The sequence below is a fragment of the Macrotis lagotis genome, chromosome 2 (assembly GCF_037893015.1).
Source record: "Macrotis lagotis isolate mMagLag1 chromosome 2, bilby.v1.9.chrom.fasta, whole genome shotgun sequence".
Taxonomy (NCBI): domain Eukaryota; kingdom Metazoa; phylum Chordata; class Mammalia; order Peramelemorphia; family Peramelidae; genus Macrotis; species Macrotis lagotis.
In genome coordinates this window covers 254440536-254512624 of record NC_133659.1, presented here as the reverse complement: position 1 = coordinate 254512624, position 72089 = coordinate 254440536, and the positions used below count along the sequence as shown (strand labels likewise).

Genomic DNA, 72089 nt, shown 5'->3' with positions numbered 1-72089 from the left:
TCCAATCTTCCTTTATAACCTTATTTTACATTATTCTCTTTCCCACACTCAGCAGTACAGACATATTTCCTAGAATTGAATCTCCATCTCACCTCTGCCTCTTAAGAATCCCCTTCATTTGTTTCTCCTTTGTTTTCTTCAAAATTCTGCTCAAGCAACACTTTATATATGAAGCCTTTCCTGACCTCTCTCTCTAGTCTCCTTCCCTTTCCCAAAATGTTACCATGTAGTTAATTTACATGCACTTATTTTTACAAATATTGTGTCTTCCCACATAGAAGGTATGCTCCTTGAGGACCGGGACTGTTTCATTATTTTTGACTTTGTAACCAAAGCACCTATATAGTTGGCACTTATTAAATGCTTAATGATTGAGCGATTGACATTCCAACATGAACTGGTCTTTCCCTTCTCTAAATTCCTGTAGCATTTACTCTTCACTATATGCTGTCCCATGGCAGTTCTTGTATTGCTCATACTACAAATCAGTCAAAAAAAATTTGAGCACTTACTACATGCTATATAAGAAGCAAATGCTATATATGAAATTGAATGCCCTGCCCTTGAGGAATTTATATTCTTAAAGAAGGGAAAAGCCTGGACACCAGATAACAACCCAGAATGTGATAAGAAGGCAATTTCTGATAAGGGAAAGAAGAGATCCAAGCAGAATGTTCTGAGAAACTAGTATGAAGAGAAAAGGAAGGGAGAGAAAGAAGTAGCAGGTGGTCTGGACTGAAGGCATCTATTCCAAGTAAGAAGACTGGGAATGGTAGCAAAGGCTCAGAGATTCAGGAGGAAATTATATTATGTATTATGACTTAACTTTTCATGAGTGTATGTATTCTTTGTAACTAGACTATAAACTCTTTGAAGGAGCTTATCTCACTATGTATCCTGGATAGTTGCCTAGGCACAGAGCCTTTATTCATTCATCCAACAAACATTTATGGTGCCCTTAATAAGAACAGTACCACCCTGTGCTTGTCATTAAAAAAAATGCTGTGTTTTTGGTGTTTATGTGTTGAGGAAAGGGGAGATAAGCAATCCAGGAGAGAGTGGAATTCAAAGAGTTGAAACAGGTAAGAAAAAGCCAAAAGGAAAAAAAAAAAGGCTTTACCATGCAAAATGAGAATGTGCAAATCCCAATGCCCAGAAACTAAATGGACAAATAAATGTACCCTGCCCTTTGATAGATGGTACTATAGACTCCTCCTCTTCCCCTTCTCTTATTTTTTCATTGCTTCCCTGAACTCAACTTTATCTACCAACCGAGACACTGCCTTGTAAGTCAACTCTTAATTATCTGAGCATAAGTAATTATATGTGATAAACTATAATGAGAAGCAATATGGTGTAAGGAATAGATGTAAAACAACTTACATACATGTAGCCCAAACCAGATTTAAGTGTAATTAGGAATTAATTTTTTAAAAAATAGAAATTCAATGAAATATAAATAACATTACATTTTAAGACTAAGTCTAGAGGGCAGCTAAGTGGCCCAGTGGATAGAGCACTGGCCCTGGAGTCAGGAGTACCTGGACTCAAATCCGACCTCAGACAATAATTGCCTAGCTGTGTGGCCTTGGGCAAGCCACTTAACACCATTTGCCTTGCAAAAAAAAAAAGAAAATGCTCATTGTATTCAATTTATTTAAACATTTATTTGCTGCCTACACTGACCTAGGCACTGGAGGTACACAGACACAAATTCAACAAACTTTGCCTCAAAAGAAATTTACATTGTACCATATATATTATATGTAATAGAGTACCACAAAACAAAACAACAGAAAAGTCTTTTCTGTTTTATACCTACTTATGTTTCTTCCACATTCATTCCCTCACATATAATTGGAAAAAAAGGTAGTTTGGCAAAACCAGTCAATAAAGCCACTTCAACTGATGGATAAGAGTGTGTGACATTTCACACTTGTATTCCACCAACTTTCAAACCAGAGGAAGATGGTATGCTCCAAGATCAAGTCCCAGAAAACAAAATTGAACATTTCATTGGGTCTGAATTATGTGATTTCTCTTTAAGCACTGTTTCCATAAGTCTTGCAAGTTGCCTCTTTTTGCCTTTTGTCCACTATTAGATTGAAAATTTGGTGAAAGCAGAGGTGATGGGAAAAATTTGTCATTCTGAAATCTCTTACTCCCAAGTACAGCTTGAACCAAATTAAAATGTAATTGGGAGATAATTAACAAGATATATAAAAATACAATAAAATGTAAATGAAAAACACAAAAAATACAAGTAAAATAAAATGCTTAAAACATTTTAAATTAAATCAAAATGTGACTCTCAGGTGGCTATGAATAATCCAATGAGTAGTTGGCAGGGAGTGGGGAGGAAGGTGAAGAACAGTAATAGGCAGGCAGGCAGGCAGCTAGAAGGAGAAATAAATAAAGATCTGCACCAAAGTCAAAAAGAGCTGAGTTTAAATTCAATTTCAGATGCCTACCAACTGTGTGACCCTAGGCAAATCACTTACTCTCTGTTTAACTTAACCTTGGTAAGTCACTTAATCCTCTATGAAAATCCAATGAGATAATATTTGTAAAGTGCTTTGCAAACCTTAAAGCATTATATAAGTGCTGACTATTATTATTAATAATCATCATCAATAATTTATTAAGTACCAGTAGTGAGTCATTTTTGTGGTTGTTCAGTCATGTCTGACTCTTTGTGATCCCATTTGGAATTTTCTTGGCAAAGATATAGGAGTGGTTTGTCATTTCCTCCTCCAGATCATTTTGCAAATGAGGAAACTAAAGCCACAGGGTTAAATGCTTTGCCCAGGTTAAAAACAGACCAGATTTAAACTCATGAACATGAGTATTCCTGTTTCCAATCCCATAATGGAAAGAGCACTGGGCTGGGAACCAGGAAGACTCATCTCAGGACCTTTGCAAGGAAACCCCCAAATGGGGTCATGGAGAATCTATACAACTGAACAACAAAGAGTTGTGTCTGCTTTGTTCTCAGCACTAGACATACCAATTAAAGGGGGGGGGGGGGAATAGTCCCTGCCCTCAAGGAACTGGTAGTCCAATGGGGGAAGATAACATGTAATAGATAGATAAATAGATAGATAGATGATAGATTAGATGATACATAGATCTATCTAAATAGATATAAGCATATATGTGTGTTTTATATACATATACATATTTACATAATAGATTGTAGAAGACAGAATTTGGGGGGGCAGCTAGGCGGTACAGTAGATAGAACACTGGCCCTGGAGTCAAGATGACCTGAGTTCAAATCTGACCTCAGACACTTAATATATATCTAGCTGTGTGACTTTGGGCAAGTCATTTAATCCCATTGCAAAAAGAAAAAAGAAAAAGAGAAGATGGGATTTTTGCCAAGACTTCAAGAAGACCAGGGAAGCCAAAAGACAGAGATAACTAGGGAGAGATTTGCAGGTTTGGAGACAGTCACTGTCTGGTGCCTGCCTTGGAAAGGTAGGAATATTTGGTTTGAGGAGCAGTAAGGAAGTCAAGCTCTGGGTCTTGCCCCTGGTGGGGCAAATTGCTTTACTCCCTCAGATCCTTGTTTCCTCAGTAATAAAAAGAGAAGGCTGAACAAAGTGATTTCTGAAGTCCCATTCAAAGCTCCGACCATTGAATAAATAAGAATTGACTTGAAATTGTCCCCTAGCTCTGGGTCATCCCTGGAAAGTAGGTGTGTGTGCACGTGTGTGCATGTGTGCTCACATGTGTGTTTTAGAGGGAGTAGTGATTAACCTAAGGAGAGGGATTCCTTAGCTAGCTATTGCATGGGTTCACTGAAAAGAGGTGTTCATCAACCAGCTTCTTGTCCTTCCTACCACCCATTCCAGGTTGAGAAACTGGGGGTTTGATCCCAAATCAGGATTGGATAATCCACTGTTTGGATAATGAAACCTCAGCAAGTCTTCCTTTTTCCTGTGGGAGTTGGGGTAGGGCCCTAGGCTGGGGTCAATGTGCACCTGAGTTGTTTGATCACCATGGAAACAGGATTATGTCTGTGTGTGTTTGTATATTCTAGGGAACTGGCTCTCTGCAAGGCCACCTCATGTTGTCTACTCCCTTTCCCCTTCCAGGTTGCCATAGAGACCATTGATGATTGGGCACAATAAAGTCAGGTTAAATTGCTTGGTGGCAGCTTCCGGAGGGTGAAAGGAGAGACGGACAGACTCCAAGGTCTGATTGTTCTTACCTTCAAACCCATCCAACCCCAAGCAGCAATTGCTGGAGCCAAACTTCTTGACCTCAACCATCTTCCCCTCCACTTGTTAAACCCCCTCTCCAGCAGGCCTTTGTAATCTTCTTGTTCAGTAGTGTCTGACTCTTTGTGACTCCATTTTGGATTTTCTTGGCAAAAATACTGGAGTGTGGGGTGGCTAAGTGGCGAAGTGGATAGAGCACTGGCCCTGGAGTAAGGAGTACCTGGGTTCAAATCCGGTCTCAGTCACTTAACAATTACCTAGCTGTGTGGCCTTGGGCAAGCCACTTAACCCCATTGCCTTGCAAAAAAAAACTAAAAAAAAAAATACTGGAGTAGTTTGCCATTTCCTTCTCCAGCTCATGTTACAGGTGAGGAAACCGAGGCAAAGAGTTGATGACTTACCCGCGGTCAAACAGCTAATAAGTGTATGACACCAGATTTGAACTCAGTCTTTTTTGACTCCAGGTCCTTTGCTCTATCCACTGCACCACCTAGCCACCCCTTTGAAATCTTGGTTAGTTTATGCTATGCCTTTAAAAAACTTTATTCTAGGGGTGGCTAGGTGGTGCAGTGGATAAAACACCAGCCCTGGATTCAGGAGTACCTGGGTTCAAATCCGATCTCAGACACTTAATAATTACCTAGCTGTGTGGCCTTGGGCAAGCTACTTAACCCCATTTGCCTTGCAAAAAAAAAAAAAACTTTATTCCAAAAAGGGATTCATCAGCAGACTACTGGAAAGTTTGGGCTCTTCAATACCCTAGACATAGATATGCCTATAGAAAATGCTCAGAATTGGATATGCATGATTTATCATTGAGTCCCTCCCTCTTCCCCCCCTTTCCTTTCCCTCTATTCTCTTTTCTACCAACTCCTTTTGTTATTACACATTGTGTGGAGTGTGCATCAAGCTTGGTGTGCAACCCCATCCAATGTCTAACTTCAACCCTTCCTTCTTTGTGAAAGCTCATATCCCTCTTGTTCTGTATCAGAGAATATTGGTGTTATTAAAACTAAACAAACAACCCCCCCCCCGCTTTAGTCATGAAATAATGAATCTCATTCCTCCCTTGCCCCCAAATTCCTTCTCCCTTCAATAGTCAGAGATTTTGTCTCCTCCTTTGGGGAAAGGTGGGGAGATTCCCCTTGAGTATGACCAGAGACAAGAAACAGTGAGCTGAGGAGGTCAGGAATGTGGACCCTCTGCCCCAGTAAACAAACTTTGTCTCCAGCCAGGGCAGCATCTCTGATAAGAGTAGCTAATCCAGAAAGGCTGATGGTGTTGCTGAGCAAGTTTCATGTTTGGAGGTCCCAGGTGCAGCTAAGCCTTGGTCTGGCCATAGGATCTACCCTGCCCCACCCACCCCAAGATTCCAAAGGCTTATTTGGGATGGTCTTCCTCTTTAAGTGTGGACCTGCTTAGAAACTGGGGAAGGATGAACCAGAGAGTGGAATTTAAACAGTAGCATAGATTGGAAATTAGAGCTTTCATTGAGGAGGAACTGGTACCATTAAAACTATTCACAGATGGATTTCTGTAGCAAAAGAATTGGAGCAAGACTTAGACCTTTTCTTGGTCTCTGGTTATACAATAATTTCCAGAATGGTCTCTCTGGACATGATTTTGATTTGGTTAACAATGGTTATAGGCAGAACATAAGATGTTTTTATGACCATCAAGTCTATGGTGATTTCGATAAGCAGCTTTCAGTGAAAGATGCTAATTGTGTTGACAGAAGAAAGGGAATGAATTCACAGAGGTCTTTTTGGAAAAATTGTACCACCTATAAATAATAACATCCAGTCTCATCTAGATTTAAAATAAATATAGTTTAAAAAACAAAAAAGTTATAGAATGTTGATTTCAACAATAGCAGTAGAAAAAGGCCTTACTCTGACCAAGAATTCTATAATTCACAGGAACAGATGGTATTGAACAATTTAGATTTTGTACATGAAACAAGAGGACCAATAGAGGAATCCTTTCAAGACCACACACTACCAGATGATCTAAGAATTCCTGAATGATATTTGACTGAACAGGACTATCTGTCCATTTCAAATGAATTTAATTAAAGAGGACAAAACAGATCCATACCATATTCTTCAAGAATGTTATCAGCTTCAATTATACTCTAAGAAGATAGTTTAGTTCAAGTGACTATTACTTAGGCAAAAATGCAAGTGGCATTCAACCTCATCTCTCTCAGTCACTGACCATAATGATGCTTTGCCTTTAGATGATAGGCTTGAAGAGGAAGATATTGTTGTTTGTTGTTGTTGCTTCTGATGCTAGTTTTGTGGTTTGCCATTTTCTTCTCCAGTTCATTTTGCAGATAGAGGAAACAGAGACAGGGTTAAGTGACTTGCCTAGTGTCCCACAGTTAATGTCTGAGATCATATTTGAACTCAGGTCTTTCTGACTACAGTTCTTGCACCTAATCCACTGCACCACCTAGTTGCCCCAAAAGAAACCATACTCTTCTAATAATTTTTTTTTAGCTTTTTGCAAGGCAAATGGGGTTAAGTGGCTTGCCCAAGGCCACACAGCTAGCTAATTATTAAGTGTCTAAGACTGGATTTGAACCCAGGTATTCCTGACTCCAGGGCCGGTGCTTTATCCACTGCACCACCTAGCCCCCCCTCTTCTAATAAATTTAATCTAGGGGGACAAAGTAGATTCTTGCCATGAGTTTTGTATATTTTTTCCCCATCTTTATCTGGGTCCCAAGAAAATATTCAAGTAGCTTCTGTACAGACAAAAAGCCCAGGATGTGGAACAGCATGAGAAATCATCTATTTTAATAATGGATTACAATTGTGACTTTTAGATGATAGACCAGAAGAGGAAAAAAAGGAGAGCAGACTTTACAACAGCAGCTGAAAAAATTGTTTTCATTTTAATTTTCTATGTGCTCATTTACTCTGTAGTTGCCTCCTTTACCTTGATAATGGATCAGACTTTGCGAAAAACAAGACATTTTTGTAGGAATAGAGAACTATTACTGTCATAGCAGCTTCTTTCAGTATAAGTAGTACTTTGATTATCTCAGGCTTAAGTAGGGTGTTTGTATGAGGTGGGGGAAGCTGGAAATATGAGGTATAAAAACATTAACTTATTTTTAATCTTGAAACTGATTTGCTGAGATTGTATTTTTATTGTTTTTGCTTATGGAATTGCATTTCTAATCACAAAACTTATAATTTTCTACCAAAAAAACCCCTCCAAAAACCTGATCACAGAGAAAGAGTGAGGTCCGAGGACAGACCCAGTGACCTCTGGAAGTGGAGGGAGCTGAATACTTCTTAGGCCAAGTAATTCAACTCTTCTAATGAAAGATTGTAGAAGCAGAGACATGCCTGAGGAAGGTTAAACAAAGCATATATTGCTCTGATAGTCTTATCTTCCCATCAGTTCCCAGAAACCAGAGTTGGGGCCCCAGGAGAAGAGGAATGAGGTGGGCCTGTCTGACTCATACAGGTTGTCTGGTCATGGAAAAAGGCTGGAAGGGAAATCTCTGGGGAGGGCTAACAATCTTATCTGGAGAATGTCTTCCTTAATAAACATTCCTCTGGGTAGGGTAATAATTCCTGGGTAAGACATTCACCCCTCCAGACTAGAGGCCATCCCTTATGGAGTTAGTTTCCCAGTTCTTGCAATCAACTTTCTGAGATCTAACTGAAATTCCTCCCTAAGGTATTCAGTGCATACTTCTGCTCACTGCCAAAGGTGAATAAAAATGAAAGTTGTTTTTCCCTTCACTCGTGTCTCTGAGAAATTCTAAGCTTTCCTGTGATGTTCCTCCCTCCTTCTGCCAGGTTGGTGAGAAATGAACCCATGGGGGAAAACTTCTAGAGTCAAATTGGTAAATTGGAGAAGGGAAATAATGACACCATCAATAGCTCCCAATCTCCATTCAAAGTCTCCCTGCCACCCCCATGCAAGCATACAGAGAGAGAGAGAGAGAGAGAGAGAGAGAGAGAGAGAATGAGTTTAATTCATTTCACTCCTGGTCAGTTTTGTCTCCCACCAAATTAAGCAAGAAGTCTTAAAGGTGAAATGGCTAATTTTTCCATTTTTCACAAAACTTCAAGTTCTTCTTATTGAGTTAAAATTTGCCGCCCTCTAATATACAGCTCTCCACTGTGTTCCAAAGGACCAGAGGACAATTAATCCAATTAGGTCAAAAACTGTCTCTTCCACAGTACAATTTTTCAAGTATTTGAAGAGGATAATAACTAATAATAGTAACTTACTTCATAGGGTTGTTGTAAGGAGCAAAAGAGATAATGTGCATAGGTGTGTTAAGTATGTGTGAGAGACATAAACAGAACCAGAGAGACAGAATTGAATTGAATTTACCCCATGGAATATTGAACCCTTAGCCTTTGTAGGCACCCTAAGAGAGATTCTCTATTTGGGACTTTTGATACCCTAGACTGAGATTCTAGAGAAATTTGCAAAAAATAAAAATTCAGACTGAAAATGTTTAGCCTATTTTTTTCTGATATTTATTCCCTTATAAGTTTCCTTGATTTAATTTTGCATAATTTTCATTTGTAGATTGCTTGACTATCTAAGTACTAATACTTCTTGTATTGCTGAATTCTGTGTAAGGATTGGTATACTATAATGCCATATATATATTATATATAATATATATAAATATATATTTGGTCACATAATTTAACTGAGGCTGAATTTGAACTCAGGTTCTTCTAACTTCAGGGCTGTTACTCTTTCCCCTATGCCACCTAGCTGTCCCTATATTTTATATTATTGAGTCCTCTATAAATCCTGGTGTAAGTTTGCTATGTCAGAAAAATTTATAATCATTAGAATGCTACTCAGTGTTTTTTCTGTATTTAAACAGATATACAGTGCTTACCTTTTGTAAAAGGCTTTTGTAAAAATGCCGTATGGCTGCTTAGGGTGAGAATTCTTGTCTTAAAACACACCAATATCGCTGCTAAGGGGAGTGGGGAGAGATCCCTAATCCAATTCTCTCTCTCTGCTTCTGTCTCTATCTCTCTCTTACACACACACACACACACACACACACACACACACACACACACACACACGCAAGCACATACTTATCATATACATGCACTTTATTTCATTTGCTCCTTACAACAACCCTGTGAAGTAGGTTACTATTATTAGTTTTGAGTGGAATTCAAACTTAAACAAAAAAAAATGAATGTTGAAAACTATCTTAGCATGTAGTTAGAAAAATAAATTTACATAAAGAAAAAACCCACCAGTAGTTGTTATTTTTGTTACTTCCCTAATTGAATATACTTATCTCCCCATCCTGATGGATGAATTTGCAATTCCATTTGCTTCACTCTGGCTGTAACAAGGTTTCATGTGGGAATTTCAGGTGTCCTTTGGGATAAGAGACCCCAAAGAAATTGCCTGTACCTCTAAGGGAATCACCTCTGCCAGAGGGACCACCTCTAGAGAATCTGAGTGTGCTCTGTGTAGAAGGGGATACTTTATATTCATACTAGATGGATGGCCTTATGCACTGGGGGAATGATTGGAAGAGTTTCTACCTAGGGCAGTTTTCTCATTTGAAAAGAGGGCAATGCCAGGTTGACTCCAAGTGTCAAATCCATTTAGGGAGAGAGCCATGTTTGCTTGAAAACTCAGTGTGGACCACATTTCTGTTTGAAACTTGAAATCAGTTTTATTTATCTTTGCTCCTTCTTTTGCTTATGAGAAAGGATCCTTCCAGAGAAAGAGGAGGCCTGAAGCCCTGAAGGATTTGAATTTTTTGGAAAAATGAATAAAGTTCTTTTGGATTTCTGATAGGGAGGAGTCATTAATCAATGAATCTTTAAAAAGAAGTGGTTTGCCCTTGATCCTTCTCTTCTCTTCCCATCTTCAGATCCTATCAGGGTTATTAAAAAAAAACTGAAAAAAAGGGGAGAAATCGCTTTGACTCCTTGTTCCCTATTGCCACTTTCTCTGCCTTCTTCCATCACTCAGTAACTTTTCTGCCTTTGAAATTCATGTATTCATCTCTACCACTCAATCAAAATCCTAGTAGCTCTTGTTTATATATTTCCAGGCCATCTCCCTCTATTCTGCAATGAATTCGATACCTGGCTTACAATTTTTTCTTCTCAACTCCTGCCTTCATACTAGGGAACTTTCAACAAACATATGAATTCTCTCAAATACTTATCACTCTGTTCCTTAACCTACTCACTTATCATGAACTACTCCTCCACCTCTCCCTCTGCCTTCCCTTATACAATTCTATTCTTCATCTATTCATCTACACTATGACCCTCAATCTCATCACCCCTTCAAGTTCTCCAAGGTTATCTCTCCTATATTAGTCACTCCTCTTCTCTCCATCTTGATTTCCTTGATGAACCAATTCAACTCTAAGCTGTCTTTTACAAATTCCTTGCCCCCTTATGATATCAATGATTAAGTCCAGCCAAGCCTTAATTTTGGATCACTCCTACTACCATCCATCACCTTCACTCCTACACATGTGCTGCTGAACAAAGATTGAAAAAGTCACATAACTGTGCTGGTGAAGTGTACAACAGAATTATGCTACATAACATAAACTGGACCCTCACTGCTGCTAGGCAATGCTATTATGCCTTCCTTTTCAATTCACTATCCCGTTTTCCATATCCATTCTTCCAAATTTTTTCATCTCTCCTCAAACTTCCTGTGATTCCCCCTTCTCTCACTCTCTCAGTTGAAAGCTTTGTCTCATATTTTAAAGAAAAAGTCAAAAGCATTTGCCATGAACTCCATCTTTTCTCTTCCTCATCTTCTACCATTCATGTGCTTCTTGACACTCTTTCCTCCTTCACCCATTTCACATGAAGAGGCCTTACTCCTTACTGAAATTAACCTATTTATTCAAATGATTTCCTTCCATCTCATCTCCTCCAACAGATTGCTCCCTCTGTCATTTCCATTCTTTCCCTTCTTTTCCTTCTTTACTAATTCATTTCCTACCACCTACAAATGTGCCACATCCTGAAAAACCCTCCCTTGAGCCTTCCATCACAGCTATCATTCCATCTGTCTTTTGTTGTTTGTAGCTAAATTCCTCAAAAAGAATATCTGGGGGTGGCTAGTTGGCGCAGTGGATAAAGCACGGGCCCTGGAGTCAGGAGTACCTTGGGTTCAAATCTGGTCTCAGACACATAATCATTACCTAGCTGTGTGGCCTTGGGCAAGCCACTTAATCCCATTTGCTTTACAAAAAAAAAAAAGAATATCTGCACTAGGGACTCCACTTTCTCTTTTCTCAATCTCTTAACCCTTTACAAACTGACTTCCAAAATTATCATTGAAACTCTTCTTTCTAAAGTTATTAATGTTCTCTTAGTTGCCATATTCAGTGCCCTTTTCTCAATCTTCAATTTCCTTACTCTCTCCATAGCCTTTGATACTGATAATCATTCATTCCTCCTTGTTACTCTCCAGGTTTTGAGGATAGCACTCTCTCAGGGTTTTTTGCCTTACCTATCTGACCATTCTTTCTGTATTCTTTTCAGGATTTAACCACTGTTAGCATTCTGTCCTGAGTTCTCTTCTCCCTCTATACTACTTCACTTGGTGATTTCATCAACTCCCAAGAATTTAATCACCATCTCCATGCTAAAGATTCTTAAATCTACCTTCCCTTCCCCAGACACTCTGCTGACCTCCAGTCTTGCATCTCCAGAGACCTTTCAGACATCTTTTATTTTAATTTATTTTTTATTCTCATTTTGTACAAATGTTTTTCTTTACATTAATAAAATATACTTGTTTACAAGTAAACAAAATACCCCTCCCCCCATGAATATAGATAGACTTGCTTGGGCAAAAAAGTAAAGGGGGGAGAAAAAAAATTAAAATTAAAAAAATAATAGTAATAATTGTAGCTATGGCCAGGTGGCGCAATGGACGAAGCACCAACCCTGGAGCCACCAGCACCCGAGTCCTTATCCAGCCTCGTAAACCCAATAATCACCCAGCCATGTGACATGCAAGCCACCCGATCCCCACTGCCCTGCAAAAACCAAAAAGAAGAAAAAAAAAAAAGACCCAAAATAAAATAAAATAGTAATAATAGTAGGGGTGGCTGGGTGGCAGACAGAGCATTGGCCCTTGAGCCAGGAGCACCTGGGTCCGAATCTGGCCCCAGACACCCAATGATTACCCTGCTATGTGGCCTCAAGCAGGCCACCCAGCCCCACTTGCCCTGCACCCTCCCCCAAATAATAATAATAAAAAATGTGTTTCAGTCTTTGTTCCAACACCATCAACTCTGTCATGAGTGGATCACATTCTTTATGATAAGTCCATCACAAAAGTTACTTCCATATTTTTCCAACATTGCCATTGCTGATTGCAACTCCCTCCTTTCTTATTTCTCCACTACCATGTACTATATTTTCTCTCTCCTTTCACTCTGACTCTGCTGTAGGGTTGCTGAGTGGCGCAGCAGACAGATCCCTGGTCCTGGGGCCAAGAAGCCCTGAGCCCCCATACCACCCCTTAGGCCTAGAATCCACCTGGCCTTATGGTCCTGGGCAGGCCATCCTATCCCAGCCCCTTGCAAGAAGTAAAAAATGAAAATGTGTTATATCTGACCACTGTCCCTCCATGGTTCATCCTCTCCTCCTTTATTCACATCCCTACCCCTTCCCCCTGCTCCCCCCTCCTTACTCCAGTTGTCTATACCCCATTGAGTATATTTGCTTTTTCCTCTCCTAGCCATCTCTGATGAGAGCAAAGGTTCCCTCATTCCCCCTTGCCTCCCCCCTTCCATATCATTGCAATATCTCATTGTAATAAAAAAAAATCTTATTATGTGAAATAGCTTGGACTATTCCCCCCTCCTTTTTCTTTCTCCCATTCCATTTCCCTTTTTTTCCTATTGACTCCATTTTTACACCATATTTTATCTTCGAATTCAGCTTTCTCCTGTGCTTCAACTATAAAAGCTCCCTCTACCTGCTCTATTAACTGAGATGGTTTATATGAATATTATCAGTATCATTTTTCTAGCCATGCAGTTCATCCTCATTAAGTCCCTCATATTTCCCCCCTCTCCTCCAATCTCCATGCTTCACCTGAGTCCTGTATCTGAAGATCAAACCTTCTGTTCAGCTCTGGCCATTCCAAAAGGAACATTTGAAATTCCCATGGTTCATTGAAAGTCCATCTTTTTCCCTGGAAGAGGACATTCAGCCTTGCTGGGTAGTTCATTCTTGGCTGCATTCTAAGCTCTTTTGCCTTCCGGTATATTGTATTCCAAGCCCTATGAGCTTCCAATGTAGCTGCTGCTAAGTCCTGTGTGATCCTGACTGCAGCTCCACGATATTTGAACTGTGTCCTTCTGGCTGCTTGTAATATTTTCTTTTTGACTTGGGAGTTCTGGAACTTGGCTATTATATTCCTGGGGGTTGGTTTTTTGGGATCTCTTTCTCAGGGGGGATCAGTGGATTCTCTCCATTTCTATTTTGCCCTCTGCTTCTAGAATATCAGGTCAATTTTCCTGTAGTAATTCTTTGAAAATGATGTCAAGGCTCTTTTCCTGATCATGACTTTCAGGTATTCCAATAATTTTCAAATTATCTTTCCTAAGTCTGTTTTCCATATCAGTTGTTTTTTCAATGAGATATTTCACATTTTCTTCTAATTTTTCATTTTTTTGGTTTTGAAGTATTGATTCCTGATTTCTGGTAAATTCATCAATCTCCCTGAATTCTATTCTTTGTCTGAAGGATTTGTTCTCCTCAGAGAGTTTTCTTATCCCTTTTTCCATCTGGCCAATTTTGCTTTTTAAGGCATTCTTCTCCTCAATAACTTTTTGAACTGTTTTATCCATTTGACCTAAGCTGCTATTTTCTTCAGCATTTTTTTGGATTTCCTTGACTAAGCTGCTGACTTCATTTTCGTGTTTTTCCTGCATCTCTCTCCTTTCTTTTCCCAGTTTTTCTTCCAACTCCCTCATTTGATTTTCAAAGTCTTTTTTGAGCTCTGTCATAGCCTGAGCCCAATTTCTGTTTTTCTTGGAGTCTTTAGATGCAGGAGCTTGTGCTTCCTCATCTTCAGACTGAGTATTTTGATCCTTCTTGGGCTCATTTGCAAAATATTTCTCAATGGTCTTCCTCTTGTTTCTTTGTCCATTTTCCCAGCCTAAGCCTGTTTTTTGGGGGTGCTTCCTGAGCTTTTGGGACACTCCCACAAGGGTCTCAGTGTGTGAGGTTCTGTCCTCCCTCCTGGTCTGTGAATGACCATATGCGCCCCCCTCTGTCACGGGGCCAAGGTGGGGGGGGCCCTGCTGTTCTATGGGGGGGCCTAGACTGTGATCAGGATATGAATGTGTTCAGAGCTCCAGAGTCCTGTTCCAGGGGCAGAGGACAGAGCTCTGCGGTCTCTCTCTCTTCACTCCCCTCCCTCAGCTCAATGGGCTCATGCCCTGGGGGCTCCTGTTTACCAGCTCCACCTGCTTCTGTTTCAGGGTCTAGGCTGCAGAAAGACCAGGCTGCTAGCTGTGTGCCCTGAGGGCTGGGCTCCACGTGCTCACCCCGGCAGAGGTCCCCTGCTGCTCCCCGACTCCATGCAGGTGCTCCCCAGGGTGCAGCCCAGGAGACTCCCCTGCTGCTGCGAGCTGCAGCCCCCAGTGCCCTGGGGCTGCCTCCGGGAGGCTGAAGTTCCTTGGCTCTGGTGGGCCACCCCTCCGGCAGGCCGCCCCTCTGGCCCCGGGGAGCAGAGCCTCTCTGCTCTTTTCCAGGTTACCTTCAGTAGGAGAACTGCCTCACTGGGTCCCTTTGTGGGTTCTGTCTCTCAAAAAGTTTAGAGTCCTTAGTTTATGAGTTTTTATCAGAGAGCTCCTAAGACTCGATCCCTTTATGTCACCATCTTGGCTCCGCCCCTTTCAGACATCTTAAACTCAAAATGTCCAAAATACAATTCTTTATATTTCTCCCTAAACCTTTCCTACCTCTTACTTTCCCTTTTACTGTAAAGGTCAACACCATCCTCCTATCCCTCAGGTTTACAACCTAAGATTCATCCTGGATTGCTCACTATCTCTCACCCCCAGCCAATATCTAAGCTATTGCCAAGGTCTATCAATTTCACTGTTGAAATATTTCTCAAATACTTCTCTCTTCTTCTGACATTGCTTCCACTCTAATGCAGACCCTCATCACCTTATGTCTTGATTCCTGCAATGGCTGTTGGTGAGTCAGTCTGCCTCAAATCTCTCCTCACTCCAGTTCATCTTCCATTCAGTCATTAAAGTGATTTTCCAAAAAGTCAAGTCAGATGAAGTCACATTCCTACTCAATAAACTCCAAAGTTTTCCTGTTGCCTCCAGGAGCAAATACAAAAAATGCTGTCTGGCATTGAAAGCCCTTCATAACTTAGACCCCTCCTATCTAACTAGTCTTCTTATACCTTATTCCCTCCAACATGTATTCTTTAATCTAGTAAAATCTAGTAACCCTGATCTCCTGGTTGCTCCAAGAATAAAATATTCCATCTCTTGGTTCTGAGAATTTTATCTGACTACTACAGGCCTAGAACTCTCCCCACTCTATCTACTGACTTCCCCAGCTTCAAGTCCCAACTAAAATCCTCCCTTCTATAGGAAGCCTTCCTCAAACTTCCTTAATTCCAGTGCTTCCCCCTCTTTTAATGATTTCCTATTTATTATGTATGTAACTTGCTTTGAATGTTTGCATGTTATCTCCCACTTTAGATTGTAAGTTCTTTGTCTTTTGACTTTTTTGTGCCCCTAAAACTTAGCACAGTTATAAGAGCATGTTAAATGTTGAGTTTAATAAATATAAATATTTATTGTTTATTGAGTGATTGACAAAGCAGCTAATGACTAGAGAGGTTATAAGTGTTAAAACACTAACTCACTTGATCCTCACAACTCCTCTAAAAGGTAAGCACTATTATTAGAGGAAACTGAGGCAAACAGAGGTAAAATGACTTGCCTAGGATCACGCAAATATTAAGTGTCTGAGGTCATATTTGAATTCAGGTCTTTATCATACTCTTATCCATTATGCCTCTAGATACCTCAAGGCAAGGGTGGGCAAACCGAACCCAGGTTTTTAAAGTCTTTTTCCACATTGTGTTTCCTTTCCTGGGCACAAGTACTTAATTGGGCAACAATGCTTGATAGATATTCTTAGCCTTGGAAGCAACCTTGTGAATGCAAGAGAAGAAGAGATCCTTGGTAAGATCTATCTGGTGATAGGGAAAGGGGTTCAACTCCTATATGCACTTGCCAAAAGATATAGACCTTGAGGGAATTGTTTGGAGAGTGCTGAACATAGGTGAAATATAAACCTCTCACTGAGCAATCTTGCAAAGCATCTGGATGGTTTTAAGTCAGCCTCCAGGAAGTGTAAAAGAGCAGAGCATAACTTAAGACAGTAACATAGAGATTGTTTGGTTCAGTTTGTTCTCAAAGAGGACCAAAGTGACATCACTATTAGGGTCTTGCAATGTGTCCGATTGAGGCTGATCAGACCAATATGAGCTTGGAATGCTCTACCACATGCTGGGCACAAATGGTCCATATGGACACCTGGGGTGGATTCTCTAAACTTGTGTATCTCACATTTCCTTTGAGTTTTTTAATTCTACTTTGCTCATAGAGCACAGCATTCTCTCTGATGAGGGGACACTATGCTAGGAGGCCTGTGCCAGTGTCTCCCATGATGCACAATCAATTCCAAAGTTCTTAAGAGAGACCCTAAAAGTATCCTTGTATTGCTTTTTTTCTGACCCTCTGATAGGCACTGCGGGTTCTCCATAAACAGTCTTTTTGGCAAGTATAAATTTGGCAATCCAACAATGTGGTCAGTCAACTGAATTTGTGCTCTCTCTAGCAATTTGGATGCTTGGCATTTTAGTTTGAGATCTTCAGAATCTTCCCAAGACAATTTAAATGGAAGCAATTCATTTTTCTGGCAAGGTGTTGGTAAACTTGCAAGATTCACAGACTTAAAGCAAGGAAGTCAGCAAAATGGCTCTTCAGTTTGGTGATCAGTCTTCTTGGTGGTCCTCTTCTCTCCCTCACTTTCTCCTAAAGTCTCCCAAATGTATAACTCCCTGGAAAGTATACTTCCAAGATAAGTGGACTTCTCCACAGTAACCACATGCTGTAATGGAAACAGTAACATAGCACAACTTAAATAGAGCATATAGTTGTATACTTATAACAGGATATAATGGTTATATTTAATACAGTAATATTTATAATGGTACTTTTAAGTTATTTCTGTTTCTGCTTTAAATTTCCTCTGCCAAAGAGGAAACAACTGTTCTATGTATCTGATCTACATTGTACATTGACTGCCTTTCTACTTTTTGAGAAGACTCTAGGCATATGCCAAACTTTGATATAACCCTGAGACTCAGGGTGGGATTGTAAGAACTGAAAACAGAAGGATATAAAAAAAAAAAGTGTGACTCTTCTTTGAGGACAAAATTTGAATGGGTCCAGAGTTGATTGTGGTCCTCTTAATGGAAAAAAAACAGTCAATGCCATAATCCCTTAGTTCTGGCAGGAGTTATAATTCTTAGATATATAAAATGGTTTGCACATTTCAATATAGTATATAATTGTTGATCATTACTATGTGGAACATCTTTGAATCACAAGAATATCCTAGACAGACTCCTCTGGGACCATCTCAACTCTGTTATAATGGGGATACACAGGAGAGCCCCAGTGATTTACTAGACCCTGTGGCTTCTAGCTCAGCACTGAAAGAATGAGAAGAGATGCCCACTGAGTAGACTTTGAAAGGACAGATGGTTTCTATTCTTGTTCTTTTCTTACTCCCTCTGAAATAACTGGTGTAGAAATCTGTCTGATAGTTCCCACAGCGGGGAGTGAATTGAATAGGGCTTTTGCCTCATCTCCACTCCAATTGTCAAGGCAGCTGCTTACAAATGGCAGCCACAAATGGGTGCTGCCTAGGTAAGCCCAAGACTGGGCCTCGGGTCAATAGATGCCTCTTCTGCCTGTGTCTCTTCCCTGGAGTGTTTGTGATACAAACAGCATTTCTGAGACAGTTTTTAGTTAAGGTTGAGCTGGAGAGGTCAGGAGATCCTGGGTCGTCCTTCAGATAGAGTTGACTGGCCTGAGAAAATTCCTACAACCTACATGCCACCACTTCTCTCTCAACCTTTCTTCCTGCCCATGTTTTCATGTTACCATAGTTGTCCCTTATTTCAGTAGAAATTGTTCCTCCTTGCAGGTGCTTAGTGGAAAACCAAGCGAGTGTCTCTTCAATACCTGTAGCTAGGCCAAATCTCTCTCTAGCTTTGTGTTCATGGCCTTTTCTGATAAGGAATAGTCCAGGGAATCCAAGTCTGATCCCTCGTTTAATGGTGCTCCCTCCCTTATTGGTCCTCATTCCCCATTTGGCTGGGACAAATTCAACAAATGTGGGAGACTAGAATAGATTTCAAATGCTAACTCCCCATATACTTTTCACACTTCCTGGTTATTTATGTAGCAAAAGGAACCTATATCAAATATCCTCCTTTGGACTAAATTTCTCCTAGATACATAAGCTGAGGAAACAGAGAGGATATTGCCACCCTTGCCTTCTCCCTCCTTTGTCTGAAGAGATCTTTTATTGGGGGGGGGTTGCAAGGGAAAAGGGGTTAAGTAGCTTGCCCAAGGCCACACAGCTAAGTAATTATTAAGTGTCTGAGACCAGATTTGAACCCAGGTACTCCTGACTCCAGGGCCGGTGCTCTATCCACTGTACCACCTAGCCACCCCATGAAGAAATCTTCCTAAGAATTAGTTGTCGTACCTTCTGTTGTTCAGGAAATTGAGACTTAGAGAATTCATAGGATGATAGATTTAGACCTGAAGGCCTTAGAGGTCATTGAATTCATTTTTACATATGTGGAATGGAGAAGTTAAGTGATTTGTCCAAGGTCACACAGGCAGTGACAGAACTAATTTAGGAAGTGAATCCTGAGACAGGAGAGAAGAGTGCTATGGTGAATGGACTCTGGGAGGGTGAGACACTGGTAGATTGTATCACATGGTCTCATGGACCTGATAAGTCAGTCAGTCAGCAATTTTTTATTGAACACTTAGTGTTGTTATTAACTGGGAATTCAAAGAAAGCTGCCCTTCTCAACCCCCCAAAAGTTCTTTCTCTCTAGGAATGCACATTCTTTTTTTCTTTGTTTTTTATTTTTTAATTTCTTTTTATTTTTAATTTAAATTTTTATTCATTTACACATTACTAAAATGGTCTTGTTGTAATAGTAAACATAATCCCCCCCCCCCCACAAAAATAAAAAACCTCATGAGAAATAAAGTGAAAAGAAAGAGGAAAAAAAATGTGCTTCAGTCTATGTTCAGATACCATCAGCTCTGTCTCTGGGGTGGATCACATTATTTATCATAAGTCCATCAGAGAAGTTATTTCCATATTTTTTCCCACAGTTATTGCTGATTGTAATTCCCTCCATACATTCCTCCCCACTTCCATTTATTATATTTTCTGTCTCCTTTCACTCTGTCCCTCTTCAAAAGTGTGCTATGGGGCAGCCAAGTGGCATAGTGGACAGAGCACTGGCCCTGGGGCCAGGAGGCCCTGAGACTATATCCCACTCCAGACACCAAGCAACCACTTCTGGGTAGGTCACCCAACCCCACCACCTTGCAAAAAAACAAAAACAAAAATGTTGTATCTGACTACCCTCTCCCATGATCTTCCCTCTCTTCTATCATCTACGTTCCCCCTTCCCCTCCCCCATCCCCTTTCTCCCATCCCTTTCCTCTCCTTTTTTCCTCTAGGGTAAAAGATTTCTATACCCTATTAAGTGTGTATGCTGTTTCTTCTCTGAGACATTTCTGATGATAATGAAGGCTTCCTCATTCCCCTCACCTTCCCCCAGTTCCACTCTATTGCAAAAGCTTTTTCTTGACTCTTTTCCATGAAATATCTTAGCCCATTCTACCTCTCCTTTCCCTTTCTCCCAATACATTCCCTTTTTGCCCAGACTCCATCTTTATAGTATACCTTCACACTCAGCTCTCTTCTGTGCCTTGTCCAAATATGCTCCTTTTAATTGCTCTATTAAATAAAAAGATTCATATGAGTATTATTAATATCATCTTCCCATGCAGGAATACATGCAGTTCAACATTAAATCCCTCATAATTTGCCCTTTCCCATCCACTCTAACTTCACCTGAGTCTTTGAAGATCAGATTTTCTGTTCGGCTCTGGCCACTTCAATAGGAACATTTGAAATTCTCCTATTTCACTGAATTTCCATCTTTTCCCCTGAGGAGGATGTTCAGTTTTGCTGGGTAGCTGATTCTCAGTTGCATTCCAAGTTCTTTTGCCTTCTGGAATATTATATTCCAAGCCCTACAAACCCTTAATGTGGATGCTACTAAGTCCTGTATAATACTGACTGTAGCTCCACAATATTTGAATTGTTTCTTTCTGTAATGTTTTTTCTTTGAGTTGGGAGTTCTGGTTGACTATAATATTCCTGGGGGTTATGTTTTTTGGATCTCTTTCAGGAAGAGATTGGTAGATTCTCTCAATTTCTATTTTACCCTCTGCTTCTAGTATATCAGGGCAATTTTCCTGCAGAAATTCTTCAAAAAATGAAGTCAAGGGGGGGTGGCTAGGTGGTGCAGTGGATAGAGTACTGACCCTGGAGTCAGGAGTACCTGAGTTCAAATCCGGCCTCAGACATTTAATAATTACCTAGCTATGTGGCCTTGGGCAAGTCACTTAACCCCGATGCCTTGCAAAAAAAAAAAATTGAAGTCAAGGCTCTTTTTCCTGTAGATGACTTCCAGGTAGCCCAATAATTTTTAAATTGTCTCTTCTGGATTTGTCCTCCAGGTCAGTTGTTTTTTTTCAATGAGATATTTCATGTTTTCTTCTAGTTTTTCATTCTTTTGGTATGGTTTTATTGTTCCTTTAGCTCCATTCTACATTTGAAGGAGTTGTTTTTTTTTTCCAGAGAGCTTTCTTATCTCCTTTTCCATCTGGTCAATTCTGCTATTTAAGGTATTCTTCTCCTCATTAACTTTTTGGACTGCTTTTTCCATTTGACCTAAACTGGTTTTATCTCCTTGTCTAAGTTGCTGACTTGGTTTTCATGCATTGCTATCATTTCTCTTCCCAATTTTTCTTCTGCCTCCCTTTCTTGATTTTCAAAAATCTTCTTTTGAGCTTTGCCATAACCTGAAGCCAATTTCTATTTTTCTTGGAAGTTTTGGCTACAGAAGCTTGGATTTTGTCATCTTCTGAGTGTGTTTTGATCCTCCATGGGACCAAAGTAATTGTCTATGGTCAGGTTCTTTTTTTTCTGTTTACTCATTTCCCTAGTCTGTGCCCTGGTTTTGGAGGGCTTCCAAAGATTTTTTAATTTTATTTATTTAAGGCAATGGGGTTAAGTGACTTGCCCAAGGTCATACAAGTAGGTAATTATTAAGTGTCTGTGTTCAAATTTGAACTCAGGTCCTCCTGATTCCAGAGCTGGTGCTCTATCCACTGTACCACTTAGCTGCCCTCTTCCCAAGCTTTTGAATGTTACTGGGGCATCCTGCAAGGACTGCAGTCCCTTCAATGTCTTATGAGAGGCTCAGACTGCTCTCCTGGCCTATGCTCTGGTCTGTGAATGACCACAAACATTCTCCTCTGCCTTGGAGCTGTGAGGGGAGTTCTTGCTCCACTATGGCAGTTTGGGGGCCCAGACTGTGACCAGGGTCTGCATATGGACAAAGTACCAGAATCCTGTCCCAGGGACAGAAGAGAGACCTTGACCATCTCCTCCCACCCCCTTACCTTCTGGGTTGAGCACTCTGGAAACAGCTGCCTACCAGGTGGCTTCCCACCAGGCAGCTTCCTGCTGGGTCATTCCCTGGTGGGGGCTCCATGAACCTGTTTCCATTTCCAGAATCTGGGCCACTTCAAGGACTGCAGCTGCAATGAGGACCACACTGGCCTGGGCTCTGAGCTCACTCTGGCAGAGGTTTCCCCGCTGATCTTTCAAGTTGTACTTGGTGTTCACTGGGTTGAAAGGTCTGGAAACTGATTCTTCTGCCATGAGCCAGTACCCCTAGGAACCCAGGCACCCCTTGGTCTGTTCCCAGAAGGCTGGAGCTCCTTTGTTCTGGCCCCCTCCAACCCGGCAGAACAGAGCTTACCCATGATCTTCTTCCAGGTTACCTCAGGTTAGTGAATTGCCTCACTTGGTCTTTCTGTGAGTTCTCTCTTTGTTTCTTTTTTAAAAGAGTTCATATTCTAATGCAAACAATTATGAATATATAAACTACATAGAGGATAAATTGGAGACTGTCTTAGAGGAAAGGGACTAGCACTGGAAAAGGTCTGTTGTAGAAAATGGGATTTGAGCTAAGGTGATGCAGTGGATGGAAGAATCAGGAAGCCTCATCTTTCTGAGTTCAAGTCTGACCTCAGACACTTACTGTGTGACCCTAAGCAAGATGTTTCGCCGTTAGCCTCAGTTTCCTCACTTCTAGCAAGAAATGTCAAAACACTCCAATATCTTAATCAAGAAAACTACAAAATGGGGTGGCTAGGTGACGCAGTGGATTGACTCAGTGGATTGACTCAGTGGATAAAGCACTGGCCCTGGAGTCAGGAGTACCTGGGTTCAAATCTGGTCTCAGACATTTAATAATTACCTAGCTGTGTGGCCTTGGGCAAGCCACTTAACCCCATTTGCCTTGCAAAAACCTAAAAAAACAAAACAAACAAAAAAAACACTACAAAATGGGGTCATAAAGAATTGTACATGACTGAAATAACTGAACAATCTGAAAGAAAACCAGGGCATTCAGGAACCAGAGGTGAGGAGGGAAAGCATCCCCAGGTGTAAAGGAAAGTCAGTGAAAAGGCAAAGGATTGGATTGTAGTGTGTGAGGGAATAATGAGGCCAGTGTAACTGAATCAGAGTATTGGGAGGGTTATAAGGTATTGTAAGGTGGAAAAATAGGAAAGGGTCAGTTTGTGAAAGGCTTTAAAAGCAAGAAAGGATTTTCATTTTATTCAGGAGCTAATAGAGAGCCATGGGAGTTTGTGAAGTGGGTGAGAGACATGGTCAGACTTCAGTTCTAGGAAGGTCACTTCCCCATCGATTAGTGGGTGAACTGAAGTGGGGTGAAACTTGAGACATGGAGACCAACTAGATTATTGAAATAAAGTTCAGGTATAGGTGTTGAAGACCTGTATCTATCACCATGGCAGCTTTGACAAAGAAGGGGAAGGTAGAAGACTTTAAGTTGAGAGGTAGGAAAGAAGTGTGCTTCCCTTCCCCTGCTCTATGCCATCACCCTGAGGTACCCCTGTTAACATACTAATTATTGTGCTAGTATTGATTAATGACTAAATCACATACATTAACATAAATTAATGCTAATTTGAAGGAGTACTCCAATAGAATGTCAGAGTTCTTTCCTTGGTCCAATGACTGAATAGTCTTTTCAATAGCTAGAATGAAGATATAGATGACTTTTTTAAAAGTAATTAAGCTTTGATTTCTTTTATTATAATTAAACAAATTTGAACTCAGTGTCCCCAGGTTGCCTTCTAACTGTGACTTACAAGAAGGCAAAAAAGCTTTTTTTTACTTAAAGATTTTATTTATTTTGAGTTTTACAATTTTTCCCCAATCTTACTTCCCTCCCCCCACAACCCCTCAGAAGGCAATTTTCCAGTCTTTACATAGTTTCCATGGTATACATTGATCCAAATTGAATGTGATGAAAGAGAAATCATATCCGTAAGAAACATAAAGTATAAGAGATAGCAAGATCAGACAATAAAATATCAGGGTTTTTTTTCTAAATTAAAGGTAATAATCCTTGGTCTTTGTTTAAACTCCACAGTTCTTTCTCTGGATACAGATGGTATTCTCCATTGCAGACAGCCCAGAATTGTCCCTGATTGTTGCACTGATGGAATGAGCAAGTCCAATAGATGACTTTCTTAACAAATTTAAGACATAAGGAATCTGATAGGGAAAGCTACCCTAATGTATAAAAAAATTGGAATTCAGAAAGATCCCTCTGAACTGGAAGAATGGGCAGGATCTAATAAGACTGAAATATACTTACTTTAGTTTATCCAAGATCCTTGATTTCATTTGTGTGGGTCCTCTCCCTGGGATGGAGAAGAGAACAAACTCCATACTTTAGTAGATGGTCTTCTTGAAATGTATTTCATCATCTTGTGACCCTCTAGTACTGGACCTTTCTAAAATAAAATAAGCTGGTTCTTAGGTAACAGAGATAGTGTCTTACTGGGATCATCTTCAGAATCTTTCCAGTTTGGTAGGACCTGAAGCTTGTATTCCAGACACTGTGTTAGGAATTGAAGATAAAATACAATTGAAAAAATATTTATTAAGTCCTGAATTAGATTTTAAAAATCACTGCAATACATAGAAGATAAGGGAGACATGACTAGAAATCAATTTATATAAAATTATTTAGTAGGTTGTAAATTCAATTTGTGTTAAACATGTGACATGATTGTCAAATAACTTACTACAATTATAATACTACAATTACTTACTGCAATTTTAAAAATAGGTTGTACTTATATAGTGCTTTAAGATATCTCATTTTATCACTATTCCAACCTTGAGATAAAGGTTCTATTATTATATCCAATCCTCAGATGAGGAAACCAAGGCAGAGAGTTTAAGTGAGTTGCCCAGGGTTACAGAATCATTAGTTGTCTGAGGTCACATTTGAACCAGATCTTCTCAACATCATCTGCCTTCTACCCACAGAACCATATAGTTTTCTCTCTCCTCTCTCTCCCTCTCTTTTCCTTTTCCTTCCTGCCTCCCCCAAGAAAGAGCTCCAAATGATTTGCTAGAGATTCTTGTTAAATTTTCAGTGTGAGCATTTGTAAAACTGAAAATTGTAGCAAAAGTTACAAATCAGGGCTTGATTTGTTGTTTTGTTGAATGTCAAGACTTAAGAAAGTGATGGAGAAAATGTAAATATTATTAAACTTTTGGGGGCACTTAGGTGGTGCAGTGGATAGAGCACTGGCCCTGGGGTCAGGAGTACCTGAGTTCAAATCCAGCCACAGACACTTAATAATTACCTAGCTGTGTGGCCTTGGGAAAGCCACTTAACCCCATTGCCTTGCAAAAACCCTAAAAATAATAATGATAATAATAATACTATTAAACTTTTAGAAGTATATCATGTGTGTGTATATATATATATATATATATATATACACGTGTATTTTTTTCCCCTAGAGAGCTGATAGTTAAACTCTTATCACCACATCTTTTGAGTAGTACATACCAATCTTAGACCACATGTTGAAGAATGTATTCTAGATTTTGAAGGCTACATTTTAGAATATTGAAGATATAACAACAAACTGCTGCTAGGCCTAGGTGGGTGGTGTACTTACTCTCTTCCAGTAAGAGTCCCCCTAGTACCCTATTCGTGTACAGATCGAATTCAATATCAAGGATTCAAGGCCTTGGTTCTTTTTCATTGTCTCTGGATGTTTATGTCAACATCTCAGAGCCCTAGGAAAAGATTACTTAAAGCTTAGACATGAGCAATGTCTAGGGGACTCCTTAAAAAAGAATTCTCAATGTATGATGTAGATTTAGTCTTGGATAGCTATTTAATTCCACAATACACACATAGAGACAATGCTTAAAACATGAAAAATTCCTAAGTATACAATTACAAAGAATTAAAACATGATACAGTAACCTACTTATACTTTCCTGGAGGGAGGCTTATAACCCAAGATATTTATTTGACTTGTTGAAGAGACAGCTCACCTTCATTCTGGTTGCGCATCATCAGTACAATTTCCTCAAGGTTTATTTATTTTTAACCAATTAGACCAGGGAAGGGCATTCATCATCTCTTCATAACTGTCTTTTCTGACAGTTGTGTAGGTGGAGGAACCCTCAAACCCTGGACAGGGGCCAAGCTACTCCTCTGAAGGAACAGACACCCCCTTGTGAACAGAACCCTGTTTGGAGAACTAGACTAAGAGAGCCAAAAGGAGGTGAAGGCATTGTAGCTATTTTGGGGAAATGCCCAGTATGAGACATATCCAGGAACAGAAACAAGGAGTGATAACTGTAGACAATAGCTATCCTCAACTGAAGCAAATACAATAAAAGAAGCCAATGACATCAGGGATGTGATGCCATGACAAACCTGTGAATTGGGTTTGAGTGAAGGGGATGCAGCCTCATTTTCTCCTTCAGGGTCATCTATGTCCAGTGGCCAGATATGAATCAGGACCACTGGAGATGACCTTGGATGTGGGGCAATCAGGATTAAATGACTTCCCCAAGGTCACACAACTACTAAGTGGCAAGTGTCTGAGGCTGAATTAGAACTCCCATCCTCCTGAATCCAAGCCAGTGCTCTATCCACTGCACCGCCTAGTTGCCCTACAATAAAATAGGGAAGAAAGGAATATCCCTCTACTGGATAATAGGGGAAAAGTTTGCACATGAAGAAATTATTCTTACCAGTCATTCATTTCCAGTGACTTACAGGTCCCAGGAAATATACACTGAATTTAAATAAACTGAACCCTCCCCCACTCACCGCCATTTAAAAAATAGAATTTCCCTTCTCTCCCTTTGTGTTAGGAAAAAAAAATTAGTTAGAAAAAAAAAATGAAAGAGTGATGAAACTAAGTCTTTAGCCATAACCTCTGATAGAAGTTCTTTCTTAATTTGAGTGTACCTAGGTGAATTGACAATCATATAATTTTACTAACACATATATTGCTTCTTTTTCTAGGAAAACTGCCAGAGTAAAAAAGGAAGGGAAATGATTATTAGTAGGGAACCAGAAGGTCTTTGGGGGGGGAGGGGAGAGAGGGAGAGGGAGAGGGGGAGGGGAGGGGAGGGGAGGGGAGGGGAGGGGAGGGGAGGGGAGGGGAGGGGAGAGAGAGAACTCTCCAAGGAAGAAGATCTTCTAAAAGACAAATTGAGGTGGGGAACATTGAGAAGAAGATGGCCAGGTCCAAGGAGATAATGATTCTATAGAAGATTGACTCTATTCAGAAAACACCGACACTGCACTTAGAAGGAACATAGTTTAAACCTGATAAAGAACAAATCATAGACCCAGAAGGGATAGGCAATATTCGGCTAACAGAATCAAGATGCAGAAAATCTTTTTTTAATTCAATTTAATTTTTTTCTAATTATATATAAAGGTAGTTTTTAACAGTCATTATCTGTAAGATTTTTGAGTTCCTCATTTTTCTACTTTCTTCTCTTCCCCTTCCCAGGATAACAAGTAATCTGATTTAGGTTAAACATGTACAATCATGTTGAACATATTTCCATATTAGTCATGTTATAAAAGAAGAATCAGAATAAAAGGGAAGAAAACAATGAGAAAGAAAAAGCATAAAATCAATTTCTAAAAATGAAAATAGAATACTTTGGGCAGCATTCAGATTCCATAACTCTAGGGGTGGCTAAGTGGCGCAGTGGATAGAGCCCTGGAGTCAGGAGTATCTGAATTCAAATCCAGCCTCAGACACTTAATAATTACCTAGCTGTGTGGCCTTGGGCAAGCCACTTAACCCCACTGCCTTGCAAAAACTTAAAAAAAAAATACAGATTCCATAGCTCTTTCTCTGGATGTGGATGGCATTTTCAATCACAAGTTTTTTTAGAATTGTCTTTGATCATAGTACTGCTAAAAAGAACAAAGCTGATCAAGATTGATCATCACATGATGTTCCTGTTTATGTGTACAATGTTCTTATGGTTCGATACAAGAAGATCTTGGCAGGCTGGTACAAAGGACCAAAAGATGTTATTTCTTCTATCTATTAATGGATCTATGATCTCATCAGTCAATCAATAAGCATGTTTCAGGGACTGTGCTAGATACTAGGTAATCAAAGACAAAAATTAACTAAGAGTTAACTCAAAGAGTTTATATTCTAAAACAAGGTGTTATTTAAAACAAACAATAAAAGAAAAACAAATTAGCATCAAAAATGAAAAGAATGAATTCACAACTAATGAAGATGAAATAAAAGAAATTATTAGGAGCTATTTTGCTCAACTATATACTTGTAAAACTGATAATCTAAATGAAATCAATAAATATCAGCAAAAATATTAGCTGCCCAGATTAACAGAAAATACATTAACAGATTAATAGAAAATAAAATACTCAAATAAATCTTTCTTAGACAAAGACATTGAATAAATCATAAATTAGCTCCCTAAGAGAGAAAAAAATTAAAGGTCAAGATGGATTTACAAGCAAATTCTACCAAACATTAAAAGAATAATTTATTCCAAAGCTTTGAAAAAAATAGGTAAATCATTACCAATTCTATATATTGCCAACAGAACCCAACAGGAAAAAATATAAAAAGAAATTCCATTTTAAATAACTGCAAACATTATAAAATATTTGGGAGCTGAACTGCCAGTATCACAGGAACTATATGAACACAATTACAAAACTCTTTTCACCCAATGAGAACAGTTCTAACTGGAGAAATATTCATTGTTCATGTTGGTCAAATCAAACAATAAAATTATTACTAACTAGATTAATTCATTTGTTCAGTGCCATATTAATCAAACTACCTAAGAATTACTTTATAAAACTAGAAAATACAATAACAAAATTCAGATGTAGGAATAAATGGTCAACAGCATCAAGGGAATCAATAGGGGAAAAACTGATCTAGCAGTACCAAAATCTCAATCTCTGCTACAAAGTTGTAATCTTTAAAATAATCTGGTACTAAAATATAGAATGGTTGATCAATGGAATATATTAAATATACAATATTCAGAAGGAGATGAGCATCATAACCTAATTTCGATTAAACCTAAAGATCCAAGATATTGGGGCAAGAACTCACTGGTGTGTGTGTGTGTGTGTGTGTGTGTGTGTGTGTGTGTGTGTGTGCATTTCTATGAATCTTAAATTTTTTTCTTTTTAAATTTATTTATTTATTTTGAATTTTACAATTTCCCCCCCTAATCTCACTTCCCCCCACCCCCCCACAGAAAGCAATCTGTTAGTTTTTACATTGTTTCCATGGTATATAGTGATCTAAATTGAATGTGATGGGAGAGGAATCATATACTTAAGGAAAAAAAATAAATATAAGAGATAGCAAAATTACATAATAAGATAATGGGTTTTGTTTTGTTTTAGGTTTCTTTTTTTGCAAGGCAAATGGGGTTAAGTGGCTTGTCCAAGGCCACACAGCTAGGTAATTATTAAGTGTTTGAGACCAGATTTGAACCCAGGTACTCCTGACTCCAGGGCTGGTTCTTTATCCACTATGCCACCTAGCCTCCCCCGTTACTGCTCTCTTAATTCAAGTTCAGTGTTAGGACAACTCTTGTCTCCACATGGAAATGTATTTTGTCATTAGGTTAATGCAGTCAAAATTAGAAGGGAACTTACAGCAAGTTTCTCTGATAAAAGTCTCAATTATATAGGGAACTGAACAAAATTTATAAGAATAAGATCCATTCCTTAATAAATATGTGGTCACAGGAATGAATAGGCCACTTTCAGAAGAAGAAATCAAAGCTATCAAATATAAAAATCATATAATAAAAGCTCTAAGTGACTATTGATTGTCGAAATGCAAACTGAAACAACTCTAAGGTACCACTTTAAACCTATCAGATTGGCCAATATGATTAATGTTGGAGGGGATATGGAAAAATTGGTACACTAATGCATTATTGGTGGAGTTGTGAACTGATCCAACCTTTCCAGAGAGCAATGTGGAATCACTTCCAAAAGACAATAAAACTGTGCATACCATTTACTAGGTCTGTATCCCCAAGAGATCACAAAAAAAGGGTAAAAAATTCACATGTACAAAAATATTTATAGCAACTCTTTTTGTGGTGGCAAAGAACTGGAAATTAACAAATTGTGGTAGATGAACGTGATGGAACACTAGTGTTCTATAAGGAAATCATGAGAGATGAAACTTCAGAATAGCCTAGAAAGACTTACATGAACTGATGTTGAGTGAAGTGAGCAGAACTAGAAAAAGATCATATATACTAACAGTAACATTGGATAATGATCAGCTATGATGGAGCAGTACAATAATCAAAGACAATTCTAAAAGACTTGTTATGGAAAAATACCATCAATATCCAGGGAAAAACTATGGAGTTTAAATGGAGACCAAAGCTTATTCAATTTTTAAATTATTTTGAAAATTTTTCTACTTTCTTACTTTATTCAATTTTTATGTATCAAAAAAATTAAAATAAAAAATAAGTCTCAAGTATATAGGAAACTGATCCAAATTTATAAAAATAAGATTCATTCCTTAACAAATATGTGGTTAGATGGCATAGTGGATAAAGCAGTGGCCTTGGAGTCAAGATAAGTACCTGGGTTCAAATCCGGTCTCAGACACTTAATATTATTACCTAGCTGTGTGGCCTTGGGCAAGCCACTTAACCCGTTTGCCTTGCAAAAACCTAAAAAAAAAGTCTTAAAAGAAGACAAATCTTCCTTAGGAGCAGCTAGGTGGCGTGGTGGATAAAGCACCGGCCCTGGAGTCAGGAGCACCTGGGTTCAAATCCAGTCTCAGATGTGTGATGAGCTTGGGAGAGACTAGGGCTGGATAAATAGATTTGGGAGATATCTGCATAGAGATGATAACTAAACTCATGGGAGGTTATACAACTACCAAAAGAGAAGAAGACAGAGCTTTGGGTATACTTTCACAACTGTGGAAGTAGGTCTAAATAGAAGTACCAAGGGAAAGTGGTCAATGATTCAGAATACCAGGAATTGATCGGTGTTAAGGTGCAGGTGACTTGATTATTAGTTCGAGTTGGGACAGATAAAATAGCCTTGTGGGTTAGGCTCTGCAGTCAAGTCTGGATGAGGATAGGATTGTCTGGGTTAGAGCTTTGTTTAACATGTGTGGCTCCAAAAAGCATGGGCAGTTTTGCCCCAGAAAGCTGAATGGATCCTCTCTGTCCTCACCATCCCCAAGTCTTAAAAGAAGACAAATCTTCCTTAGGAGCGGCTAGGTGGTGTGGTGGATAAAGCACCGGCCCTGGAGCCAGGAGCACCTGGCTTCAAATCCAGTCTCAGACACTTTAATAATTACCTAGCTGTGTGGCCTTGGGCAAGCCACTTAACCCCATTTGCCTTGCAAAAAAAAAAAAAAAACAAATATGTGGTCAAAGAATATGAATAGGCAATTTTCAGAGGAAGAAATCAGTTATCAAATAATAAAAATCATATAAAAATGCTCTAAGTGACTATAGATCGAAGAAAAGCAAACTGAAACACTCTGAGGTACCACCTCACAACCATCAGATTGGCTAATATAACAGAAAAGGATGTGGTAAAATAGGTACATTGATGTACTGTTAGTGGAGTTATAAACTAGTCCAACTATGCTGGTAAACAATTTGGAACAATGCCCAAAAAGCTACTAAATTTTGTTTACCCTGTGATCCAACAATGCTCCTACTAGGTCTTCACTCCAAAGAGACTTTTCTAAAAGGAGCAGAATGATTCGTATATACAAAAATGTTTATAGCAACTCTTCTCCTGGTGGCAAAGAATTGAAGACTGAGGGGATATCTACCAATTAGGGAATGACCTGAACAAATTGTGGTATATGATTTTGATATAATATTAATATAAGAAATGATTAAGGAAATGGTTTCAGAAATGAACTGAGGCAAAGTAAAATAAGCAGAACCAAGAAAACATTATGCACAGTAAAAGCAATATTGCAATGATAATCAACTATGAAGACTTAGTCACTGATCAATGCAATGATCCACAACAACTCCAAAAGATTCATGATAAAAAATGCTATACATTTCCAAAGAGAGAACTGTGATGAAGTGTGAAAACTGAAACATATTTTTTTCACTTTATTTTTCTTGGTTTGTTGGTTTTTTGAAATATGATTAATGAAATATGTTTTGTATGACTTTACATGTAGAATGGGTTACATATTGCTTCCCTTTTTTTTTTTCGATTTTTCAAGGCAATGGGGTTAAGTGGCTTGCCCAAGGCCACAAAGCTAGGTAATTATTAAGTGTCTGAGATCGGATTTGAACTCAGGTGCTCCTGACTCCAGGGCCGGTGCTCTATCCATTATACCACCTAGCCACCCCTAACCCTGCTTCCCTTCTAAATGAATGGGAGAAGAGTTATGGGGAAAGAAAAAATTTGGAACTGAAAAAGTTTTTTGAAGAATTTAAAAATTGGGGCAGCTAGGTGGTGCAGTGAATAGAGTACTGGCCCTGGAGTCAAGAGTACCTGAGTTCAAATCCAGCCTCAGACATTTAATAATTACCTAGCTGTGTGACCTTGGGCAAGCTACTTAACCCCATTTGCCTTGCAAAAAAAAAAGAATTTAAAAATTAAAAATAATATAAGGAATCCTATTAAATTCCTTCTGTGACATATCAAAACAAAGAAAGAAAACTATAGAATAATTTCTCCAATGAATATTGATGCAAAAATTTTTAAATAAAATCCTAGGAGATTATAATATTATCACAAAGACCATTCATTATGGCCAGGCTAGATTTATATGAGGAATGCAAGATCAGTTTGATATTAGGAAAACTATAAGTATAATTGACCTTATCAATAATAAAAACAACAAAGATCATATAACTATTTCAATAGATGCAGAAAAACTTTTGGCAAAATACAACACAGATTCCTTTTAAAAAACACTGGAGGTCCTCACCGAGGAGCGCGTGTTGTGGGAGAACTTGAGAGGGTTTAGTCGTTTCTGCAGGTGACCAGAAGGTGCCATGGATGATGAAGAGGAGACATATCGACCATGGAAATTCCGCAAAACCATCATGCAGTTGTGTCATGATCAGGGTTATTTGGTGACCCAGGATGAATTAGATCAAACTTTGGAAGAGTTCAAAGCTCAGTTTGACGATAAGCCCAGTGAAGGACGACCACGATCTTACTGTATTGGTGGCCCACAATGATGACCCCAACAAGACCAAATGCTTGTCTTCTTCCCAGAGGAACCAAAGGTTGGAATAAAGACCATCAAGATGTACTGCCAGCGGATGCAGGAGAACATTACCAAGGCCCTCATCATGGTGCAACAAGGCATGACACCCTCTGCTAAGCAGTCCCTGGTTGACATGGCTCCCAAGTATATTCTGGAACAGTTTCTATAGCAGGAGCTGCTCATCAATATCACTGAACATGAGCTGGTTCCAGAGCACGTTGTCATGACAAAAAAAGTCACTGAGCTGCTGGCAAGATATAAGTTTCAGGAAAACCAACTGCTTAGAATCCAGGCCGGAGACCCAGTAGCACGTTACTTTGGAATAAAGTGAGGGCAGGTAGTAAAAATCATTAGACCCAGTGAGACTGAAGGCATATATATCACTTACCGGCTAGTGCAGTAACTGCTGACTCCCTGAGAACATCCCTGGAGGTCTGTTCACCTGATTACTTTATCATCCTGCAAGGCAGATTCACCTGAGAGAAGGGCTGACTTCTACTCCACCTATTTGTATCTACTTGTGGATTGTTGTGTGTGCTGCTTAACCCAAGGAAGAAAGAATGAATTTTTCCCTCTCATTGGTTCAACAGGACTGAAATTGAAGACAGAGAATTGGCCTTGGATTTTTTTGGCCAGAAATGGTGAGGAGCATAATAGGTCACAAAATAAAACATAAATCATGGATCTTGTGTCTTGATCTCTAAGCCACCATTTGCAGAGCTGTCAAATAATCTAATATACAGGTCTGATCATGCTATCTTTCCTGCCTAAAGTCAGTGGCAATTCTTCGGTATCTCTAGGATAAATGGCAATCAACTCATTTTTGACCTTTCATGTCATTTCCTTTTGTGCAATGACTCAGTAATGTTTATTCTGCACTGAAAGAATGCCTTTTAGAGTTTTTATGTAAGATCTGGAACATCCTTGTCATCCTTTTCTTTGGAGGGGGGATGAGAGGGTGCATTTCTTCCATGAAGTTTATCCATAGTAAAAAGAGTAATGTAATATGTGCACCAGCCCTGGCAGAACATGAGTTCAATCCAGCCTCAGTCACTTGATATTTACTAGCTGTATGACCTTGTACAAGTCACTTAACCCCATTTTTCCACAAAAACAAAAAAATGTGGTATATGGAAACAGTGATGGACTTGGAATGAGAAAAGAGTGAAATCTCACTGAGCCTTTAGTATCTTTTCTTTGTTAAATGGCAGTACCTATCATAGGGTTTTTGTGATAATGAGATGGATATAAAAAGTACTTTGCAAACCTTAAAAGAACTGTGCAAACATTTTTTTTCCTGTAAAAGTTCCCACTCTCTTTTTCTAGTACTTGAGATTAAACTTCATTATACTTTGTATTATACTTGTTAATGTGTGTCATATCCCCCAACTTTAGACAAAGTTCCTAGAGGGTAGGAAGTCTCATTCATCTTTGTATCCCCAAGTGCCTAGTACAGTGCTTTCTCTGTGACAGGCATTTAATAAACAGTTTAATTGGAAAAAAAAACTGGAAAGCACAGGAGTAAATATTACTTTTCTTAAAAAGCTATCTAGTATCTACCTGAAATCAAGAGCAAGTATTATTTGTAATGAAGATAAACTAAAAGCCTTTCCAATAAAATCAGGTATAAAGCAAGGATATCCATTATCACCATTATAATTCAATATTATACTAGAAATGCTAGTTATATAATAGGGCAAGCAAAAGAAATCAAAAGAATATGCAAAGGCAATGAGGAAATGATACTTTTTACATTTATACAATGGTTTCCTTAAAGAATCCTAGAAAACTAAAAAAAAAAAAAACAATTATAGCACATGCTTACATTCTATAGGTGGAAAAAACATGCTTAAATAAGCTTGAGGGAAATTAAATTGTTACACATCCTATAGAGCTTGCTTTACTTTCAAGGCCACTTCTGGTAACAGATCAGAGATTCCATGGTCTCTGTAATGGAGAAAAGAGGCTGTGTCAAAGATATGACTTAGAAATGGGTTCCAGTCTTTTAAAAAAAAAATACTACTTATCATTTAAAGAAAGCTTCATTTATTCCTGTGTTTTCTATTACTTTCTAATAGGGATGAGTTAAAACTTTTTCTGCATTTACTGAAATAACAATATTTTTCTTATTCAAGGTCAATTATGTTTATAGGTTTCCTAATATTGAACCATCTCCACAGTTCTAAAATAAATCCAGTTTAGCAATGGCATATCATCTTTGTGATAGTTTCTTTCAAGATGTCCACTTTGTTGGGACAAAGATAATACCAGCTCTTCTCCCAAAGTGGAAGAGGATTCCCCTCTTTCCCCATCCCAAGCAGAAGCTATGGCAACTCTAAGAACATGGAAAGGAGAATGTATGTTTGCATAAGTGAGCCCAAGATTGGACCCAGGTCCCTGACTTTTCTGCTTTCTTTTTCTTCCTCGGAAAATATATATATAATGGAATAGTAAACCTGAGAGATGGACATGTTTCCTTCTTTGGCTCTTATCTCAGAAGTTTCAATGCCACAGTGTCTTTGAATGAAGTGCTGGTTGCCCTTTAGGAGATGCTTCTTATACCCACAAATTTCTAAAGATGACTACTGCTTAAAAGGATGAATTATGCATGTCTGGATGGCCCAAAGATAGAAACTTCAAGTTGCTGCTCAGTAAGTACAGATTCTGAGTGAATGTGAAATATTTAATCAGTCCTCCTACAAGTCCCTTGGGAGCTTAGGAGAGTATAATTGAGAGGATGAATTAGATTTTATATTTTAAATGTATGTAACAGAAACCCTTTAATAGTACTGGAAATAAATAGCTGTAGTTTCCCATTATCTACTACTTTATACATTGAGCATCTTTTCTAGAAAAGACTTTATTAGTCATTTTTTGGTACCAGTGGGGGAGGGGAATCTAGATATAAACTCTAAATAAGCTTTCTTTGAGATTTTAACTTGGAATTCCAGGGTCAGTTGCATAATGAGCCAGAGAGTTCCTAAATAATTATAAACTAACCCAAAGTGGAATGTGCTGCCTGGGAGACAGAAGGTCATTTACTCCAATAGCTACTTTTGCATTTCAGCGAGGTTAACCAGAGAAGTTAAATGGTCCCAGAAAAGGAGTGTCAAAATCTAAGTCCTCTACTTCAAATCCAATACCTTTTTGCACTGCCCAGGTAGAATATAGCAGTAGCAACTTGCAGAATGCATTCTCGATGCAAGAGGTGAGTGTGGCTCTGGGAGTGGTAGGAACAGTAGCGGTGCTGCTGGACAGGGGCCTGAAGTGAAGACTGGGCCAACCAACTCTCCTTCAGCACCGAATCTTCCCCAGCCACAGCCATGTCTGGGGATGAGATGATTTTCAATCCAACTATGAGAAAAAAGAAGAAGAATCAGAAGCCTTTTATGCTGGATGAAGAAGGGGATGCACAAACAGAAGAAACACAACCCTCAGAAACAAAAGAAACTGAACCAGAGCCAACAGAGGACAAAGATGTAGAAGCTGATGAAGAGGATGATAGAAAGAAAGATGCTTCTGATGACTTGGATGACAAACTTTTTCAATCAAAAGAAAAAGAAGAAAAAAACAAATAAGATATTTGATATTGATGAAGCTGAAGAAGATGTAAAGGATCTAAAGATTGAAAGTAATGTACAAGAACCAGCAGAACCAGAAGATGATTTTGATATAATGCTTGGCAATAAAAAGAAGAAAATGAAGAATGTCAAGTTCCCAGTTGAGGATGAAATTCTGGAAAAAGATGAAGCTTTAGAAGATGAAGATAGCAAAAAGGATGATGGAATCTCCTTCAGCAATCAGACTGGCCCTGCATGGGCAGGCTCAGAAAGAGATTATACTTACAATGAGTTGCTGAATCGAGTATTCAACATAATGTGGGAAAAGAATCCAGATATGGTTGCTGGAGAAAAAAGGAAATTTGTCATGAAGCCTCCACAGATTAGAGTAGGAACCAAGAAAACTTCTTTTTGTCAACTTCACAGATGTCTGTAAACTATTATATCCTCAACCCAAACATCTCCTGGCATTTTTATTGGCTGAATTGGGTACAAGTGGTTCCATAGATGGTAATAACCAACTTGTAAAGATTCCAACAGAAACAGATAGAAAATGTTTTGAGAAGATATATCAAGGAGTATTTCACCTGCCATACATGTCAGTCACCAGATACAATCCTGCAGAAGGATACACGACTCTATTTCTCACAGTGTGAGACCTGCCATTCTCACTGCTCCGTCACCAGCATCAAAACTGGGTTCCAGGCCATCACAGGCAAGAAAGCACAGCTCCGTGTCAAAGCTAACTAACTTGCTAATCGAAGCTGGATTTTGCAAAATGTTTGGAGATGTGGCTAAACAGGTTTACAATCAGAGTGGATTTACCATTGTATTAAAAACAAAATATAAAAACTGCCAAGTTCTCAATTGGCATTGGGTTGGTTGGCCTGTGAAATCCTTGCAAGATACAGATCCTCAAGCTGTTCACATGCTCATTGAATATTTTAACAACTGTCAAAGATACATGATGGGGAAAGGAGGAGGTGCTTTTTAAAAACCATTCCTAGACTTCTGTAAAATGCAAGATAAATTAAAGTTATTCTAAGTGGGTGGGGGGAGAATGAATTCTCCTTGAGGCAATGATGTCAAATTCAAGGTATTCTGTGGGTCCATAACTGCTGCCTCTAGCTTCAGGTTTAACTGAAATTCCACCCCCCCCCACCTCCCTCCCTCCTCAAAAGCAGAGAATTCCTAATTCCTGGCTCCAGGCTCCCTGGAACAAAGAACAGGAGCTGGCAGCAAACTAGATATTCTCAGCCTTAGCCTCATCTTTCAATGACTCTTCCTGATACTGAGCTCTCACGGGGTGCTGTGATTAAGAAACCTCACCCTCTTATAGGGAGTATCCAACAGGCTTTCAAAATTTGCATCTCTGCTGGTTAGATTATAAACCAGAGGAGGTTTACATTCCCAATGGCCACCAAAGAAATGCGAAGCTCTGGTTTCCTCAGTTTTTAAATTCTAAATCTCGTTCAAAGTTCATTCAAAATCAGGGGGCAAGCTCATTGTCTCTGTTAATTGCTCAGACCCCCTTTCTGACATTTCCATGTACAAATGAGACCACTCAAGAGATTCACACTCTTTGTAAACTTTGGACAATATAAAGTCTGAAAAAGGTCTAGTCTGAAAGGGACTTAGAGATAGCTTTTTTCCATCCCTGGAGGTCTCCAAGCAGAGGTTGAATGACTTGCTGTTGGGACATTCTGTTCAAGTATGAATTGGACTAGATAATTTCTGAGGTACTTTCCAATATTGAGGGTCTGTGATTCTAAGCACAGGATGGATAGGTAGGACAACCTCCTGGTTGGAGAGTTGGGGGGGGGGGCGTGAAATACAATTATACTGCCCTTAGGGAACAGCATCTCTTTACTCCAGAAATCTGTTAACATTCTGTGGCATCCATTCAGGCTTCTGCCCATCCCCCAGTTCAGAAGTAGGAAGCCAAAGTTTAGCTTCAGACTCCACCTTTCTTCCCACTTCTGCAACCCTACCTCTTCCTTTATGTGTACAGAATAATCCCCCCGGGGAAAAGAACAAACAAACAATTCAAAGAGGCCTTCTTAGAAGCAAGTCTCAGGTCTCAATCCTCTCAAACACTAGGTTGAGGGCTAGGCAGTAAGCCAGAGTCCTAGGGGAATTACCAGCATGGCAAGGCTCAAGAAGGAGTTACAAGTCATGGCCAGCTTGAGTAGCAAAGGGGAAACTCCCTCAGTTCTGGGACTCAAACTCAGAATAGATTTCATGGTACCCTACACCTCCCCAAGTCCAGCTCTTCCTTTCTTCCCAACATATCCAGTTACCATAAGGCTCCTTCTTGCCTACAAACACTCCTCTCATCAGCTTCCTAACTTCTTTCCTTTCTCCTATGACAAACCTGACAAATATAAATATTTCCATTTGAAAAGTTGCATTACAACTTTTTAAAGCATATATGTGTATATATATATATATATACATATATATATATATATATATATATATATATATATATATATACAGTGATAATATATATGAAATTTATTTAGCCAAAGAAGAAAACTATACCTTCTAGGGGACCCTAGCCTTAAGAGAATGAAGCCACTTTTCCCCAACTCATTCATTCTGATGGGAGGGGCTTCTGAATCTACTTTGGAAAAGGAACAACTGACTGGGAAAGTTGTTTGAGTCATTACCTCTGAGGGGTTTTGAGAGAAAGTTTCTTACTAAATCTCCTTCTATACTATCATTACTAACTCTTTTGCCCAGGGAACTATGTGATGGACCAGCTTTACAATATTTAATTTTTTCCTTGTTTTCAATCAACATTAATATATTAAACAGCTTCAATGTGCCAGACACTGAAATAAGACTGAGGATAAGAAAAGAGACAAAAGTCATCCCTGGCCTCAAGGAGTTTACACTCTACTGGAGGGAAAAACATGCTATCAAGTACATACAAAGCAAGATATACACAAGATAAAAAGGAGATCATAAACAGAGAAAAAGCACTGGAATTAAGAAGGGTAGTGGAGGGGTGGCTAGAATTACCTAGTTGTGTGGCCTTGGGCAAGTCACTTTTTGCCTAGTAAAAACCTAAAAACAAAAGAAAACAAACAAACAAAAAAAGGGTAGTGGAAGGAATCTACCTTCCTGTGGAAGGTGAGGTTTTAGAAGGGACTTAAAGGAAGCCAAGGGTGTCTGAAAGAGGGAGACAAAAAGAGATTAAACAGCTGGGAGGCCAGTGTCACTGGATCAAAGAATTCATATTTAGGAGTAAGGAATAAGAAGACTGGAAAGATAGGAAGGGCAAGTCAAGCAGCATTTTTTTTTTTAGGTTTTTGCAAGGCAAATAGAGTTAAGTGGCTTGGCCAAGGCCACACAGCTAGGTAATTATTAAGTGTCTGATGTTAGATTTGAACTCATGTACTCCTGACTCTAGGGCTGGTGCTCTGTCCACTGTGCCACCTAGTCGCCCTCAAGCAACATTTTTCATTTGATTCTGGAGGCAATAGGGAATCACCAGAATATACCGAAATATGATATGATATGATTAGACTTGAGCTTTAGTGACTGAATGAATGGAGGATGGATTGAAGCGGAGAAGTCTTATTGCAGGCAGAGCCAGGTATGAGATGATGGGGCAGAAGAAAAAAGGGGATGTAAGAGATGTTGTAAATTATGGGCCTCAGCTACAGATTGGAAAATCTATTTTATTTTTTTCTCAAATAGCATTTTATTTTTCTAATTACATATTATAAAAGTTTTCCAACATTCCAACCCACCCTCCCTTCCCATCCCCCTTACCCTCAATGTTGAACAGTCAGGTGGATGTTGTACACACACAATTGTGTTAAACATGTTTACAGATAAGTCATTTTCAGTATGAGAAATTAGGAATAAGGGGAAAGTAACCTGAGGTAGAAAAGAAATATATACGAGAAATTTTTTTTAAAATGATTGCAGGGGGTGGAGCCAAGATGGCAACAAGGCACTCTCTCATAAATCTTCAAAACTAAGGACTCTAACTAAATTTTCAAGAGACAGAACCCACAGAGGGACCCAGTGAGGCAGTTCTCCTACTCAAGGTAACCTGGAAAAGAGCAGAAAGGCTCTGCTCTGCTCCCGGGGTGGGAGGGGTGGCCCACCAGCCACAGCTCATAGCAGCGGGGGAGTTTTCTGACCTACGCCCTGGGGATCATGGGGCACAAATTGGGGGAACAGCAGGGGACCTCTGCCAGAGCAAGCACATGAAGCCCAGTCCTCAGGGCACACAGCTAGCAGCTTGGCCAGATCCAGGAAACAGAAGCAGGCTAAGCTGGTAAGCAGGAGCCCCCAGGGCATGAGCCCATTGAACCTAGGGAGGGGAGTGGAAAGAGAGAGACTGCCCAGCTCTGGGGCTCTGAAAACATTCAGATCCTGATCACAGTCTAGGCCCCCCCCAATAGAACAGCAGGGGCCCCCCCACCTCAGCCCCATGACAGACGGGGGTGCATATGGTCATTCACAGACCAGGAGGGAGGACAGAGCCTCACACACTGAGATCCTTGTAGCAGTGTCCCAAAAGCTCAGGAAGCACCCCCAAAACAGGCTTAGGCTGGGAAAATGAGCAAGCAAAGAAAAAAGAGGAACACCACTGAGAAATATTTTGCATATGAGCCCAAGAAGGATCAAAACACTCAGTCTGAAGATGAGGAAGCACAAGCTCCTGCATCTAAAGACTCCAAGAAAAACAGAAATTGGGCTCAGGCTATGACAGAGCTCAAAAAAAGACCTTAAAAATAAAATGAGGGAGTTAGAAGGAAAAACTGGGGAAAAAAATGAGAGAGATGTAGGAAAAACATGAAAATGAAGTCAGCAGCTTAGTCAAGGAAATCCAAAAAATGCTGAAGAAAATAGCATGCTAAAAACCAGCTTAGGTCAAATGGAGAAAACAGTCCAAAAAGTTATTGAGAAGAATGCTTTAAAAAGCAAAAATGGCCAGATGGAAAAAGAGATAAGAAAACTCTCTGAGGAAAACAAATCCTTCAGACAAAGAATAGAACTCAGGGAGATTGATGAATTTACGAGAAATCAGGACTCAATACTTCAAAACCAAAAAAAAAAATGAAAAATTAGAAGAAAATGTGAAACATCTCATTGATAAAACAACTTATATGGAAAACAGATTTAGGAAAGATAATTTAAAAATTATTGGAATACCTGAAAGTCTTGATCAGGAAAAGAGCCTTGACATCATTTTCAAAGAATTACTACAGGAAAATTGCCCTGATATCCTAGAAACAGAGGGCAAAATAGAAATGGAGAGAATCCACTGATCCCCCCGAGAAAGAGATCCCAAAAAACCAACCCCTAGGAATATTATAGCCAAGTTCCAGAACTCCCAAGTCAAAGAGAAAATATTACAAGCAGCCAGAAGGACACAATTCAAATATCATGGATGTGCATTCAGGATCACACAGGACTTAGCCTCAACTACATTAAAAGCTCATAGGGCTTGGAATATAATATACCAGGAGGCAAAAGAGCTTAGAATGCAACCAAGAATCAACTACCCAGCAAAACTGAATGTCCTCTTCCAGGGAAAAAGATGGACTTTCAATGAAACAGGGGAATTTCAAATGTTCCTGTTGGAATAGCCAGAGCTGAACAGAAGGTTTGATCTTCAAATAAAGGACTCAGGTGAAGCATAGAGATTGGAGGAGAAGGGGAAAATATGAAGGACTTAATGATGATGAACTGCATGTATTCCTGCATAGAAAAATGACACTGACAATACTCATATGAACCTTCTCAGTTAATAGAGCAGATAGAAGGAGCTTTTATAGTTGAAGCACAGGAGAAAGCTGAATTTGAAGATAAAATATGGTGTAAAAATGGAGTCAATAGGAAAAAAAGGGAAATGTAATGGGAGAAAGAAAAAGGAGAGGGGGAATAGGGCAAGATATTTCATATAATAAGATTTTTCTTTATTACAATGAGCTATTGCAATGATATGGAAGGGGGGAAGGCAAGGGGGAATGAGGGAATCTTCACTCTCATCAGAGGTGGCTAGGAGAGGAAACAGCATATATATACTCAATGGGGTATAGGCCTCTGGAACAAGAAGGAGTGGGGGTGGGGGGGACAGCGGGAAGGGGGGGATATGAGTGATGAAGGAGAGGATGGACCATGGGGGGAGAATGGTCAGATAAAACACATTTTCTTTTTTACTTCTTGCAAGGGGCTAGGATTGGAAGGCCTGTCTGGGACCAGGTGGATGCTGGGTCTAAGAGGTGGTATGGGGGCTCAGGGCCTCTTGGCCCCAGGGCCAGGGATCTGTCTGCCACACCACTCAGCTACCCTAAAGCAGAGTCAAAGTGAAAGGATAGAGAAAATATAGTACATGGTAGTGGAGAAATACAAAAGGAGGGAGTTGCGATCAGCAATGGCAAAGGTGGAAAAATATGGAAGTAACTTTTGCAATGTACTTATCATAAAGAATGTGATCCGGGCAGCTAGGTGGCGCAGTGGATAAAGCACCGTCCTTGGAGTCAGGAGTACCTGGGTTCAAATCCGGTCTCAGACACTTAATAATTACCTAGCTGTGTGGCCTTGGGCAAGCCACTTAACCCCATTTGCCTTGCAAAAAAAAAAAAAGAATGTGATCCACCTGCGACAGAGCTGGTGGTGTTGGAACACAGACTGAAGCACATTTTTTATTATTATTTTTTGGGGGGTGCAGGGCAAATGGTGCTAGGTGGCCTGCCTGGGGCCGCATAGCAGGATGATCATTGGGTGTCTGAGGCCGGATTTGGACCCAGGTGCTCCTTGCTCAAGGGCCAGTGCTCTGTCCACCACCCAGCTGCCCCTATTATTATTCTATTTATTTTTATTTTGGGTCTTTTTTTTCTTTTTTTGGTTTTTGCAGGGCAGTGGGGTTGGGGTGGCTTGCATGTCACACGGCTGGGTGATTTTTGGGTGTATGGGGCCAGATATGGGCTTGGGTGCTCCTGGCTCCAGGGCTGGTGCTCTGTCCATTGAACCACCTGGCCATACCTACAATTATTACTATTATTTTTTAATTTTAATTTTTTTCTCTCCCCTTTACTTTATCTCTCAAGCGAGTCTATATTTTTGGGGGGAGGGGGTATTTTGTTTACTCTTAAACAAGAATATTTTATTAATATATCAAAAACATTATTTGTACAAAATGAGAATAAATAAATATTAAATATAAAAATAAATAAATATAAAAAACTGATTGCGGTGCAGGGGGAGGCTAGGTGGCGCAGTGGTTAGAGCACTGGCCCTGGAGTCAGGAGTACCTGAGTTCAAATCTGACCTCAGACACTTAATAATTAGCTGTGCGAATAAATAAATAAATAGATAGATAGATAGATAGATAAATAAATAGATGATTGTGGTGGGGGTGGCTAGGTGGCACAGTGGATAGAGCACCAGCCCTGGAGTTAGGACAACCTGAGTTCAAATTTGGTTTCAGACACTTAATAATTTCCTAGCTGTGTGACCTTGGGCAAAGCACTTAACCCCATTGCCTGGCAAAAAAAGAAAAAAAAAGGTTTTGATTTGTTTTTCTTCTACCAGATGTGGATGGCATTGTCCATAGCATGTCTCCTAGGGTTTTCCTAGCTCTCTGAACCGGTGAGAGGAGTTGCATCCATCATGGTTGATCAACTTACAATGTTGTTGTTAATGTGTACAATGTTCTCTTAGTTTTGTTCCTTTCACTCAGCATCAGATCCCGTAAGTCATTCCATACTTCTCTAGAGTTTGGCCATTTATAGTTTCTTAAAGAACAACAGTACTACATCCCATTCATATACCACAGTTTGTTCCATTCCCCAATTGATGGGCTTCCCCTTAATTTCCAATTCTTTGCCACTACAAAGAGTTAATATGAATTGAAAGTCTATTTTAGACATATTGAGATACCTAGTGGACACCCAATTTCGAGATATATGGAGGGTGGTTGGAATGGAGGTCAGCAGAGATTTAGGGAAGGAAAGATTGACCTGAGAATCATCAGTACATGGGAGCTGATGAAACCACGAAGCATAAAAGAAGAGAACAAAGTCCAGGACAGACTTCTGAGAGACACCTAGTATTAGAGGGAGTGATCTGGAGGAGGATCCAGCAAAAGAGACAGAGAAGGAGCTGTCAGAGAGGTAAGAGGAAAACCAGGAGAGCAGGATCCTAAAAATCTAGAAAGAATAGTGTTTCTATTTTTAAGGTTTTTGCAAGGCAATGGGGTTACCTGGCTTGCCCAAGGCCACACAGCTAGGTAATTGTTAAGTGTCTGAGGCCAGATTTGAACTCAGGTACTCCTGACTCCAGGGCCAGTGCTCTATCCACTGCACCACGAGCCACCCTGAAAGAATAGTATTTTTTCAAGGTTTTTTTTTTTTGCAAGGCAAACAGGGTTAAGTGGCTTGCCCAAGGCCACACAGCTAGTGTCTGAGACCGCATTTGAACCCAGGTACTCCTGACTCCAAGGCCGGTGCTTTATCCACTACACCACCTAGCCGCCCCAAGAATAGTATTTTAAGGAGTGATCAACAATGTCATATTTTAGAAGGAACTGTCATATTTTATTTATATATATTATCTTTATTAAAATTTCTTTGGATCATTCTCCTCTCAGTTGGGAGAAAACCTGTACCCAACCATAACCTCCCCCTCAATTGCTCTTAAACAAATGTAACAATACAGAACAACTAGGTTAAATGCAGAGACTAGGTGAGCAATCATGTGAAATCAGATGAATTAGTTTAAGAAAATATATACACTCTCCTCTGAGGGGAGAGGAGCGGGAAGCTACATCACTACTAGTTCCTAGTAGGAGAGGTCAGATACAGGCTTTTCAGCAATGTGTTCAAGTGATTCTGCAAGTTGTCTGCAATTGTGGTAACTGCAGTGGTGGCAAACACAAACAATAGCACCAGCTTCAGCTCCAGAGGGCCAGAACTTTCTTGTCTGTTTGTCTGTCTGTCTGTCTCTCCTCTCTCTCCTCTCTTTCTCTGCCTTACCCTATGAAGACTATTGTAAAAGGTGGGTTCCCATTGACAGCCTAGTTGACTCCACACTGCATCAAGGTTACAATTATCTCATTCATTGAAAATTGAGAGGATGCCCATCAATTGAGAAATGACTGTTATGGTATATGAATGTTATGGAGCACTATTGTTCTATAAGAAACCATGAATGGTAGAACTTTAGGGAAGCATGGAAAAGATTACATGAAGATTGAGTGAAGGGAGTAGAACCAAGAGAACATTGTACACATTAATAATAACACTCTGAGTTGACCAGCTGTGATGGATGCAGTTCCTCTCAGCAGCTCAGAGAGCTACAGCAACCTGGGAGACCTGTTATGGACAATGCCATCTTCATCCAGAGGAAAACAAAAAACAAACCATACAATCTGAATGGATACTATGTTCACTTTAAAAAAACACCAAAACTGCTCTTGTGTTTTTCCTTCCTATCTCATGATTTTCTTTCTTTTCCCTTAATCCTAATTCCACATACACAAAATTATTAATATGTAAATACCCTTAAACCCTAATGTATATGCACAACTTTTACTAGACTGTTCCACTGCTGAGGGGAGTGGAATGGAAAGGGAGGGTGATAGAAAAAAGTGTAATTTTCATTGTTTAAAAAAATTTCTCTTATGCATTTCTTCTCTTTCCCTTTATCCTAATTCCTCAAAACAAAAATGACTAATCTGTAAATATGTTTAACACAAATGTGTATGTAAACTATTCACCTGATTATCACTGAGGGGCAGGGATTGGGAAGGGAGAATAGACGGAAATTATGTAACTTTAAATAGGCATATACATACATACTATATACATATACATATATACATATGGATGAATGTTGAAAAACTTTTGTAATATGTAATTGGGAAATAATTTTTTTAAAGTCAATTTATGTCATTCATTGCCACAGAGTACCCACATCCTCTTCTGAGCACATTGCTCACCTCCCATTCTTCACAAGATTTCTGCTCTCCCTTTCTTTTAAGACAAGTAGGATAAAGGAATTGGTTTTTTTCCCCCTAAGCAATTAAAGTCCTTGGATAAGAACATGTCAATGATGTGTGCCCTATCCTACAGACTTCTAATCCAACTGCATTCTAACCCCTTGGCTAAAAGGCTATATATGTATTAAATTTTACACAGTGGGACTAACACTTCTCTGCTTAACTATGTTCCCTTCTGAATTTCCTTTGGTTCTTCTCCATGTGCTTTCTACTCCTTTCTTTTCAATTTCTTTGTCTTTTGGCTTCCCCTCCACAAAACAAACTCCTTTCCTCCCTTAACCAGTCACTGACATCTTCCCAGACTCATCTTCCTCCCCTGCCCCTCTTCCCACTCAGACTCCTGTCTACTTTCCCAGAAGCCTTCTATCCCCTAATCCTTCTCTCCTTCTCCTCTAACCACTTCCCAGTCCTGGGCTTCCTTCCACCAAGAGGTGCTTCTTTTCATCCTGGTTCATGGTCACCTGAGCATCTCAGGACAAAATAGAAGTCATGACATCCAAACCAAAACCCTGGAGATAAAGAGCCTGGTGGTTGACTCACAGGATGATGTACTACTAAAAACATCCTCCATCCTTCTGCCTCCCAGCAAGCAATGAATGTCTTTCTCTAAACCCTCCCCAATTAATCATCCCCCTCTCCTTCCCTCTTTCTATATGCTGAATCCTCTTTAATGGCTTGCATTCTAGAATCTTACCTGAATCCTTCCCAACTGTATAGGACCTATACTGCAGGCCCTTGCAAATGCATAGAACCTCCAGGCAATAAAAATGTGTAAAGGGAGAAATTTATAAAGTCCAAAGCCTTAAATTCCCTAATCCTTCCTAATTCTTTTCCTTATCCCCCTATTTGGCATCCAGAGTAAAAGTTAGATACCCTCTGACCTTTACCTTGGCCTCTAGGAATGAGGTTTCATGGAGGAATTGAAAAAAAAAAATGGATATGGGAAGAGTTTCAAGCTTCATAGAAGCCTAGCCCTTATCGGGGTCACTTCTGAGGCAGTAAACAGGCTTAGCCTGTGACCCTCTCTGGGAATCTGGAAATTTAGGAAAGATATCTTATCAACTGCCTTGCTTCAGGACCCTAGCCTTGATCTTGTGATACATACAAGTTAAGTGAAGTCTATATGTCTTGCTCTTCCATGGCATATCTGTGTGTCTGAGCATTTTAGTGGGGAGGGGGAAAAGAGGAAGGAATGCACATTTGTTAAGTGAATACGATGTGCAAGGAACTGTGTTAAGCGCTTTTTTTCCTTTAAAGATTTTATTTATTTTGAGTTTTACAATTTTTCTCCTAATCTTACTTCCCTCCCCCCACTCCCCACAGAAGGCAATTGGTCAGTCTTTACATTGTTTCCATGCTATACATCGATCCAAATTGAGTGTGATGAGAGAGAAATCATATCCTTAAGGAAGAAACATAAAATATAAGAGATAGCAAGATCAGACAATAAGATATCAGGTTTTTTATTCTAAATTTAAGGTAATAATCCTTTGTCTTTGTTAAGCATTTTTCAAAGAATCTTTTGTCTGATCCTCATCACAACCCTGTGATGTAAGTGTTATACCTATTTTACAGTTGAGGAAATTGAGGCAGACAAAAGTTAAGGGATCACACAGTTAGTAAGTGTCAAATCTGAATTCAGGCCTTCCTGACTCCAGGTCCCATGTTCCACTTAAAGTATCAGGATGTCCAGGTTTCTCTATCTCTCAAACAGGAGCTTTCTAGAAGTCTGTGTGCTTGGGTCCTTTTAGAAAAGCTAGTTTGACTGGTTGGGGTGGAGATCTATGTCCCTAGCTCTTGGGGTATTTATTCAGTGTTGGACTCCTCTAGGTTGGGAGGGTCTGTCTATGTACCTGAGGAGAGAATCTATGTTTGGTCCTTCTTGAGGGTATAAATATTTTTGTGTCTGGCTGCCCTGGGAGAGTAAATATATCCAAGCCTTCTAAAGAAACTGATGAACAGGGGGGTGGAGCCAAGATGGCCACAAGAGTGGATCATGTCTTAGATGCTCTCTCATAAATCTTCAAAACTAAGGACTCTAACTAAATTTTCAAGAGACAGAACCCACAGAGGGACCCAGTGAGTCAGTTCTCCTACTCAAGGCAACCTGGAAAAGAGCAGAAAGGCTCTGCTCCCCAGGGTTGGAGGGGTGGCCCACCAGAGTGAAAGAACTTCAGCCTCCCGGAGACAGCCCCAGGGCACTAGGAGCTACAGCTGGGGGGGGGGGCAGTTTCCTGACCTACACCTCGGGGGAGCATGGGGCACAACTTGGGGGATGGGGGGGACATCTGCCAGAGTGAGCAGCCCAGCCCTCAGGGCACACAGCTAGCAGCTTGGCCAAATCCAGGAAACAGAAGCAGGCTGAGCTCGTAAGCAGGAGCCCCCAGGGCATGAGCCCATTGAACCTAGGGAGGGGAGTGGAAAGAGAGAGAGACTGCAGAGCTCTGCCCCTGGAACAGGACTCTGGGGCTCTGAACACATTCAGATCCTGATCACAGTCTAGCCCCCCCCCATAGAACAGCAGGCCTCCCCTCTACCTCAGCCCCGTGGCGCATATGGTCATTCACAGACCAGGAGGGAGGACAGAGTCTCACACACTGAGATACTTGTAGGAGTGTCCCAAAAGCTCAGGAAGCACACCCCCAAAACAGTCTTAGGCTGGGAAAATGAGCAAGCAGAAAAAAATGAGGAACACCATTGAGAAATATTTTGCATATGAGCCCAAGAAGGATCAAAACACTCAGTCTCAAGATGAGGAAGCACAAGCTCCTGCATCTAAAGACTCCAAGAAAAATAGAAATTGGGCTCAGGCTATGACAGAGCTCAAAAAAGACTTTGAAAATCAAATGAGGGAGTTGGAAGAAAAACTGGGAAAAGAAAGGAGAGAGATGCAGGAAAAACATGAAAATAAAGTCAGCAGCTTAGTCAAGGAAATCCAAAAAAATGCTGAAGAAAATAGCATGCTAAAAACCAGCTTAGGTCAAATGGAGAAAACAGTCCAAAAAGTTATTGAGGAGAAGAATGCTTTAAAAAGCAAAAATGGCCAGATGGAAAAAGAGATAAGAAAACTAAGGAAAACAAGTCCTTCAGACAAAGAATAGAACTCAGGGAAATTGATGAATTTATGAGAAATCAGGACTCAATACTTCAAAACCAAAAAAAATGAAAAATTAGAAGAAAATGTGAAACATCTCATTCAAAAAACAACTGATAGGGAAAGCAGATTTAGGAAAGATGATTTAAAAATTATTGAATACCTGAAAGTCATGATCAGGAAAAGAGCCTTGACATCATTTTCAAAGAATTACTACAGGAAAATTGCCCTGATATTCTAGAAGCAGAGGGCAAAATAGAAATGGAGAGAATCCACCGATCCCCCCTGAGAAAGAGATCCCAAAAAACCAACCCCTAGGAATATTATAGCCAAGTTCCAGTACTCCCAAGTCAAAGAGAAAATATTACAAGCAGCCAGAAGGACACAGTTCAAATATCATGGAGCTGCAGTCAGGATCACACAGGACTTAGCAGCAACTACATTAAAAGCTCGTAGGGCTTGGAATATAATATACCAGGAGGCAAAAGAGCTTAGAATGCAACCAAGAATCAACTACCCAGCAAAACTGAATGTCCTCTTCCAGGGAAAAAGATGGACTTTCAATGAACCAGAGGAATGTCAAATGTTCCTGTTGGAATGGCCAGAGCTGAACAGAAGGTTTGATCTTCAAATACAGGACTCAGGTGAAGCATAGAGATTGGAGGAGAAGGGGAAAATATGAGGGACTTAATGATGATGAACTGCATAGATTCCTGCATAGAAAAATGACACTGACAATACTCATATGAACCTTCTCAGTTAATAGAGCAGGTAGAGGGAGCTTTTATAGTTGAAGCACAGAAGAAAGCTGAATTTGAAGATAAAATATGGTGTAAAAATGGAGTCAATAGAAAATAGGGAAATGTAATGGGAGAAAGAAAAAGGAGAGGGGGAATAGGCCAAGATATTTCATATAATAAGATTTTTCTTTTTTACAATGAGCTATTGCAATGATATGGAAGGGGGGAAGGCAAGGGGGAATGAGGGTATCTTTGCTCTCATCAGAGGTGGCTAGGAGAGGAAACAGCATATATATACTCAATGGGGTATAGGCATCTGGAGCAAGAAGGGAGGGGGGGACAGTGGGAAGGGGGGGGATGTGAGTGATGGAGGAGAGGATGGACCATGGGGGGGGAGTAGTCAGATATAAAACATTTTCTTTTTTACTTCTTGCAAGGGGCTGGGATTGGAAGGCCTGTCTGGGACCATAGAGCCAGGTGGATGCTGGGTCTAAGGGGTGGTATGGGGGCTCGGGGCCTCTTGGCCCCAGGGCCAGGGATCTGTCTGCTGCGCCACTCAGCTACCCTACAGCAGAGTCAGAGCAAAAGGAGAGAGAAAATATAGTACATGGTAGTGGAGAAATATGAGAGGAGGGAGTTGCAATCAACAATGGCAATGGTGGAAAAATATGGAAGTAACTTTTGCAATGGACTTATCATAAAGAATGTGATCCACCTGCAACAGAGCTGGTGGTGTTGGAACATAGACTGAAGCACATTTTTTATCATTATTATTATTATTATTTTTTGGGGGGTGCAGGGCAAATGATGCTGGGTGCCCTTCCTGGGGCTGCATAGCAGGATGATCGTTGGGTTTTTTGAGGCCAGATTTGGACCCGGGTGCTCCTGGCTCAAGGGCGTGCTCTGCCTACCACCCAGCCGCCCCTACTATTATTACTATTTTATTTTATTTTGGGTCTTTTTTTTTCTTTTTTTTGGTTTTTGCAGAGCAGTGGAGTTGGGGTGGCTTGCATGTCACACGGCTGGGTGATTTTTGGGTGTATGGGGCCAGATATGGGCTCGGATGGTCCTGGCTCCAGGGCTGGTGCTCCGTCCATTGAACCACCTGGCCATACCTACAATTATTACTATTATTTTTTTTAATTTTATTTTTTTCTCTCCCCTTTACTTTATCACTCAAGCGAGTCTATGGTTTTTTTGGGGGGGGCATTTTGTTTACTCTTAAACAAGTATATTTTATTAATGTATAAAAAAACATTATTTGTACAAAATCAGAATAAATAAATATTAAATATCAAAAAAAAAGAAACTGTTGAACAAGTATCTCTGTGCCCCAATGAGGAGTAGGGTAATAGAAAGGGGAAGGAAGGAAGGAAGGAAGGAAGGAAGGAAGGAAGGAAGGAAGGAAGGAAGGAAGGAAGGAAGGAAGGAAGAGGGTGTCTAGAATTTCTGCCCCATCCCTCTTCTCCCAGGATAGATCTCACGCTAATTCCTACTCCTTTCTCCCATCTTCTACCTCCCCATCTCCCACATAGCCTGAATGCTGCTAAGACTCAGGATCTATATCCTCTCTGACTCCCTCCAACTCTCCAAAGGGTGAGAATGAGGCATAACTGTAGAGGAGCTTAGAAGTTTAGATGAAAGGTGGGATGAATCTGCAGAAGGTTGTGAATGGTATCTATAACAGGTTAGGGATGCAGACAACAGAGATATGTCTGGCTCACTTGGCTCTTTCCCTTTTGGCCCATCCCATCTAGTAAGAATCTGGAGCAGCCCTCAAAGAAGAAAGACCAAAGGGGCAGCTAGGTGGTGCAGTGGATAGAGAACTGGCCTTGGAGTCAGGAGTACCTGAGTTCAAATCCAGCCTCAAACACTTACTAATTACCTAGCCATGTGGCCTTGGGCAAGCCACTTAACTCCATTGCCTTGCAAAAACTTAAAAAAAAAAAAAGACCAAGGATACTAGGGAGAAGGAAGGGGCATAGTCTTGTTAAAGTTGTTGCTGTTGTTTTTAATCATTTCAGTTGAATCTGACTTGCTGTGATCCCTTTTTGAGGTTTTCTTGGCAGAAATACAGGAGTGGTTTGCCCCTTCTCATATGACAGATAAGGAACCTAAGGCAAACAGGATTAAGTGACTTACCTAGAGCTAGAGACACATAGCTAGTAAATATCTGAGGTTAAATTTGAACTTGGATCTTCCTGGCTCCAGTCCCTGGTGCTCTATCTATGACCCCACCTGGCAGCCCTTGGAATAGGCAGTTATTCTTGAAATAGAGTTTTTGAGACAGCACCAAAAAAAAAACCAAACCAAAACCAAAACTACCAGGTCATAGATATCAGAGTCCAGTTGACTGGGTACAAAGAACACAATTCTTCTAAATTAGCAAATTTGACCCTGAATTAAAAATCAACTAGAATTTGGTTTTTTTTGACTCTGTGGTTCTGATATGAAGACTCCATTAAATCACCCCACAAATCAGTCATTGCAATACAATAGAAAGAACATAGACCTAGTAACATAGGAGATACAGAACCCAGACCTAGTAATGTAGGAGATCTAGAACATAGACCTAGTAACATAGGAGATCCAGGGTCTAAATCCCAGACATGTGACTTACTGTCTGAGTGACCTGAAGTATGTCTCTATTCCTCAGTCTCTTCTGGAAAAAGAGGGCCTTGAAGAGAACAGAAAGAATAGTGGTAAGTTAAACATAACCCTTCATCCCAAAGGGAGACAATTAAAATGAAGAAGGAAGGAAGGAAGGAAGGAAGGAAGGAAGGAAGGAAGGAAGGAAGGAAGGAAGGAAGGAAGGAAGGAAGGAAGGAAAGAAGGGAGGGAGGGAGGGAGGGAGAGAGGGAGAGAGGAAGGGAGGGAGGAAGGGAGGAAGGAAGAAGTTATGGAATGCTATTGTTCTATAAGAAATCATGAACTGGGGCAGCTAGGTGGCACAAGTAGATAGAGCACCAGCCCTGGAGTCAGAAGTAACTGAGTTCAAATGTGGCCTCAGACACTTAATAATTACCTAGCGGTGTGGCCTTGGGCAAGCAAGCCACTTAACCCCATTGCCTTGCAAAAACTAAAAAAAAAAAAACAAAAAAAAAAAAAAACCATGAACCGCCTGACCAGTAAAGCCTGGAAAGACTTGCATGAACTGATACTGAGTGAAATGAGCAGAACAAGGAGAACATTGTGCACATTAACAGCAACATTGTGTGATGATCAACTAGGATAGAAGAAACTCCTCTCAGCTGTTCAGTGCTCAAGGACAATCCTGAAAGAGTTATTAAGGAAAATGCCATCCACATTTAGAGAAAAAAACTTTTGAGTCTGAATACAAAGCAAGCATAACATGTTCAGTTTTTTTTCTTTTTTTTTTTGGCAAGGCAAGTGGGGTTAAGTGGCTTGCCCAAAGCCACACCGCTAGGCAATTATTAAGTGTTTGAGGTCGGATTTGAACCTGGGTACTTCTGACTCCAAGGCCGGTGCTTTATCCACTACACCACCTAGCCGCCCCAACATGTTCAGTTTTTAAAAATTTCTTTTATGTTTTTTCTTTCTTTCTCATTGTTGTGTACACACACACACACACACACACACACACACACACACACACACATCTAATTCTTGGCACTGTGAATAAAACAATGGCCCTGGAGACAGAAGAATGGGAGTTGAAATCTGACCTCAACTGCTTAAGTCTTACTCGATGTGTGACCTTGGGCAAGTCATTTAACCCTGATTGCCTCCTATGCAGGTCATCTTCAGTTGTCCTAATCCATATCTGGTCACTGGATCCAGATGACTGGAGAAGAAAGTGAGACTGGTGATTTAGCACAGCACCCCCTCACTCAAATGTTTGTCATGATATCATGGTCTTCTTCGACAATGAAGGTCAAACATCATTATCAATATGAAAATATGCTAAACATGATTGTGCATGTATAACCTTTATCAGATTGTTCATTGCTATGGGGAGGGAGGTGAGAAGAGAAGGTGGCAGAAAAATGTGGAACTCAAAAGCTTGTAAAACGATGAATGTTGATATGTGATTGTCAAATAAAGGGGAGAAAGCCTGCAACATTGTAAGATGATCAGCTGTGAATGACTTTCCTATTTTCAGCAATACAATGATTCAAAACAACACTGAACGACTTTCAATGAAAAATGCTATTCATCCCCAGAGAAAGAACTGATGGTGTTTGAATACAGATTAAAGCATATTTTTAAAAAGAAAGAAAGAAAAAAGAACTAGCATCAAATGAAGGTGCTTATAAATGGGAGAATGGTTTGACAAATTGTGATATATGAATGCAATGGAATAGTACTACAATGTAGGAAATGACAAAGAAGACAAGATCAGAGAATCCTGAGTAGTAAGAACTGCTGCAAATGAAGTGTGCAGTCCCAGGAGAACAATTTTTAAAGGGACACTATAAAGAACACTATAAAGAAAAAATGAATTTGACAGAACTCTTTTATTACAGCAATGGCCAATCACATTTGCAGAGGAACCACAATTGAAGCATATTACCCACTTCCTAAAAGCAAGGTGATGGATCCAGTATAGGATTTGTTTTTGGCCTTAGCCATTGTGTGGGTTTGGTGGCTTGACTAGACCTTTTTGTTAAAGTTGTTTTAGAAATTTAAAAAAAAAATCCCTGTTGGTTTTTACCTGGGAGTAGAAGATTAACGTAAGTAGCAGTATCGATGTCCCAAAAAGAGAGCCATTGAAACATTTTTTAAATGCACAGAGGTAAACAGAAGAAAGTTCAGGAAAGCAGGAAGTTATAAAAATAAGAAGTAGAAATCATTATATACTTTTTTAAAAGTTAATATAAAATACAAATTTTTATTTCATCAATAATCCTCATTTTTGTGTTCTATGTTTGTGGAAATAATTTTTTTATTAATGTTTAAGTTCAGAATAAAAAGTATTAAATCTTTTAAAATGAGATAATCTGTGAGATTTTTTTTAATCATTTGGACAAACTATAATTCAATTGATCAATCAGCATTTATTAAGCATTTACTGTGTGCCAGCACTGTACTAAGTCCTGGGGACAGAACAAGAGGCAAAAAGTCAGTCCCTGGCCTCAAAAAATCTACCATCTATTGGGGGAGACTCAATCAAACAATAGATACAGAGCAAGCTCTCTTCAGGAGAAATGGAAATAATTAAAAGAAAGAAGGCACTGGCATTAAAGGGACTGGGGAAGTAATCTATCTTCTTGTAAAAGGGAGGATTCTAGTTGAAACTTAACTGACAGAGCAAAAGGAGTATTCCAGCAAGGAGGACAGACGGTTGGAGAAAATTCCCAGAGCAGAAATGGAGTTTCTTGTTTTGTGAAATAACCAGGGAGTTGGTGTCACTGGACACTGTTAGTATATGTTAGCGAGTAAAGTATAAGAAGACTGGAAAAGCAGTCAGGGACTACATTATAAAGAACTTTGCCAAGAAGAGCATTCTGTGTTTGCTTTTAGAAACAATAGGTAGTCCCTGGAGTTTAGACAAGATGAGACCTGAGCTTTAGAACAGTCACTTTAATGGTGGAATGGAGAATGGACTAGAGTGGGGAGAGATTTGAGACAGTCAGACTCTCCAGTAGGCTATTTGAAATAGTTCAGGTATGAGGTAATGAGGACCTGCACTAGAGTGGTAGCAGGGTCAAAGCAGAGAAGGTGCTGTATTCATATTGAAGAAGTGTTTCAAAAATGAAATCACTAGACACTGGCAATAGATTGGACCCAGGGACAAGAGATGGTGAGGAGTTGAGGAAATTTGGACCCTGAGGGACTGAGAGGATGGGGTTGTTCTCAATAGACAGAGGGGGGGGGGGAGAATTAGGGGAAAAGATATTAAGTTCTGTTGTGAATACATTAACTTCAAGATCATCCAGTAGGAAAAAGGGTGCTCAGTATTACTGAGATTGCAAGGATTTCCCACCAGGAATGAAGGAAGAAGAGTTTACTCTTGATCTGTCCACTATGGTAGTTAGTATTTTGTGGTAACCCTAAGCTCAGAAATTCTTTGTAGTGAAAGATACAGGGTTAATAGCAGGCAGTTGTTTTCCCTGGAAGAGGAGAGCCACTGTTAAACACTTCCATAGTCAAATCAATTAAATCAACACATATTTTTTTAGGTCTGCCAAGTACAAGGTCTTCTGCCAAAGACCATACCTTTCTTTTGGGAGAGGACTTGTGGCCAATCAACTCACTTAGATCCAGCCTCTTTCAAGACACCTTCCTTGACTGGTCCAAACAAAAGTTCATCCTCTTTCTTAAGGATTGTGGAGTGAGAAGAGTCCAGGACCAGCAGTCAAGAAATTTGGATTTGAAACTTTACCCTCAGTTTTCTCATTTGCAGAGTGGGGATTAAGAATAAGAATACATGTGCACCGGCCCTGGAGTCAGGAGAACATTGAGTTCAAATGCAGCCTCAGACACTTAATAGACACCTAGCTATGTGACCTTGGGCAAGTCACTTAACTAACCCCATTGCCTTGGGGAAAAAAATTTTTAAAAAAGCGAAAAGAATAAGAACGTATGTGAGAAAAATGCTTTATAAAGCATTTAGCATCATACAAATTATTAGATAGATATCATATTCCATCTAGATACCATATTCCATCTTATAGATTAAGTATCTGTGTATATTCATAGTCTCCTCTTGGGAAGGACATATATACTGGCTGATTCACCTTTGTATACACTGTGCACAGCAAGTTCTCAGTAAATGTTTGCTGACTGGATGAATAGGAAATGAATGAGTGAATCAACAAAAATTTATTGATCATCCACTGTAATAGTTCACAGTTCTGTAATTCTTTAAGGTTTTCAAAGTGCTTTCCTCACAAAATCCCTGTAATGTCAGAAGAATATATCATTTTTCATGCACACCTTTTAGATAGAGAAACACAGGCCCACAGGACTGAAGCAAGTTGCCTAAGGTCACAAAGCTCTCTATGTGAAACTAGGACTGAATCCAGATAATATGGTTCAAGACAGACAACTACAGCCTCATTGGAGGGGATAAGATGAATATATAAAACAACAGTACTTGCTACAAAACTAAATTGTATCCTGGGCTATTTCCTATGCAATACCAATAACTGGAAATGTAGTTCCTATAATAAGAGGGCAGTGTCTATATCCAGGAGAGGTGAGAAAAAAGTCAAGGATGAACTTCCCAACTTGCAGATGATTCTGGGATGCTGCTAATGCAAAAGACTGAATGCTTATTTACAAGATGTTTTGTATGTCATTTTCATTGCGGTCCTTTCCTATGGCTTCCCTCTCCTACATGCCCTTCTATTTGTCTTCTTCCAACAGGTCTCATCCCACCAGCTCATGCTAGTGTATACAAAAGATTGAAAGGGGCCTTATAAATTATCTACTTCAATATCCTCAATTTATATATGAAGAAATTGAAGCCCAAAGCAGAAATTAAATGACTTATTGTTTATAACAGTATTCTATGACTCAAAATCCAGCAATTTCCACTACACCATCCAGGGAATCAGGATCTGAGAACAGTAAACAGGTGAGTAATTGTGATTCAACTGTATAACTACAGTGTTACCTGATAGACAAGAATATATGACCCCCAGCACGTCAGGAACACTTCTACCTTATGTCATCCCCAGGATCTCTTTCCCAATTTCCGCCCCTCCCCTACTCCTAGCCCAGTTTCCTATGTCCAACAAAGAGTTAGATAAAAATCAATTGATCAGTGAGCAAAAAACAAGCAAAAATGGGGTGGTGGTGGGGACAAATCCAGCTAGGGATAAAAGGTCAGAGGACTGAAAAGCTGGTTGTTTGGTTCTTGTCCTTCACTATGGAAGAAAACCAAAATGAAATCACCATGTGAGAGATGAGTTACAGTGTGTCTGCCTGCATCAATCAGATCACTTCGCACTTGGAACATTCTACCACAGGTTGGTCCATGTGAATACCTGGGGTGCTTACTCTAAACTTACACATCTCACATTTCCTTTGAGCTGTTTCAATTCTGCCTTCTTAATAGAGCACAGTACCCTCTTTGATGAGGACATGCTATGCTGGGCATTCCTGTGCCCCTGTCTCCCATGCTATACAATCAATTACAAAGATCTTAAGAGAGAGATCTTCAGTACCTGACTTCTAACATGCTCCTAGATCCCCCTATACATTTAGGAGGAAGGTAGATTTCTCTGTCCCCTTTGAGAGCTCTCTCCAGTGACACTGATCACCTGGCTATCCTCAAATATGACATTTCATTTCCCTGTTCTAGGAATCTTCACTGGCTCCCCATGTCTGGAATTCTCTCCTTCTTCCTCTCTACCTCTGACTTTCTTCAGATCTCAACTAAAATCCTCCCACCTGCAAGAAATCTTTCCAAGACCCCCTTATAACTAGTGCCTTCCCTTTCCAGTCCATTATAGATACATTTTGTTTGTAGACTCTTATTTATACGTTATCTTCCCCATTAGATTGAAGGCAGGGCCTGTTCTTGCTCTTCTTTGTATCCCTAGTGCTAAGTGGAGTGTCTGGCATATGGGGGGAGGTGCTTAATAAATGCTTATTAACTTGACTTGTTCCCTAGTATAGTTTAGCAACCAGAGCTCCCCTGAGACTATCTGGGGCTAACAGATTTGTTGTTTTTGTAGTTGGTTTTTTTGGAACAGTGGGGTTAAAAGATTTTCCAAAGGCTAGTATTAAGTGTCTGACGCCCAATTTGAATTCAAATCCCCAAGTCAGTGCTCTATCCACTACATCACCTAGCTGCCCCCTAACTAGGATTCTTAATGACAGTCAATTTCCTTTAGAAGGCAATGGCATCCGCTCTGCAGGATGGAGAACAAGGGTCCCAAGATCCCTGTGGGGCAGGACAGGCAATGAAAAAAGAGAGTTGTTCATAGATGATTTGGGGATATAAAAGTGACTGGAGAGAACATAAGAATATGTATACACACAAAAATAGGAATTGAAGGGTTGTTTTGTTTTTAATAGGACTTGCACTTTTATGAGGGAATAGGCACCTATACAAATTATAGATTTAGAAAGTAGTCTTTGGGGGCGGCTAGGTGGCGTAGTGGAGTCAGGAGTACCTGGGTTCAAATCCATTCTCAGATACTTAATAATTACCTAGCTGTGTGGCCTTGTGCAAGCCACTTAACCCCATTTGCCTTGCAAAAACCTAAAAAAAAAAAAAAAGTAGTCTTTGGCAGTAACAGTAATATTGTAGGATGATCATGTGAATGATTTAGCTATTCTTTTGCAAAACAATGATTCAAGACAATTCCAAAGGACACATGATGAAAAAAGGTTGTCCTCTAGAGGAAAAAGTTTGAATAAAGATTAAGGTAAATTATTTTTCATTTTCATTTTTCTCATAGTGTTGAGATTTTTTGTCTGTATTTTCTTTCATAATATGACTAATATAGAAATATATTTGCATGACTTCATCAGGTATAACCTATATAAAATCCCTGTCTTAGGGAGAGGGGAGAGGAGAGAAGGAAGGAGAAAATTTGGAATTCAAAATTTTGGAAAATGAATGTTAAAAATTGTTTTATCTGTAATTGGGAAATAATGAAATATTATTAAGAAAGAAAGAAAGCAATCTTTGGGCACTGAGATGCTAAGTGATTTGCCCAGGGTTACAGTCAATAAGTGTCAGAGTTGATATTTGAACCTCCCAGGTCTTCTGGACCGAAAGGTTTGCTCTCTACTATGATAGGCTGCCTTTCAGTATAATAATAATATCTGTAATAAATCTAATTTTGCAAAGAAATTGAGGTTCAATAATGTTACTTGCCCAAAGTCACAGAGCTGGTAAATGATGAAACTTCTGTGAAATATGAAAGTATCCTCTTCTATACCTAACTCAGTAGGCTCTCAATTATATGATGTATGTCCCGGGGAATGTAAAAAGTTCTTTGTTAATTTGTGGGACTATAAAAACATGTGTGTTTAAGTAGAGACCTATATAAGGATGTGTGAAAGTGAATGTTTGCAGAACTGTAAGCATATATCAGGGATGGTAAGGAGGTAGGGTCCTGGACATCCTGCTAATGATCTGATAGGGTTCTTAAAGCTGGGGGTCGGCAACAAGTGCTTCTCTGACACCTTCACATCTCAGGGAGAAGCATCGCCTCTATCTGGCCTTTGGCTTCACCTGACTCAGGTGTAGTGGGAAGTGGGGGGGGGGGGGAAGGGGGGGGGGGGGTTGTTTACTACCTTGAAACTTCCACCCCAGGTTTCACACACCCGTTTTCCTTCCACCCTAGCTAGGGAACGCTCAGGAGGGAATCTAGGGAAAGATCCTGGAGACCAATACGCAAGGTGCAGGGCAGGGAAAAGTTAAAAATCCCTCTAACCTTCTCTCTCACTCTCTCTCTACCTGTGCAGAGTAGGGAGGGGCGGAGCCAGTTCTGCCTGGAGCCGGAGCCCCCTCCCGACCATAACCTCCCCTTTCCCTCCAGACTATAAAGTCAGTCCGCTGATCTCTCTCTCCTTACCTACCTTCTTCGGATTGTCTCCAGCTCTCCTCTCCTCACCTCTCCTCTCCTCTCCTCCATCATGAGCTTCACCACCCGCTCCACCACCTTCTCCACCAACTACCGCTCCCTGGGCTCGGTCCGGGCCCCCAGCCACCGAGCCCGGCCCGCCAGCAGCGCCGCCAGCGTCTATGCAGGCGCCGGAGGCTCTGGCTCGCGGATCTCTCTGGCTCGCTCCTCTAGTACCGGTGGGGTTTGGGGGGCCAGGAGCATGATGGGGGGGTTGGTCGGGATCGGGGGAATCCAAAGGGAGAAGGAGACCATGCAGGACCTCAACGACCGCCTCGCCTCCTATCTGGATTGCGTGCGGAGCCTGGAGAGCGAGAATCGCAAACTAGAGGGGAAAATCAGGGAGCATATGGATAAGAAGGGACCTCGGACCAGAGAATGGGGACACTATTTCAAGACAATTGAGGATCTGCGGGCGCAGGTAAGAGTGGAAGAGGAGGAGTGTCCCTTTGTCCAACCCAAGGCCAAAGCAAACCCAACTCTGACCTCCAAGACCCCTGATCCATTTCCCTCTTTGCTTTTCTTTATTAACTCTTGCCCTATCATTTGGAAATGACGGAGGTCACCTTAGTAAAAGCACGGGGCTGGGGGATTGGGTGGGAAAAGTCTAAAAGAAATGGAGGATTGATTTTCCCAAGTCTCCCCTAACCAGCCCTATACACATTTCTCTGGATGCTCTTCTCAGTCTAGTAACTTGAAAACTCCCTGACCCATGCTGTTGTCCTAGGACTTGAATTCTCTCCTTTCACTACCTTGTGGTCCATTTCCTTCTGTCTCTCTTAAGCTGAAAGCAGGAAAGGAGAAAGGCAAGAAAAGCACTGAAATTCTTCCCAGATGTCCAAATCAGAAAGCCCCCAAAGAAAGGCTTCTCTACCAAGAGGAGATTTCACTTAAACCAAGAGTGGAGATTGGAGGGGAAAGTAATGAATTTTGAGGGTAGAAGAGAAAATGAAAATGAATGTCCTATAGAGTCCTAGAAGCCCTGCTTCTCAGACTCCCTTCAGTGAGAGGGTTAAGCGGATATAGCTGAGTCACCTAAGGGTAAACAAGAGAATTGGTGGGAGGGACTTGTTTCCCTCACCCCTTTTGGGAGGGAGTGAAAAAGCAGGTGCTTCAGACAAAAGTTGCAGGTGAAGGAGTGGGGGGAGGGGTGTTTTGCTACTGTGTCCCCAGGGCCTGGGAGGGAGGGAACCCAGGTATAACCTTGGAGAACAAGGTTTGATGAGAAAGTTGCTGTTGGTTGTTCTGGGATCTGGAGGACCAAATCTAGGGTACAATTGACCTGGAATACAGTTAGATGATTCACAGAGGCAGGCAAAAATGTATTAGGAAAGGATTCTGCAGGGTAGTTCAGTGTCTGCAGTGGATAGAGAACCATCTCTGGAGTCAGGAGAACCTGAGTTTAACTCTGTCTTCACATTTACTAGCTTTGTGACCCTAGGAAAGATACTTACTGCTTGGGGAGGAGGGAGGGGGGACTGAACAAAATGGGGGGAAAAAAGTAGAAAGAACTCTGCCTATATCTTAGAAATGCTGGGAGTGAGGGATCCTCTTTTCCTATATATAATCCCTATTCATGAAGCTACCATCTTTTCCTTGTCCCTCACAGATCTATACAGACTCAGTAAACAATGCCAGAATCGTCCTACAGATTGATAATGCCCGTCTGGCTGCTGATGACTTCAGAGTCAAGTGAGTCAGTGGGATTATTAGGGTTCAGGTTAGGTACCTTATTTGGGATTTAAGTTTACTATGGAATTTAAGGAAAGGGGTCATGGTTTAGGTTGGAATGCCTAATGAGATGGAAATTAGTTTGGGATGGTATGGGACTAGGCTACGATTAGGATGGCCACTGGTTCAGGTTTGGGGTGGGGCTGGATAGGAAGGCCTAACTTCTCTCTCTTTCTACCCCCTTCCCTCTTCCCTAGGTATGAAGCAGAGCTGGCCATGAGACAGTCTGTAGAAAGCGACATAAATGGTCTCCGGAAGGTCATCGATGATACCAATGTGACCAGGCTGCAGTTGGAGACAGAGATTGAAACCCTGAAGGAAGAACTGCTCTTCATGAAAAAGAACCATGAAGAGGTGAATCTAGAAAGGAAGGCAGAGGGATAATAGGACTTAAAGACAAAAATGGACCTTAGAACTATCTAGTTTCTCATTTCACAATGGGAAACCTGAGATTTAAAGAGAACTGAAATGAGTTGCCCAAAGTCATGTAGATATTATATAAACAGGCCAGTTGGGGTTCAATGACTCTAAATTCCAGCATTTGGGCAGTAGGCATCCTGATAAGGAAAAATGAAAGAACCCAGTCTTAGAAATGAGGATGAGAGAATGTCAACACACATAGGAGCCTCATAGATAAGCTTATATGCTTACACTGTTTTAACCAGGCTATTAATTACACTGGTTAGTAATATGTATTGACAATAAACATTTCCTTCTGTTCATTTGAATTATAGTCTAATAAAAAGGACAGTTAACAATTTGAGGCAAGAATGAAGCCAGAAACAACTGAGTAGCAATGCCAAGGGGATGGAAAGGAGCAGTAAAACCAAATCTAAAGAGAATTAGCTAGAAATGGGTGAGGAGGAAAAAGTATCATGCAGTTTGGGAAAAAACAAGGAAAGGGCAAAAGGAAGAAGAGATGAAGGACATGAAAAGGAACCTTCAGAAAAAGGAAATGAAGAAACAATCAGTAGAATAAAGAATCAGAAGCCAAGGGATGGAAGTGGGGGAGGGGCAAAAGACTAAAAAAGCAAAGGCTCTAGAATCAGCACTGGCAGTCTGGCTAACGCTGGTGGGGAGGCTATGGTGTCATCGGATGGCTCCTGTGGTGCCTCCTGTATCCTTCATAATAATCAGTAGTGTTCCATCAGACATTTTTACTAAGTTGTGAACCATTCTCCCCACCTTTTTTTTTAAATTCCAGGAGGTGAATTCTTTACAAGCCCAAATTGCAAGCTCTGGGCTGACGGTAGAAGTGGACTCTCCCAAATCCCAAGACTTGAGCAAGGTCATGGCTGATATTCGTGCCCAGTATGATGCTCTGGCTCAACAAAACAGAGAGGAGCTGGATAAATACTGGTCCCAGCAGGTAAGTCAAACAAACCTTTCAGGGGGGAACACCTGGGGGAATGGGAGGACAGCTGAGAATCAAGGAAGAATCTCAAGGACAGAGCTCTTAACTGGATACTGGGAGAAGACACATTTTCTTCCCTGGACAGATTGAGGAGAGCACTGTGGCAATTAATACAAGATCTGAAGAGGTGGAAGCGGCTCGAAACACAGTCACCGAGCTGAAACGTACAGTCCAATCCCTAGAGATTGACCTGGATTCCCTTCGAAATCTAGTGAGAATATTTGATTGCCTCTCCACTTTCCCATTCTTTGTCCAGGTCCTAACCCTGCCATCTTCAACCTTGTTGACTCCATTCCTACCTACTTAACTCTGCTCTGTCTCCTAAACTCTGGTTCATAGAAGACCAGAAAGGGAAGGTAACCCCGAATTTCATAAAGGTGGGATCTGGGTCCTAGAAAGACCCAAGTACCTTGCTAGAGGTCCCACAAGAAACAAATGGCAGAACCATTACCCACTGGATTCCTCCTCCCCCTTCACCCCAGTTCCACTAACACTGTTCCTCCTTTGTCTCTAAACAGAAAACCAGCTTAGAGCAGAGCCTGAGGGAGGTGGAGACCCGTTATGCTATCCAGATGGATCATATCAATACAGCCCTGGTACACCTGGAGGCAGAGCTGGGGCAGACACGCACAGAGGGGCAGCGCCAGGCACAGGAATATGAGGCCCTGCTCAACATTAAGGTCAAACTGGAAGCAGAGATCAACACCTATCGAAATCTGCTGGAGGATGGGGAGGACTTCAAGTGAGTTGGGGGTCACCTCTTCTAGTGGCAAGCCCCCTCCCACTCTTCTCCATGGCTCTCTAGCCCTAAATCTCTGGGTCTCACGATGAAATCATCCTTTGTGCCTTATCCATTAGTCAGGAAATTTACTCAGACCCTTAAGATTCCTCCTTGGGGCACAAGGAGACCAAAGCTCCCCAGGTACCCTCCTCCTTTAAATCAGACAGGGAGGCAAAGGTGGGGCCAGAGGATCAGGATTTTCTTTTCCTTCCCTCCCCATACTTAAGAGTTAGTCTCTCTCTCTAGACTCGTGCATGCCTTGGACAGCAGTGGCAGCTCCTTGCATAAGACCAGCAGCACTCGGAGGACAGACAGCAAAGTGGTGGCAGAGACCAATGACACCAAGGTCCTTCGACATTAATGCCACAAACTGAAGACCTGGGCTGAGTCAGGAAATTAATAAAGGCTCTTTGGTCACCTAGCCTTTAATCCTGCTTTTTCTTCATTCATATAATCACTTAGCCAGGCACATTACCTGACTCTGAAACAAGTTTAAACTATCAAGGAATTATTACAGTCACTACATATAAAGTGCCTACCAGGGGCTACAAGGACTGAAACCATCTACTCTCAAGTGGTCTACTTTCTCAGGGGTAGCCTATAAGAGTAAAAACAGTTATCACTGACAAAACATTTAAAGGTTTATAAAATTCCTTACCTAGCCTATAGTATTTGATCTTCCCAATATTCCTGTAGGGGAGACACTATATTCTTATCCTTATTTTAGAGAAGAAGAAACCAAGGTAAAGAGATAAAAAGTGATTAGCCCAGGGTGTGCAGCCCTTTTTAGGGTCTGAGATTCCAGTTCTAGTCTCAGTATAGTCCACTCTTCTCACTAGAGAATGGATAGGTAGGTAGGGTTGATGGAAAAGGTAATAGGAGAAGGGAGGTTGGAGATAGGGGAGAGTCAAAAGTGGGTATTTGTGGGGATCAGCTATTTAGGGACAAGGGTGACTCAGATTCCCATTCTCCTAGTTTCTAATACTATTTCAGTTTAAATAATCTATGGCCACATAAGATGAATGTGGAAGGAAAATGTCATTCCAAATCTTTGGAGAAAAGACCAGAAGCTAGGAAAGAAGTAACTAGATAAGGGACTAGGGATAGAGCACTGGGTGGCCCAGAAGTAGCTTAGGGGAATGAAATTTGGTTGGTTGAAAGAAGATGGAGTCCAAAAGAAGCAAAGAAGTTCAAGATCTGTATCCAAGAAAAAAGTTAGATCAAGCAAATGTTATGGAGGGAGGCTAGGTGGCACAGTGGATAGAGTACCGGCCCTGGAGTCAGGAGTCCCTGAGTTCAAATCTGACCTCAGACACTTAATAATTACCTAGCTGTGTGGCCTTGGGCAAACCACTTATCCCCACTGCCTTGCAAAAAAAAAAAAAAACCCTAAAAAATGTTATGGGAACAATTTAGTTATACTGTTGCATTAGAATTCAAGTAATGGGGGTGGCTAGGTGGCAAAGTGGATAGAGCACCGGCCCTGGAGACAGGAGTACTTGGGTTCAAATCCAGTCTCAGACACTTAAATTCAAGTAATGTGCTAAGATTGTAAAGAAGTTTACATCTAATGGGGCAAACATACTAAGGCAAATATACTAAGAAAACTAAACACAGGATAAATAGTAAATCACAGAAAAGCAAATAGAATTGAAGGGCTAGAGATGGCTTGCTGTGAAAGGTAGAATTTTAGATGAGTTTTAAAACAAGCTAGGAAGGTCAGTTGTCAAAGGAAAAGAGCATTCTAAGCATGAGAAGCTAGAAAAAAATGTAGAGTCAGTATTTTGATCATGAACAGCCAGGAGACCAGCTTTCAGTAAATCAAGTATAAGAAGAATGAAAAAGAAAGGGGCTAGGCATTTTTTATTTGCTCCTGGAGACAATGGGGAGTAGGGGGATGGAATTAGGGAGTGGCATGATTTAACTAGAGCTTTAGGAAAATTATTTTAATGGCTGAATGGAGGATCAGAGACTTGAGGCAGACAGACCCACCAGCAGCCATGAGATGATGAGAGCCTGTGCTAAGGTGGAGGGGATATCAGAGGAGGGAAGGAGATGTTGCAAAGGCAAAAGCAGCAGACCCTGACAATAGCTTGGATATTAGGGTGTCATTGGATGGCTCCTGTGGTGAGGGTGAGAATGAGCTACCAGACACCTATGCTGGGAGCCTGAGGGATGGGAGGATGGTGTTGCTCATTACAATAATAAGAAGAAAGGAGAAAGGGAAGGTTTAGGGGAAAACAAAAAAGTGGTGTGCTGAACATACAGAGTTTAAGATGTCTAATATATACTGAGTTCAAGATATCTGAAAGACAGTTGAAAATGCCAGACTATAGGTCAGCAGAGAGTTTGGGGTAGGAAAGGTAGACTTGAGAATTGAGAGATGATGATTAAATGGAGTTTATGAAATAATCAAATATAGTAGTAAAGAGGAGAGAGGAAAACCCAGGACAAAATCCTGAAGATCCCCTATTGTTAAAGGGAGTGATCTGAAGAAAGATCTAGCCAAGGAGACAAGCAATTAGATAAGAAAATCAAGAGAGAGGCATACTCTGAAAACTTAGAAAAGAGAAATAAGGAGGAAAGAGTGATCCACAATATCAAAGGTTGCAGAGAGATCAAAGAAAATGAGGGTTTGGTAAAGGCCAATGAATAGACAATAGGATAGACAATTTTTTGGTGAAATGATATTGTCAAAAGTCAGATTGTAAGGTTTAAGGAAAGAAAGTGAAGGCGCCTATTTTAAATGATCTTTCTGAGGAATTTAACTATGATGAGCAGAAGAAATATAGAATGATAATTAATGGGGATGGAAGCATCAAGGGAAGGTTTTTTTTCTCTTGATGGAAGGATGAAAGATACCCGTTTGATGGAAGGACATGTTTGTAGGCAGTAGGGAATGAGCCACTAAAGAGGAAGAGAGTGAAAATAAATGAAAGAATGGGTATATCAGAGGTGGCATTCTGTTGTGGGAGATGGAATGTAATTTGATCTCTTAAACAGGTAGAGGGTTTAGCCATGATAAGGTGTATGACCACTTCATCATGTGAGTCTAGTATAAAGTAGGGGGGGAGAAGGCATCTGAGTGGTGGAAGATGAGGAAGAGGAGAAAAGAGTGCATTTGTAGTGAATATGACCTCAATTTTTTTCCTGAAAATAAGAGACAAGGTTTTCAGCTGAGAGTTGGGGAGGGGTCATCTTGGGAGGTTTAAGGAGGGATGAAAACACTTGAAAGAGTCACTGTGAAGAACAGGATAATAAATTGGTAAGGGAGTTATAATAAGATTGCCTGGCAGCCATGAAGGTCTAGATGAGGTAACATAAATTTGTAGTGGACCCAGTCAGAACAATTGTGTGATTTTCTCCACCTTTGTTCAGCAGCAGGGATGTGGGTGAAAAAACAAACAATGATGAAAAGTGATCCAAAGTTGGGGCTTCAGTAGGTGTAACTGAAAATATTATAAGGGTACTAGGGATTCAGGAGAGAACAGTGTAGATTTGAATTGCTTCACCTTTCAAGATGGAGGGAAGGAGGAAAAAGGTTAGTGTAGAGGAAATGACCTAGGGGAGAACTGAGGGGTCAAGGCATTGAAGGTCTTAATGTAGATGAAGAGTAAGATTATGTAAAGGTGAAAACAATATATTTTGGTCAGATAAGGAGATTTCAGAACTCTTGAACACAGAGGTGGTACAATTGTGAGTGATAGCAAGATCAAGAGTATGATCATCTCTCTGCTTAGCTGAGGTGGGGGGTGGAGAAGTAATTCATGGGAGCTAAATAGTTTGAGGAACTGATTAAGATATGTGAGGAAGACTCAATATGTATGTGGAAGTCTCCTAAAATGAGGATAAGATTGGGGGAAGGGAGAAAAATTGTAAGCAAAGTATTATGCTCATTAAGGAAGGAAAATGAGTGACCAGGGAGTCTGTAGACAATAGCAACCAGGATTGTGATTGAGTGAAATGGATGAATATAGCATGAGCCTCAAAGGCAGAGAAGTTGAGTGATTGACGGAGGAAGGGGGAGAACTTGGAAGTGGCAATGGGGAGCAAGTATTCTAACACCCTGGCCTTGACCAGTGAGTCAAGAAAGAATGAATTTCCAGAGAATTCTGGAAAGAATGACCAAGGAGGATATGTCATCCTTGGAGGCCAGGTTTCAGTGAGAGCTAGTCAATGGAAGAAATGAGAGAAGAGATTTAAGATGAAGGGAAGTAGAGGTCGCTAGGGTGGCGCAGTGGATAAAGCACCAGCCTTGGAGTCAGGAGTACCTGGGTTCAAATCCAGTCTCAGACACTTAATAATTACCTAGCTGTGTGGCCTTGGGCAAGCCACTTGACCCCATTTGCCTTGCAAAAACCTAAAAAGAAAAAGATGAAGGGAAGTTTATTGTTATAGGAACAGGAATTCCAGAGGGTCCAGTAGAAGGGTTAGATGGAATCAGAATGAAACTTTGGGGAGATTGAGGGGGATGGGAATGAGAAATTGAGTGACTGGGGAGGGAATGAGGAATGGAGTTTGCATGATCTCCAGGAATTCAGTCACTAGTATGTGAAGGATATAAACCAAATGTGAGAATAGTGCTCTGTACCCTCAAGTGACAAGTGCTGACAGAGATGGGAAGGTAGCTCTTCTTTGCACTGGGGGTTCTCCACTGGGAGACTGGGCTGGCAGAAGGAGATATACAATGCCTTCTATGAGTACAGAAGGGAGTGGTTATGGAAAATGCCTGACTGGGTCTCTCAGGGAACATGGCTGCACCAGCAGGAGATGGAAGGCTCAGGATATTATCCCACTCACAGCCAGTGATCATCTTGTCACCTGAGGAGGCTGGCAATGAGGCAGCAGCTGGGTAATGGCAGAATCTTTGTGTGGTTGGAAGACACTGGGTCTGGCCCCTGAGGGGACATGGTGCACCCAGCTTAAGGGAGCAGTTCATACTTTGGTCCAGATGGAGTCAGACAAAAAAGAACAGAAATTGCTCATTCTTGGAATAGCCAGGAATGACATTTACTAAAATGATTAAGTCCCAAAAAATTAATTGAACCTTCTGGGAATGAAACAGAAAGAAAATGAGAGATGCTTTAAGTTGAATTGAATGTATAATATGGGATATTTATCTAATGCCAGCCAGTTCAGGTAGATGAGGACCTACTTTTCTTCTGTGTCATTCTTCACCACTCTTCAGGTGACTTCTACCCTTTTCTTTGAAAGACTTTCCTTGGATCTAACTTGATGCTAACATGTCCCCTACCTATTGGATCTTCTAAGAAATCATTAGAAAATGGGGAGAAGAGGAAACTCAAAATATAGCATACCCCAACCCAAAAGCTTAAAGAGAATTAATTCAGGACTAGAGAAGATTTGGTCTACTATTTGTTATCTAGGCAACCTTACCTGAATGAGCCAGCAAGTCACCTTACCTCACTGGGGCTTAACCCTTCACCTGTAAAATGACAGACTTTAGCACAAAATTCCAAAACAATCAATGAATCTTCTCTCCTATTTGCCTCAGATGGTGGGAAAGTCAAGGACAAGGCTCACTAGACTCTGCACCCCAGTTTCCTAACTTATCTTTAGAAACATAGAAAGCTAAGCAAGACCCAAAGAAGGTGTGCTGGTTATAGCAGCTAAGAAGCCAGAATTTCTTTAACTCCGTACTAGGGACAGCTAGGTGGCACAGTGATAAAGTACTGGCCTTAGAGTCTAGAGGACCTGAGTTCAAATTTTACCTCAGACACTTAATAATTACCTAGCTGGGTGACCTTGGGCAAGTTACTTAATCCCTACTGCTTGCAAAAACAACAAAAAATCCATACTGGATGATCTGGGTAGAATTGGACTATTTCTTCATGCAAGAAGTATGAGAACAAAAGTAAGAAAAACATAACAGCAGTCGGGGTGGGGGTGGGAGTAGGGGGAAAAGAAAGAAAAGAATAGAAAAAATAAAGAGAAGGAGGAAGTTCAGAAGGGGAAACAGACAAGCAAGGCAGTGTTTGAGCTACCATGCCAAGTTTGAAATGTAAAAAAATAAATATTCCCCTACAGTACTTTTTTTTCCTACAGTTTTATAAAAGGAAATATTAATCTGTAATAAAAGGGAAAAAATAAAGAACACAGTGGGGGGAAAAGAGCAAGGAACCCTAGGTCATTTACATTCCAGTTAGTTCAAAGGGCAAATAATTGCAAAAATACAACCTAATTCAAAAGTCTTTTGTTGTAAGAAGACTTAAAAGGTCAGAAGACAGGAATGTTAATTGCAAGAAGGTCTCTGAGTTCTGTCTTTATAGAAAGAAAGTGACATAATTATGCCACAATGTTTTCTCTCTCCCTTATGAAAATTGTCCTTTTTTTTTAATCTGGTGGGGTTTTATATATCCTACTATTACTAATAAGAGCAATAGCTCACATTTCTAAAGTATTTTAAAAAGTCTTTTCTTGCAAAACATTATAGGAGAGGTTGAGGTGCAACGAAGTCATCTGTGACTTGTCTATGGTTAAATCTGTAATGTCAGAACCTTGGTTCCTGACTCTAAATCCAGTACTCTTTTTACTTTAATTCTTAAATAGATTGAGCATAAAACACTTTTCACACAAATAAATTCAGAGTTAAACAACTGGATCAATATTAATTGCTTATGTATAGGCTGTCAGCATAACAAAGATGACAATTAATTAATTTACTTATTCAGTGCCATACCAAACTACCAAAAATTATTTTATGAGTTAGAAAACAATCATATCAAAATTCATCTGGAAGAACAAAAGATTGGGAATATCAAGGGAATTAATGAAAATAAACGTGAACAAAGGTGGCCTAACCATTACCAGATCTCAAAACAACCTCAAAACTAAAGCAATAATTATCAAAAAAAAAAAA

The 72089-nt window shown here is 40.3% G+C and overlaps 1 protein-coding gene, 1 long non-coding RNA gene and 2 pseudogenes across 2 annotated transcripts; 3 read left to right on the top strand and 1 right to left on the bottom strand.

Annotated features, from left to right (window-relative positions):
• Nucleotides 1-16081: 16081 nt before the first annotated feature.
• LOC141514767 (uncharacterized) lies at nucleotides 16082-27068 on the bottom strand. The gene is made up of 3 exons (XR_012476114.1): nucleotides 24375-27068; nucleotides 20291-20344; nucleotides 16082-17392 (listed from the first exon to the last, which is right to left on the bottom strand). It is a non-coding gene; the product is annotated as an uncharacterized LOC141514767 (long non-coding RNA).
• A 5698-nt stretch (nucleotides 27069-32766) lies between these two features.
• LOC141514766 (DNA-directed RNA polymerases I, II, and III subunit RPABC1 pseudogene) lies at nucleotides 32767-35358 on the top strand (annotated as a pseudogene).
• Nucleotides 35359-36446: 1088 nt separating this feature from the next.
• Nucleotides 36447-38046, top strand: LOC141514765 (eukaryotic translation initiation factor 2 subunit 2 pseudogene; annotated as a pseudogene).
• Nucleotides 38047-58574: 20528 nt separating this feature from the next.
• On the top strand, nucleotides 58575-65630 carry KRT18 (keratin 18). The gene is made up of 8 exons (XM_074225850.1): nucleotides 58575-58670; nucleotides 61200-61704; nucleotides 62893-62975; nucleotides 63212-63368; nucleotides 64219-64383; nucleotides 64514-64639; nucleotides 64947-65170; nucleotides 65456-65630. The coding sequence occupies exons 2-8, from the start codon at nucleotides 61297-61299 to the stop codon at nucleotides 65568-65570; spliced, it is 1278 nt and encodes a 425-aa protein (XP_074081951.1). The 5' UTR covers nucleotides 58575-58670; nucleotides 61200-61296; the 3' UTR covers nucleotides 65571-65630.
• Nucleotides 65631-72089: the final 6459 nt, after the last annotated feature.

Excerpts from the sequence above, each read along its gene's own strand:
- KRT18 (XM_074225850.1), top strand. The coding sequence starts at position 61,297 with ATGAGCTTCACCACCCGCTCCACCACCTTCTCCACCAACTACCGCTCC. Across the intron at positions 61,705-62,892 it reads TTGAGGATCTGCGGGCGCAG|ATCTATACAGACTCAGTAAA; the intron begins GTAAGAGTGGAA and ends TGTCCCTCACAG. Across the intron at positions 64,640-64,946 it reads TGGATTCCCTTCGAAATCTA|AAAACCAGCTTAGAGCAGAG; the intron begins GTGAGAATATTT and ends GTCTCTAAACAG.